Consider the following 69,323-nt stretch of genomic DNA (forward strand, 5'->3'; position numbering starts at 1 on the left):
CCCCGTACATCCACAGTGCAAAAGCTGCAAAGGATAAAAATGCAAAGAATTTTTTATCCATTTTATCTATTAATATAAAAATGCAGCATTTAGAAAATGTAGCTTTTGCATCTGTTTTTTATATTTTTATATTATTTAAAGCTCTGAGGACTTTTATTTTGCTCAGTTGCTGGTTTTGGGTTCAGTAATTTATGGGAAATGTACATACTGACAGCCAGTAATACAGGCACGACCAGCTCTCAGTCCATTTGGTGTATTTCTGGAGTCAAACTATTATGGGAGAATTAAAACAGAAATATTTTAGCCCACCTCTTAGCAGCTGCTGAGAAATACTGGAAAACAGGAACCCAACAAAAGAATAAATACTAGGATCCTTTTAAAAACCTGGCTATTTTATAGTCATTCTTGTGATTCTATGGGCCTGACTTATGGGTTTGGAGTGTCTGAGATTGGCAATAGCTGTGTAGCAGCTGTTAAGGCCCTGTCATCTGAAGGCTGGTGAGATGAAGCCTGAATATTTTTGACTTTACAAACATTACCCTTGATGGGTGTCTCCTTTGCCAACCATATATTAAGGATTCTAGTTCCCTTTAGGGTGTATTAGGCCCATTACCCTCCCACAGTGAGAGGTGGCTGTTGTAATTATGCAACCTCATCTAGTTTTGCTTTCCTCTTTCTAAATCTCCCTGTAAAGCCTGTCTGCCTCTTTTAGTTGGCACTTGATAAGACCTCCTTCCAACTGACTCAAATGTTTTCAGGTTGCCATACAATTTTAATCTGATATTTCTGTCCCTTTTGAATTGCCTGTGTTTTAAATGTTGTACACTCCTTCAGCTGTGATAAAACGTTCTTTCTGAGGTTAACAGCCAGTGATTCTATGTTGCTGAGGAGTTGAATCTTTGACTGCTGAAAGGCCTTAAATAATATGGTATTATTTTAAAAGCCTTTAAAGCAATTGCCAGGATGTATTAGCTGTGTTTGTGTCTGTAATTTCTTGCAGCGTCACTGACGCAGGATGGTCATCTAGCCAGATTACGGAAGCTGGATTTGAGTTACAATAACAACATCTCTGATGAAGGGTGGGTCATTTTCTGTCAAGGCTTAGCAGTATTCAAAGAACTCTCCGAGCTGGATGTCAGTCTTCGTCCATCGTCCTGCCGTGACTGTGGGACGTGGTTCAGCGAGTTGTTAGCAGCACTGACAAAGCTGCCTGCCTTGGCAGAGCTGGGGATGCAAAGATGGGTCCCTTCGGAATCACAGCGGAAACGACTGGAAAGCTTTAATCAAGACAACAAACGAAACATTCGTTTTGACTGTTGATGGAGATTGAAGGTTTCTGGAAGGCCTTTCACAAGCAGGACATGAACCAAATACTATGTGTCTCTGACTTAGAAGACTACCCAGTTTTTACTAATCTCATCTCATGAGAGCTCTTGAAATAGTTCCACAATTACAGAAAACTGTTATTTAACTTCTGCATGTGTAGATCATTACATTTAATAACATATTCTTTCAGATTCTGTGGGCCATGCTTACTCTACAAGGTACGCTTAATCTTCGTGTTGTGAATACTGTCAAAAGAGCAATCATGATTTCATATGGACACACTGCAGGTTTGCCGATGGAGGGAAGTAGCCGGGGTGTGTGCAGCTGGGTGGGCAGTGTGAATGTGGCCTCATGTACATAATGAAAATGCCTCTAATTTGAAAATACTTGAAAGCTCTACATTTTAAAATTTATTTTCTTCTCCCTCAAAACTTTTGTCTCTCTGTGAATGCATTAAATCTGCATAACCGTGAGATTTGGAAAGCATCCCAACAACTCAGGATTGTGTATTAGTCCAGTAAGGAGAATACAGAAGGAGCTGTTCTGCCTCTGCACTGGCCCTTGATACTATCTTATAGTGTAGATGAGTCCTGTGTACAGAATCAGCATAAAATCAAGGTAAGAAACAGTTGATTGGTATCTTTGCAGGTCTCAGGGGCAAGGGAAATGCTGTGGTAGGTTAAATCAGAGATATGTCCTGCTACCTTAGCAAGGATTTTGGATACAAAACTGTCTATAAGCGTTCTGGATAAGGCTATGAAAAGACTTTAGGATATGATACTTCGGGGATGCATCCTGAACTGTTTCAGCCTTACCAAGACTGCACTTTCTGTACAGACCCTTTTATGACATCCAGCATGAAACCAAACTTCCAGACCTAAGAGTCCGATCTAGAACATATGAAAGCCAGTGGGAGTCCTTGCAGTGCCTTGAATGCTTCCTGCATTCAAGATTAATCCATTAACCTTCACAACACCTTGTGACATAGACAATGTTCTTATCCTTACCTTAAAGATGAAGGAAATAAGCAAAGTCTATTACTCAAAGCCACAGGGCAGCTTCTAGTTAAGAGCAGAGCACCCTGCTCTGTGCCCAGGACTTGTTAGAAAAAGCACCAGCTTGGGACATGTAAGTGGCTCCTCCTTTTTTTATTTGATAATTTCTTACTTGGCATTTTATTGTAGTTGCTTACACAGAGCCAAATTCTGGCCTAGTCACTCGTGTCATGGAGCATGTTAACCCACACGTGAGCTCAAAGACTGCAGTGGGATTATTCATTGCTAAGGTATTTTAGGAAGTAAAGATATTAGATCTGCCCACTGAGTGAGAAGTCTTAGACAAATCCTGAGGCAGCTTGAGGGATAAAGTACTGCTCAATTAGCCCTGAGTATATCTACATGCTGCCATCAATCTCCTGGAGGAGAGGCACAACAGGATCATTCAGTGGCAGTTTCCTAACTTGCTAGGACCCCTCTCAGCAAGTTGTCCCTTGCAGATGCAGATCAATATTCAGCTTTCAGTCTGGGTGACCCTTCCAACATCAACTGGCTGGTCAGGGTTATAACCACCAGCTGACCATGCCGTGCTGATACCTCTTGATCATTTAATCCATGATTTCATGTGAGGGTCTCCATGGACTTCCTGGTTCCAGTTTCAGTTCCACTTGAACAGTGCACTTGGCTCCCACATCTCTGAGAAATGTGAAATGAACTGGAGTGTCTTGGTCAGAGGTAGCAGGGAATTGCTGCAGTGTGGGATCAGTTATTTTCTGCAGAGATCCTCAACCTCTGAAATGAAGCAAAGAGCCCCTGTTTCATACAGGGCTAAGAAGAGAGACTTTCAAGCAGTGACTCAAGCCAGGAGAGTTGTTCTAATGTGGAAATACCATCATCTCTGTTTAACAGCAACACACCAACCTCTTAATCACTTGCTTTCCTGTGGCTTTCCTCCTCAAATCTGCCTTTTGTTCAACTGGGAAATTGATCCTTTATCTGTTCTCTCTGAATCGCTCCTTTCCCACTTGAACCTCTCCCTCTAATTCAGTAAAACAGCTGGCCCATGTTTAATTCCAGTATCTGTTGTAATCTTACTGACTGATCTGGACATCAGTATTGGGGTTTCTTGATTTGTTATGGTCAAGTTCCTCATTCTCAGCTCCAGAGCACAGTATGGACTCGCTGCTAGCAACATCTCCACTTGCTGTTCATGATCCTCCTCTCAGTCCTTTGTCCTCTCATGATGCTGTCATATCTATTGTGCCACTAGAAAGCTTTTATTAAATCACTTCTGCTAAATGTCCTATCTGTCAGTCTTCCCAGAAATCTCTCTCTCCCAGTGATTTCCTCCTTGGTAGTCTCTGAATCATCCTTCTCTCTATTCTTCTTTGCCTTCACTTAGGGTGAAAAAAATTCATAAGACACCTCTAAACAATGAAAACAACATCAGTTACCTAGTAAAATGGAAAACCAAAACCGAACCATCCCACTTTTCTGCACTCCTAGCTGTCTCCTGCCGACAAGCACATAAATGAGACTTCAGTATCAATTGATTCAAGAGCCAAACAGAAATAAGATCCATATCCTGGATGCAGATATAGCTGCAGCATTCAGAGAGCACTACCTGGAGGTGGAGCTCTAGGAAGAGCTGGGTCTCAGTGACCCTGCCTTCACCACCACCCTCAGGATGCCACCACCTTCTCTGAGGCAACTCAGACAAGGGGAGGGAGAGCAGGACTGCAGTTCCAAACAGCCAATTAAACTAAATAAAGGGTTCTGCTCCCACCCACTTGGGCATTTTGGATCTGTACAGTGGCTGGTCCCAGTCCAGCACTCTGCTTTATGTATGCTGTAAATAAAACTTCAGAGGGATTTAAGGAGTAATTGAGCAATACAGAATGAAAACTAGAGAAGGACATCAGTGTCTAGGACAAACAGCTATCTGTAAAGTGCTGTGGGAAGATATGGTCGCATATAAATTTGGTATGCTAGAATTATAGTAAGGAGTGTTTGTCATGGTTCTTTTGAATAACAAAGGTGTTATGACATGCCAGGACCCAGAATCATTGCTGGATATTGTGTTCTGCAGACTCTGCTTTCAAATAAGCCTGTCATACACAGGTGTTTTACAAAGCTATCTCACCAAGCTATCTCAGAGATGAGCTATAACACTAAGGATTTGACAGCTTGCAGTCATTCAAAATACTATAACTACAGATTGTCAAAACATCAGTGAACAGTTTTTCAGAAGTGTAGAGATACTTTCAAAACAGCTTTTTACACCTCTGTTAGACAGGATGGTAATGCAAGTTCTGGTAGAAGTGCATATATCCTGACTGCCTGGAATCCTCCTCCATATTTCCAAACAAGGTACTGATCATTTCTGAATGTAAAACTCATTAAATAACTGCTACTAGGTGGGGCCACAAGTATTGTTTCACTCTAGATATGGCTGTACCTCACTGACAGGAAAACAGATTTCTAAGAATTGCATGTAAAATACTTTGGGATTCAGAACAAAGAATGCTTCATTGCACCAGATTCCTACAGATTAGATTAATTAGCAGTTAATCAACTGCCTTTATGTTTTGAGATAACATGCATTCAGAATGAGACATCTTAAGAATATTTCAGAGTCTGCCCGATTCAGCTGGAGTCAATGTTGACAAAAAAACAAAAAAATAATCTGTTTTCATTGTAACACTTACTGATTCAAATGCTTTAATACTGCTTGTCTCCTACTCACTTATCTCTGCTCACATTTGCCCTTCTTGTAAATGAAAAGAGCTCTGTGCAGTTTACTGCCCAAATATCACTTTTTGGCTTTTGATCCTTTTACAGGCTTCTCTTTTCCCTTTCCTTTTTCTTTCTTTTCCTTCTTTTCAATCTCCTGGTTTACCAACCCACGCCACAAACTTTGGATCTGAAAAAGAGAGAACATCAATCTGGTTACCTGGAGGAAAAGGGTAAAAGCGAACAGTCATGTGGAACAGTATTACTGGTGGATATTCTTGATGCAAAAAGCCAGGCACACTGTGGTCTCCAAAACCCTTTTATTCTGTATTAGACTACATTGTTTGCAGCTAAGATGATAGACTGCCAGCCACCTGACTTTTCTTTTACTCTGTGTGTTATTTTTTTCAAGAGGAATTTCTTACCAGGGAGAACACTAACACTGTAGACCCTTTGATCAGAGTAGTAAATGACTATGCATCTTTAAATGTCACCTTTTAGTTCAGAAGAACAGCTTGGGAGAAACACAGTAGCTCATGAAGAAATTACAGACATTACAGAAAGAGAATAATAACTTAGGTTCAGAGGAATCAAAGACTGAGTATTTGCCTTTCCTTCCTTTGTGCTCTATATTTTTTCTGAGCAAATTAATTCCATGGCACACTGGTGACACAGACTGATGTTCTTTTGGAAAAAAAAACAAAACAAAAACAAAAAAACAACACACAAAAAATGTGTTTTGTTCAATGTGTTTGCACAACGGATCTTCAACTCTCTACAGTGAAAATACAGTCAGCAAGAGTGAAGATGCCACCTGCAGTTATTTTCATCTTTAAGCAATGCCTTGACTTAGAGGATCTGCCCCAGTTTTAGACACGCTAACCGTTCCTGTTCCACTGGACAAGGAACTACGGAACACTCCACTGCAAGTTGTAAGGGCTGTTCTGTGCCTGATGACTGTGACCTGGTGGGGCATTGACAACCTTCTGCAATATTTTTGAATGATGCCCAGTGCTGTATTTCCTGATGGTTCCCTATCTCCTACCTTAATGTGATGAGTGATAGAAGTGCTGCTCTGCCACAGCTGATGCAAATGGTGGTTTATGATGTTTTTGATGTTGCATAGAGTGCCCTGTAGGTTGTTCTGCAAAGTATTACTAAAACCACAGCTTTGTATGTATATTGTGGTGACTTTCTTAACACCCCTACCTTTAATTTCTTGGCCTTTTTATGTCTTTTTTCCTGTAAGTATTCCCAGATGGCAGATGTCCCCTGACAGCACACTTCAATCGGAGGATCTGTCATAGGGTTCCCTTCCACACAGACCAGCTCCAGCTGCTGAAGACTGTCCAAATCCTCGGGCAGGTGGGACAGCTGATTGTTCTGAACAAGCAGTTTTTGCAAACCTGAACACACAAAAGCAAACAGCTGCAACACAAAGAACAGATTATGTGGAGCATTCCTGCATGCTCCCCATGAACAGGACATGGATGAGGCACAAACAATTCAATCTCTGCATGTAATGAATGTGTGTGTTGAACGTGTCACCAGAGTGTTTAAAATTCAAAGTATCTGCTCCCAAATATAGAAAAATGGGACTCAGGCTCTCCTAGCAAAGCATTTCCTTCACTAGGTGAAGACTATTCACCTGGTAGCCAGGCGGCCAAATTCAGCTTTCAAAAGTCCTGCTACTTGGCACACTAGCAGTGCTAGTGAACTTAGCCACACAGAGATGCAATGGAGAACTGGGAAAGATGGAAAGATTGGGCTGGGGAGCACCCCCAGAGAGCCAGTTCCTCACCAGCCCCCTGGAGTCACTGGTGCTGACCCAGTGGGTCTTCTCACATCAGGGGGTCTGCTTTGAGCTGAGCTCTGGGAAACATCTTTTTTCCCCTGACCCTGAGGTTGAGGTAGGCCATGGGTGAGGACCTCTGGTCCACTTGGCTTGGGTACAGCGCTTCCCCCACCCTCCCAGTCCCTAACTTTCATCCTATTTGGCTCCCTTACAACTTCAGGATGAGCCCTGAACTGCATTCCTTCCTTCCCTTGTCTCCCTCCTTCTTCTAAAATGCTTACTGGTACTTGTGTCTTAAAGGCCACCACCACAATGACTATTTTTCACCTTGTATTTGGCATAGACAGTCTGGGAGCTGTTTAAGGAGATTGTTGTGACAGTCAAGTATTTTCAAGTGGGTCAATAAGCTGATGGATGCAGGCAGGTACTCCAGAAAATTATTCTCCATATGCAGTTCTTTCAGATTCTGGAAAATATGTGTGCATAACTTTTAATAATTAAAGGATTTTTCCTTAGCTTGATATATAATCCATGTACAGAGAATATCAGTAAGTGCAGAAGTAAGGTTTATAAACTGAGATACCGTTGGGATGACTACTAAACACAGAGAGACAACACAACATGAGTTTCAAATACTGAGTTTTGATATTATTCCTGTTCTGACAGCCCTGGCCTGATGCTGCACCATGTACCTAAAGAGATTAGGAAACCTTCAGTCCTGCATTTGGGAGCAGCTGGTCTATGGAAGTGCCATGCCGCAGCAGACCAAGATCTTCCCCCTTCTATTGCTCCTACCTGCAATTTGCTGACGTCTTCTGGCAGACTTGTGAATTTAATTCCTTTATTTTGTCCCAGATATAATCTCTCTAATGACTCCAGGAGAAAGATTTCCTTTGGAAAGATACTGAATTGGTTTTCAGACAGGCTAAGGCATTTCAAATTTGTCAGTTCTTTCATCTCCGCAGGTATCTAGACACAGTCATTAAAAAGATACATTATGTCAATTAAACAGTAATCTTTGGGATTTTGTTTTTAGGGAAAAATCTCTAGGAAAATGTTGTGGTGCTGCATTACTGCTGATGGATGAACACAGAATATTCTGCTCATTAATATAACATTATACCTCACAGTATGGTGGAAATTTTGGCAAAAAAAGCCATGTTGTTTCCTCTGCTGGAAAGATTTCTTATGGGGTTAATTTTATTATGTAGCAGAAATATTAGTCTGCTTCTTCATTTCCTTTGTACGCACAGTGCAGGGAAGAATCATTTAAATGAATGAAATCTGAAAGTGATTCTTTTGCATGAATTACTACTTCTGTCAATGTAACCTTCAAGAAGAAAATTGCACAAGTGAAAATCTCCTTGGAAAAGAAGTGTTGCATTATATAAAAAGGAAGGTGTATTCTGAGCCCTAAAATGAGTGTGTCTGTGAATACTGTTACACTTAAAATAGCACAGCTTTAGGGTATCTAATTGTTCATTATCAAATGAACAGCAAATTTTAATGGTATTAAAGGCATTAACAATACCACATCCATTTTTAAATAATTGCCCTCTGCTCTGTTTCAGTTTGTGAGGTATTGATTCTACACAAATGCCGCTCTTATTTTCCGGTGTACACAGAAAAAAAAAGATGCAACAAGACTGCAGCAGTCCCTCCAGTCAGTATTTCATCTTTATCATTCAGCACAAAGGTCAGTGTTTCCACATTCTTGCCTTTTTCTCCCTGCCTGAATACTCAGATGTCAGTGATAATGAGTAACCCAGGCTGAGGTGCATACCAGGTGGAACATGCCTTTTCACAGTAATAGGGAAAGGTGGCACTCAGTTGTAATGGAGAACTTAGATTTTGCAAAAGGGAGGTATGAATAAACTGAAAATGAAAACAAAGGAACAAATACCTCCTGTATCTGATTGCCATCCAGGGCCAATACTTCCAGATTTTTCATAGTGCATATTCCTTTAGGAATCTCATCAAAGCAATTTTCACTCAGATCTAGTATCCTGACACTGGTTAATCTGGTGAAGGACCCAGGTACTGTGCGCAGTCCGGCGTTGCTCAGATAAACACGAGAAAGGGATGGCCAGCAGCAGATCTGCTGTGGGAACTTTTCCAGGCTGTTAGCAGACAGTCTGAGTACACTCATTTCAATGAGATTCTTCAAACCTGGGGGAAGCTTGTGCAGGAGATTATGAGACAGATCCAGCACAGCCAGCTTCTGGCAGCGTCGCAGTGTAGGAGGAATGGAGGATAAGTTATTAAAAGCTAAAAATAGCTTAACTAAGTTTGTCAAAAAGCCTACCTCTTCTGGAATGAGACTTACTAGATTCTGTTCCAGATCTATTATTTCTAAATTAGCAAGTTGACAAAGCTCTTTGGGAAAATTTTCAAATCTATTTTTCTGGAGGTAAATTTCCTTGAGTTTTGTCAGGTTCACTGTTTCTTTAGGCAGACATTGTAGATTATTGTCAGAAAGGCCAAGCAGTTCAACATGATGGAGGTATTTACAGATCTGCACTGGGATTTCATGCAAGTTTGTTTTATAGAGCCTGAGCTGACGGAGGGACTGCAACTTGCTGATAACTGGCAGTGAACTGCAGGAGAGGGGATTGTTACTTAAATCTAAGCTCAGAAGACATTTCAGCTCCCCCAGTTCTTCACATATGTCCTGTATGTGATTCTGATCCAAGTAGAGGATCTTCATGTGCCTCAGGCGATTGATGTCCCTGGGAATGCTTACAATCAGGTTCTTTTCCATGTGCAGCTCTTCCAGATATTCTAGACTCAAGACCTCTGGCGAGATGGTTCTCAATTGCTTATTAGCTAAATCAATAAAATATATCCTGTCTGTGACACACGTAGGAAAAAGAGCTTCATCCCCTGGCTCGTCATTCACTGGTATTTGTGCAGTCTGATCGCAGTCATCCTCAAAACCAACAGAGTCAGTTTTGGGGCAGTGAGTGCCCCCTGTGCTGGCCTCCTGGCTCTGCTGAGACTCAGACATCTCTGCTCCTTGTTTTTAATTTCAGAAGAGAAAAAAAATTAAAAATCAACAGTACTCAAAGACCTTCCTATGCTAAATAAATACTGGAAGAGTTCAGCATTTAGGGACAGGTTCTAGTCTCAGTGGTACACCTGCAAAAAGCTGCTTGTGTTCACTGAGATCAAAACCCGCAACACATGCAGGGGGACCATAGGCTTGTATCACAGTGCATCCCGAAGTGCCCCAGCAGCCAAATTCAGAAGGTGACCTTGTGGAATCAGGGGAGTTGGATGAAGCAACCTCCTTGAGTCTCAAAGGCCTGTATTTACAAACACTGACTGAGACCTGGCTTCAGCGATGCTGATTGTAAAACTGCAAGAGTCTTACTGTAAAAAGGTGGCACCTTGTTCTATAACTGCATGGTTTCTGAGCCAGAGAGATGCCAGCGAATCTGATATTTGACAACCCTCGAAGCTGTACTATTGCAGATAGTGAAGGACCAAGAGGTGTAAAGGGGCAACTCTCCGAACAACCTCTGATGTCTGGAGAGAAGAAAGCTTGCAGCTGGCATTTAAGGAAAGATAAGAGAGAAAGTGGAGGTCAAGAGGCAGCCATCACTTATCTCCCACTGATGCCCTTTTCTCTGCTGCTGTAACCGTGCCAGGAGGACACCGCATTTCCAGAGATGGGCGGTTTCCAGGTGTCACCAGGACAAGGAAGAACTTAGCAACCACCATGGGGAGAGACCCATGCTGGGCTTAGCAGCCTAATTCAGATGTTGCACGAGGATGTTTTCATTTTCTTTGGCTCTAGGCTCAGCACTCAGGTGCGAGCCCCACACGCTGGGACAGAAGAGCATGCTATCCCAGCCCACTCCCTCCTGCGCACAAGAGCAGTAGCGAGGTTGCTAGGAGGATTTATTTGGAGGAAAGGACCAGCACAGGCACCTTTGAAGTTGCTGCTAATCCACGTACCACGGAAATGTTTGCAAATGCTCTGCGATGGGGCCTCCTGCCAGGGCCCAGGGCCGGGCCTGGCTACCTTCACCCACCCTCTGTTGGTGGAGGGCCCGGAACGCCCTCCTTGGAAACGAGCTCCATTACCAAACATCGTCGTTACCTCGGAGCAGCCTGGCTTGGTCTGCAGAACAGAGCTCTCACCCCTGGGCCGGTTGCCGTGGGTTGACGCAGGGAGAGGGTGCAGGCGTTGGTCGCTCAGGTAGGTCTGCGTGGGTCGGGGGCCCGGCTGCTTTACAGGGAAAAAGGATCTGCCTGTATGAACATTAATTCTCTGTTAGCTCAGATCCTATGTGATGGCAAATCAGAAACACGTCCACAAGTCCACTTTTTTTCCTCCAGCTTTTCCTGTCTGTATCTCTCTGTTATTCTTGTGTTGCATTCCAAGAGCTGTAACCCTTTTCAGACCAAGCCCATTTTTATTGTTAGGCAGAGCCCGGCACAACAGCGCCTGGATCCATGGTGATGTTGCTAGGCTGCCGCAATGATGCTGTAACGCTTTGTTTTGTTTTCCAGCAGGTCATGTCAGTTCATCCAGATCTTCACCAGCACTATGTGCGGACCTGCCAAAACTTGGGCCAATCTGAAAACCCCTTCATTACTCACGTGCTTCAAGAAGCTGAAAAAAATTATAAAATGTAAGGAAATAACAAACAGCGTGTTTCAGATGCTTCTGAAAGCCTTAAACAAGATAGCAGGACAAGGAATTAAACAATGAGAAAGTTCATGCAGTTTCAGGCTTAAACACAAATCATATTTAGCATTTACTGCAGAAGTTCTGGTTTGACTCATCTTGACATCATCTTGGCAGAAGTTTGTAGCTATATATCCTTTCTGGGCAGCTTTACAAGCAGTGCAATCAAAAAAAGTGAAAAATGTGCAGGATGGTGCCTTTGTGGCCCTCAGAGAAGCCAAACCCAGCATCTAGTCATGCTAACTCCCTTCCTTTTGTCTCACTCCTGTTTAAAAAGCCTCAGCTGCGTCCAGTTAGCTTCCAGCAGGTAATGCTTCCCTGGGCTGTCTCTGGATCCTGCCAAGGTATTAACCACTCAAGCTGTCTCTCACTATGTGGCTAGGTAAGGCTTCCTCTCATGGATGCTCCTGGGGTCAAAATTAATTGTTCTTTGGAGAGAAAACCTGAGAAAAGACAGCAAAGGGAAATGGTTTGTATTAGGTTTTGATCCCGAGGGCAGGATAGAGTAAATAAAACAAAGGGAACAATTAAAAAGGAGATGATGAAGTAACTTCTAGGATAGTCTCCTCTATTTCCATCTGTCTTCTGCTAATCTTGCTTCTTTCTGCTTTCTGTGTCCATCTGCTAAGCATGGTCTTGCAGCTCTGTGGTGTCTTCAGAATATCAGAAAGGCCAGTGCTGAGGTACAGCTTGAACCATGTGTCATGGTGTTACCAAAGGTAGTGGCAGCAGCTAACTAACTGCATGAAATCAGTGCATCAGTGAGGGCAAGCATGGATACGCCCCTCATCTAGAAAGAAAATTTGTTTTTTTGTATAATTTTACTTCTCCCCATGTGCTTACATTTCTATGTTACAGGGGATGGACAAAAGGGATCACACTAAAAATAGCTGGAAATAATCGTCTGGTGCCTGTGCAGAGAGTTACAGATGACAATCTTCAAGTTCTTACTTCTGTCTTACAGAATACTGGATTTGTCACAGGTTAGCTTTTTTCATGTATGTTTGACATTGCTGTGCTAACATGAGAAAACATAAGTAGTCTTGATTTCAGCCTTTTTGTAGATCAATTATTTGTAGATATGCATCTGTCACATTTTTCATTCTCCATCTTTCTCAGGTTTGGATCTTAGATGTAATGTATTGACTGATGCTGGAGCAAAGCACGTGGCAACATTTCTCCAGGTGCCAAAATTATGTTTATCATTCAGCAACTTGTAATTTATTTAGCTATGATTATATTTATCTGTGGTAAATTTGAGACAAGAATGCACTGGTTCGGCAAAATTCCATTCATTTTGACTTTCACATCCAAATCCATCCCACTAGAATCTCAGATTGTATTCTCTGGGGAGATTTTTAATTTCTGGTAGAAAACCATTTGACATTTGGCTAGGGTGTCATGAAGAAAGAACGGTAGAATAAACTGTGGAGCTTTTAGGCTTGAAGTTAATTCAACAAAGGTGGTAATGGTAGTGTCAGCTGTGCCAAGGCCTTTGTTTGATATACTTTATCATCTCTGTTAGTCTTTTTGTAGGCCTAAACATAGGAAACTTCAATGCTGCCTTTCTGACATTGTAAGCACCAGAATGGTGAGTGGCCACACAGTGCCTGTGTTCCTAGAGCTCAGGGAGTGCTACCAAGTTCCCAAAATGCCTGAAGATCTGCATCTGAGCTTGAGCACCTGCCTTGTTTGGTCATGCAGAGCACGTGGTTTCTGTAAGCCCCATGAGGACCTACACACTACGTGTTTTTCTGCCTTTCCATTATCATCTGATGTACTTTGGCATTCTTTAACTACTTCTCCAAATCAGGGGCTACCTGAAATGCAGCAAAGGTCAGAGGTTTTAACTACGTTTATGACGCATCTCCTTTTTGAAATATGCAGGTGTGCTTGGGAAAAAAGTCTCATTGCTTTTTGCTCTGTTTGTTCTGAAGGAAAACTCCACTCTGCGGTACCTTAACCTGATGTTTAATGATATTGGCACAAGTGGAGCAGAGCTGATAGCGAGAGCACTCTATGTGAGTATTTGTCTTGGATATTTAGACAATGGCATCTAGTTTGATATTTTTGCTTTTGATGAACAGTACTAGCTGTCCTGCCAACATCAGAGCTGGCTGAAAGGGCCCTCTGTCTTCAGTCCATTCAGCATTTTGCTAGGTCACAGGGCTTCAGGGATTGCTTGTTTTCCCAAGGCAGACTTCAGAAATCAGATTTCACACAGGAGAAAGTTGCACTGTGCTCCCATTAACACTTAATTATCAGAACTATCGCAGCTGGATTTTTTCTGTGTGAAAAATGCTATGCTGTGCTATAGGATATAGAATGCCATCATTTTTTCCTTTTTTTTTTTTTAAATGTATTAAATTTGCCTGTACCTTGATGTCAATATTTGTCTTGATCTAAGATGTCTGAGATGAGATGTGTTTTCAAAACTTTGCCTTACAGCAGCAGCATAAAAACAAGTTTGTTATTTTTAATGTGGTTTCCCAAGGAAATGAAGCTTGTGTGTGAGATTTGTTGCGTTTGTGAAACGAGACTCGTGCGAGCTAGTTCTTCCTCCTTCCTAGTCTTTGAACTCCGAAACTGACTTCAACTGAATTTGACAGGCCTCCAAAATGCTGAGGTTGTGCTGTAGATTGTACAACACCGGGCTTGCAAGCAACCCCAAAAGCTATTTGTGCAGGCGCATGGCAGGACCTGACCGGCCAGGCAGCCCCTTGGCTGTGGGAGGTCCCGGCTGTGGGGCCAGGCAGGGGGAGATCTGGGGGTGAAGGGGGTGTGATATTGAGGGAGGGAGAGGGAAGGAGATGCTGGGAAGGGGTACTGGGGACATCTGGAAGACATAAAACCCGTATGAAACCAGGCTTCACTAGTTCTGCTGGTCACAGAACTCCTTGTTTTGTAATCGCTTACTTATACAATCACTATCTGTGGTAATGAGCAATTATGGTGGTACTGAGGAATTAAAAATACAAAACTACTCTGCATTGCATTTAGGGCTTTAACAGTGAATAGATATTTCATATCCACTGAAATTCCATGGAGGATGAGGGGAAAGATGCTGACTTTTCCAGTCCTCTGATCAGAACTTTATATTGCCTGTGAAGTCTCTAGTGTCCAGCAAAGACTTACAAACTGGTTTGACTCTGCACCATGGAGTCCTACTGACGGCGACCGGCTTCACTGAACTTTGACTGGTCATGTGATTTTTAAAAGACTATGAAAAATAAAGCAAATTATATTCTTGATTAAAATACGTTTACTAGATTTAAATCAGTTTTGATATAATTTGCATTTCAGCTGGCAATTTAGGCAGAAATATCTGCCTGGATTATTTTCATGAGTGTGAAATTTGTGAACATGGGAGAAACAAGAGTTTTCAAATGCTCGAGTTTTCCTTCCAGACTCTCATGCAGTTGATTTCACTGAGGGGAGCCTAAGCCAGATGATTAGTCAGTGTTATCACTGAGACACAATTCTTCTGGAGGGATGTTTTGTCTTTGTGTGACAACCAGCAGGATTCACAGGAAAAAGGACAGTGTTGTTTTTCAGGCCATTTAAAAGGATTTTTCTTTTTAATTTTGTCTAGAGGAATGAAACTCTTGTGTATTTGAGAATGACTGGAAACAAAATAGGAAACAAAGGTGGGATGTTTTTTGCTTCAATGCTACAAATTAATTCAACCTTAGAGAAGCTGGATCTTGGAGACTGTGATGTGGTGAGTAACCCAGTAAAATTAGCAGCAATGACATAAGTCTTTCAAGGGTATTACAAAGGTCCTGCAGTGCTTAATTAGGGGGAAATGCCATCTGTTGCCATTGATTTTACATTTTGTGGTAACTTGAGGTAAGACAATATATAATATTGCAATGCATTCTTGGAAAGGCATGTGGCATGAAACATCTGTGAAGTCATAACTGATGATATATTAGAGCCACTATGTCCCTGGGAATTCAAGTGCTTGCCTTTCACATTTTCTGAGGTTTGTTTCTGCTGTTCATTTTTGTTATACTGTAACTCCTGTGCAATTCTTGTTGAAGAAAGGACTTCTTATTCCCTGGAGGTTCTTTTCCTTCTAAAGCGTGCAGTGCTATAAAGCCCAGAAGTCACTCAGTCCCATACCTCTGCTGCTCCTCTCAGAGCTCGACCCTTACAAGGACATAGGCACAAGAGTGTTGATTTGAGTAGAAAGACACCCAATTTGATCTCAGATAACTTGCCACCTCCTTGAGTTGGGTGCTGAGACTTCTTACACAATGCACAGGGCAAGTCAGGAGGGTAGAAATGGGTAAATGTACTAAGCAGGGCGCTTCCCACTCTAACCAGTAGTGGATTGCCTTTAGAACCCTGTGGGGTACAGGAGGAGGTAGCAATTTGAGCTGTGAACCTCCTCCTGGTGCAAGGTCCCAGCCTGACAGATGGTGTGTCCGTGTGTGATCACATCAGAGGGGCTAGAAACTGGAAGTGCTTCTTCTCCCTGCCTGGGAGAATTTGGTCCTTTTTCTTGCCTTCTGGGAGAATGCTCTTACCAAGCTAGAAGTGCAATTGAAGATGGGCCACTCTCAGCCTTCCTGTTCAAGGTGTTCATCTTTTCAGGAGATAATGAAGTGTATGTTGGGCAGAAGGAGTAAGTTTGACTGTAACCTAACAGTTATGGCTGGGGCGAGATGAAAATGTTAATATATTTGTTTTCTGGAATTACAGAATTTGCTCCTAAACTAGAAGGGGGAATACCTCTCAAACTGTGAAGGGTGTTAATGAAAACATAAACTAAGTGTAGCCATTGTAGGAGTTATTTGAAAACTTAATATGTTTATGCTTGGTAGAAAGTTGATAGAAACCTGATTTAAAATGAAATAGCTTTGGGTGTAGACCAGCCTAATTGGAAAATAATGTAAATATAAATTAGTGAGCAAATGAGAAGGAAATACAAAAATCTGACTGGCCTGTGTTCTAGACTCTCACTACTCTGTACCACATTAACTCACATTTAGTATTAATTTACTTAGTGGATAAGTTACTCAAGACTTTTACTAAAGACCTTAGGGAACACACACAAGCTGATTTTAATTCAGAAATCAGGAAAACCAAAATACAGGAATAATTAAATGGACAAGTATCTTTTGAGATGCATTATTCCTGCTTTTTATTTTCTGACTTGCCAAATTTCCTGGTCATTTGTACTTCTTAGTCTAATTCCACTCCATTATTCCATCAGGAGTTGGCATTGGCATTATCGGAAAACACACTGCGTCTGTAAGCACTTGCCTACTGTGCTTGCATCTCTCCAGAGTACGTGGAAGCAGAAGTAATAGTATTTCCATTCTGAGCCCATTTGATGTTTTTGATCTTCGGACAATCAGTTCTAAGAAGTCATGGGAATTTGGTAGCTTGATCTATACGTTGGACGGATTTCTCTAAAGAGTGAATTTATTTTCATTTCCAGGGTACGCAGTGTCTCATAGCAATAGCAACAGCCCTGACTCAGAACAAATCAGTCAAAGCAATAAACCTAAATCGTCCTTTACTGTACAGCCAAGAGGTACGTAAGTAGACTGTAGTGTCAGTTCAGTCAAAGACAGAAGCATGAGTAAAGTCAGGACTGATGTATTTATGGACAGCAGAACTACACGGCGCTCTCAGTTTCCTTACAAAGTTGCAGAAAAATTCTTTTTCTTTTTTTCTGCCAAGTTTTGTGCAGTCACAGGCTGCCCCTGTTTAACTAGGAGGTTAATTTTGTAAAAATTTCTTTCTTGGTACGTATGCACTTGTTAAATAATGGGCTAATGGAGACGGCTTGGTATTGGTGAACCAAGTATTCCTTCTGCTGTTACAGCATGGAGAGGTTTATGTGTCCTTCAGCAAACTGAGGGAGAAATGCAGTTTAGCAGGAAATGAGGGGAAGAACAAAAGACTGCTGTTTATCTGAGCAGTGCCATACATGGGCAATTGCCAGAGCCCATAGCCTAAAGAAGAAAGGCACACTTCAACAATATGCCATATTCACTGGGCTGCAAGGTTTTGTCTATGTGACCTTGAAGCATGAATTTAACAATTTAACATTGATGAACCTCATCAACGTAAAACCTGTGATGAATTTGTTAGCCAAAACAAAGACACAAACCCTCCAAAACAAGTGAGCACTGAGAAGAGAATCGGCAAGGCAGTGTTTGCTGGGGGCAGCACCACAGGCCACTGGATGTGTACGGGCGCACAGAGCTGCAGGGTTTTTGCTTGCAGGCATGCTGTTTCTGCGCATCACCAGTGCTGCGGGGTTTTTGCTTGCAGGCATGCTGTTTCTGCGCATCACCAGTGCTGCAGGAGCCACGGCTACAGAGCTGGCTGAGGTGGTGGTTTCACCAGACCCGCAGCAGTTGTCAGGTGTCTGTGGATAGGTACGGTATTTTCCTGATGGCAGGATAAAATGAAACTGTCATGAAGGTCAGGTCTTCCTAAATCCCCAAAAGTGAATTTAACAGTTTAAACAGATTTTTAGTTGTTTCTTTTCTAGTAAGACAGGGTTTAATCTGCCTAAACCCAGTTTTAGAAGTCAATTTAAACTACTGTTATTGCAAGTATGTACCAGTAAGGGCCTAGTCTATATTTTTGGGAGGCTCTTTTTTGGTTTTTTTTTGTTTGCTATTGTTCCCACCTTCAACTCCATCATTTTCTGAGGCCACTGCATTGTTGCCTTATTTTTGACTCACAATATTGTCTTGGTTATTTTCTTAACTAAATGTGACAAGTTCAAAATGAACTTACTTTGTCTTACAGCGACAGGACAGATTTTTTTCCCATAGCAATCCTGTTTCTTTTTATGAAATAACAGCTTAGTGTCATGACAAAATACTCTTAATGTTAGTGAAGACTGACTCAAACATTTGGGTTTTTTAAGAGCAATGACTGGGAGGAAAACTCATCAGACATAATGATTCAAACATTGGTGCTCCTGATATTTGCAGGGATGTATATAGTACTCGAAATCTGCAGATATCTTTCTGGTATTCTTCTTTTCAATTTTTTTTTTTTATTTTCAGCATTATAATATCATTTGCCAGTTATTTTTAATACAAAGCGGTAATATACAAAATAGAACACTACTGATGACCAAACTTTGCTGTTTGTTAGTTGTGCATTTCCCTTTGACTGAAGCAAGACCGTATCTTATCCTAAAGTACAGCTTAATAAAACTGAGTGTATGTTTTTAGGAGGAGACCACAATTCACGTAGCTCTGATGTTGAAAAAGAACTCTTCTCTTGTGGAACTACATTTGTGCAAGCACGAAATGAAAAACTTTGGTGTGGAGCGACTGTGTGAGGCATTGTATGAAAATTCCAGCCTGAGATACCTTGATCTGAGCTGGTAAGAGCTACTACGTGACATAGCCCTGACTAATATCAGACACTCATTTTCTTAGCACCTTTTAAAAAAAATGTGTGCATCTGTCTTTCAGTAATAAAATAACCTGTGATGGTGTAAAATTTTTGGGAGGACTACTAAAACGGAACCAAACCCTGGAAATCCTTGATCTCAGTGCAAACAGAATAGAAGATGATGGAGCCATCTACCTGAGTGAGGCCTTGGCTTTGTACAACAGGACTCTTCAGGCGTTAGTATTTACGTAACTTCCCCAGAAACTGCAGGTGTAATGACTCAAGAGTATGAGAAGCTCAGACTTTGCAGCGGCTGACCTGACATCACAACTGTGTGCTTTGATGTGACCGATCAAAATAGAAAAGTCAGGAAGTTTCAAACTTTTTAGTGCATTTTTCTTTCTCAGGAAAAAAAAAAAGTGACCGACACATTGTGCGGGATTCCTTTGCCTAAGCATAGGCATCTCCTGCTGCTGGAGATGCCCCGAGACCTGTGAGACACTCTAGGGCACTGGCAGGTGGCCCACAGGTCCTTTCAGAGCCCTGCACCTTGGAGACCAGGCAGAGCAAATGGCACAGGAGGCCTGTGTTTGGGTAACCAAATTAAGTTCCCTGTAGCTTCACGTGAGCTGAAGGAGTAAAACACTAGGCCAAGACATTCAGTCCCACGTGCTAATGCCTCGTGTTCACCTTCCCACACTACCAGGCCTACTCATAACTCATTACCTTTTCCTTGTACTTCCTTTTTTATGTCTTGTGTCCATTGGTGCCTGACATACGCTTGTTCTTCTATTTCAGGGTTTTTTGGGTTGATGCCGAGATCACACTTGTAGTGGTTCATCTTACATGATTCACAGCTCTTACAGTCATTCTAAGGGGTGTGGTGGGGGGAAAGACAATTAGATCTTATTAGTTCTTTTTGCATCTTTAAAGTATAGGTCCCTGTGGTGCAAAAGTGAAAACAGACCAAGAGCTGTACATCTTCAAAATTTAAAGATAACCACATGCTATGCAGGGATAAGGCACTATATTTGTTGATTCTGATCTTCAACACTTAAGAAAATCCTCTGTTTAAGTTCGCTGCTGGGTGAACCAAGAAGAGCTGTAATCTCTCCATCAGGGTGTATTTTGTAGCCCGCATTAAACCGTGTGCCAGCAGGATGTAAAAGCTGATCAAAGGTGTTACCTGAAGCCATTAGTTTTAAGTAGCAGACTGAGGAGGTGGCGGCTGCTAGGTGTCTCTGAAAGCTTTCCAGGTTCACTAATATAAAAATAACTGCCACTCTACAAAGATCAAAGCCTTGCCTGGATAAATGCCAAGGCTTGGGCTTCAAAGCAGACTAGAGATGAGACCTGGCCACCATGCAGTTAAGTCACTGACACCAAAGAACTCGATAGCAAACAACAGGTCTTGCACGAGTCATGGAAATGCCCTGAGCAGGAGTACGAGTCCATAGGCCAAACTGCCTTTAGCAACCTGAAAAAGATTTTGGAGTAGGACTGGACTTGATACAAATAAATAACTGTGTTAGTAAAAATACACATTTTCAATATACATATATGATATAGAATAATATATAATGATAAAATATAAAATAAATCATAGTTAAACTCTTAAACTAAGAGATGGGAATTCCATGGTTTGGCACACGTTTGTCTATTTTCTCTGTTTATTAGGTTATCAGTAGTAAGCAACAGTATCAGTGGCAAAGGACTTGTAGCTCTTTCAGATGCAATGAAAACAAACACGGAACTTTCCTATATTTACATTTGGGGGAACAAATTTGATAAAGCCACCTGTACGGTAAGTGTTTGCTTCCGGACTCTTCTAAGAGGGTTGGGGTTTGTTTGTTGTAATTTCTTTTTACCATCATTGGGAAGACTACAGCAATTTGTGAACAAGATACCCCATTTATTATGTTTTTTAAAAGAATTATAATATGGTGGTGCTGTAATAAGACTCAGTGGAGACTCACCGGACATCAGCATGCTGAAATGATCAAATACTCGCCTATTGTGTGTTTACCTTCTAGAGCCTTCTCTGCAATCTGGTATGCCAGATTCTTGTTCTTACTCATTTCAGGCATTTTCAGAATTAATTCAGACAGGCCACTTGAAGCCTAATTGTACAGATGTGGAACCGTATGAAGTGGATGGGCACGTTCAGCTTGCAGAGCTCTCCCACGGCCTTAAGAAGCATTACTACTGGACACCGAGTTGTGGGGAGGCAACGAACAAAGACGCAAACGCCAGCCTGGCAATTGTAGCTGTTTCAGAATTCTTGTGAGTGAGGCAGCAGCTTGATGCGCTCTGTGTGCTTGAGCTTCTCCTATTTGGTTTCTAGTAAAATAGATGATAGCAGTATCAGACTTGCTGTATGTTGATTCTTCAGAGTCTTTATAGTCTAGAAGGAATCTAAACTCGCTTGAAATGGCATTAAAGATAAAATATCAAACAAATGACTTTAAAATTTGATGCTAAATAACGCCCAATCTATTAAGAGCCTATTCATATGAAAATGCATTAATTTTGCTGTAGTCATTTCTATTGCACACTCTCTGTAGCTGTAGTTCCAGGGTTCCTAGCTGATGGATAAATTTAGTGAAGTGACATGCTCAGAGGAAAACATTTTCTCCACGGCATAGCGCACCAAGAGTGACACTAGGTATTGTTAGCAGTAATGGGGAGTAAAAGTCAGTGACCAGAGGCACGCCAGGAGTTTAGACTGCAGTACTGCAGACGTATGAACTGAACTCCTAGCAGCTGAACTATTCCCCTCTATTTAGGAGATCTCAGATCAGGACTTTTATCAAGTGCTTCTTATTTAAAAAAAAGACGCAGGGGCTGGATCAGAGCAGCAGCAGAGCCAATGGATGGAGCGTCGGGACCACAGGGCCCTCTTCTGCAGGGCTGCTACAGAGGAAGAGCTGCCATTTCCCTTCCTGAGCTGCGGTCTCTGCAGTCAGGTTTCCACGTAGCAGGGAGAGAGAACCCACAGGTAATGTTATTGTGTCTCTGGGGACTGGAGTACAGCCAGGCAGATCAAACCGAAAAAAACTGACACCCAGGACTGCCACTGGGCAGCAGCTTTGCTTGACAGCAAATCAGATACACTGTAGAACAAGGTTCTTGTTGAAGCTAATAGAGGTTTGGGTCAACCCATTTGTTGCTACTGTGCTCTATATATTCTTCTCCTTTTACTTAGTAATTGTCTGCTTTGATCTTTCTCCAAGACTGACTTTTTTTTTTCCCACTTAAGCATTAAGCCACTATACTGCTGGAACTTTAAAGCTAGTGAACCTAGTTTACTGGCATAGAAATGGTATTTTGATTAACTTGCAGCATGTACTTGTTTCTTGCACTACAAATGAAAGCCACCACCACCACACTTGGTATCACTATTTCTTCCTGTCTCTTGAAAACTGTTTAAAAAGATTTCTATCATTAGACAACTCCTACATATGAATAACACAACATATGCACATCATGGCAGTTAAACATTATTTAATGCTTTGAATACAGACTTTGTAGAAGTTTGGGAATCACTCGGCTTGTTTCCTTTTTCCACCCACTCTGCTCATACCTGTAGAAATGACTGGATCTACGCTCTCAGTAGAAAAAGTCACCAAACAGGACAGCAGACGTTTGCTCAAAGGTTTTCACTTGTACAATCTTCTGCATGCCTAAATGTGCCTGTTAAAAATTAGTATCAAGTCACAGAATAATCCATGAATGTATGTGCACACAGGCAAAAGACCTATGAGATCAAAGTATGAGGGGGAAAAAGAAAAGAAAGTACTTTCAACAATAATACCTAAGCAGCAGTGACGTAACTGCCGACGTTCTGATTCTGTATTATCACAGTGGTAGGGCAGAAAGGGAGATGTGTGGTTACCCCTCACCAAGCTGAAATGACCGAGGCAGTACTGACAGCTATTGTATGTGGCGGTTTGCTGTTTGGTTGTTGGTTTTGTTGTTGGTTTTTTTCATTCCTCCCACCCCCCAACACAAATTAGTCCGGCTCTGTTGCTCCAAAAAGCACTTAGTATCATGAAAGCAGGTAGAGGTAGGCCCACAGAGCAGGTATGTTTGTTCTCCGTACCTGCACAGGGCCATCTCACCCTGTACTCATCTCGTTAAGCACAAAGTCCATAGGTCACCCTGTGAAAACCCTATTTGAGAGAGTAGCTTGTCTTTTAACTATTGTGGCACAGAACCATGAAAACAGAAGTTGCGGAAAAAATTCCTAAGTTTTAAAAAAATTAGATAGGCCTGTATTATCAAAGTTGGTATTTTTCCGAGTGTTGTTATACTCTGATAAAGAGAGTACTCTCTGTTCTGAGACATTGATGATAGCATTTCTTGCCAGAAAGACCACTACAAAATTCAACTTCTAACAGAACCCTTGTTTAACAGCAAGATGCTTGGCCTAATGAGCACTCTGCGTTATTGACAACATCCATAAAAACAGCTCGTGTCATAGTTTAGTTTGCCATGCTTTTTTAAGAAAGGGCTGCAGAGTAATTCTTATTGAATTAGGTATAAACAGCTCCCTGCCAACTAAAATAATTATTTATGCAGAAACCTGTATTGCTTAGACAGGCCTACCCCAGAGATGTTTATTGCTTTCCTTTCTCTGAAAGCCAAACCTTAAAATTCTTAAAAGATGTATCTTGGGTTCTTTGGAATGAAAGAATTTACATAGGCTAGAAAATTTTGCCATGGTCTTCTGAGGATTTTACTCTAGTAACAAAAGCAAGCATAACCCTGCTCATAAACCATCGTTTCAGCTTCCAGAACTCACAGTACCTTGCTGAAAAGCAACATTTTTGCCCCAATTTAAAGGAAAGGAAAATGACTGATCCAACAAGCGAATGGTACAGCGCAGGTCCCCCAAGTCCTACTATGTGCTCTAGCCACCATACTACCTTCTGTAAAATTAAACAATCTAGTAAAAGCAAGTTAAGATACAAATTCTGATAAAGACACTTCAGCGTAACAAGTACATCTTCAAAGCACTCTGTAAAAACCCAACAAAACTCCCAAACACCTCAAAACAAGTGGAAGAAAATTAACTTACGGGTCATTAAACTCACTTGTATTTAGAATAAAGTTTTTGGTTTAGTTTGAACAGACCCAAAATATCTTCTATGAGAAAAACCAGGTGTGTTTACTGCCGAGAAGAAAACGTAGCAATCCTTGTGGTGTTAGTATGCAGTGCAAAGGGCTACCGTGCGTCCTTCTGACAGGGTGCTTTGATGGTGGTTATGTTAGACTGCTTCCCTCCTGCTTTTGTTGCTACCCCTTGCAGTTATAAACAGGAGACACAAGGTGAGGGAAAATTACAAAACAAGTTTATTAAAGTCTAACATAAAACACTTCAGGCTAAATATGTACAACTCCCTCCTTCCCAGGGGATTATAAAACTGAGAGTTGAGCTATATACAGATAACAGAAGAAAAATTATATATACATGGAAGAAATTTTAAAAATAATTTAACCAAAAAAATCAGTTATTAGTCCTTATCTGAACTTAATTCTGCAAGGCTTATTGATAACCTCTCCAAGATCACAGCCCTGAATTCCTTAACATGGGACTTGTCTGTACTTGAAAGCTTTTTTTTTCGAAACACACAATTTCAGAAAAGTTGTTATGCTTTGTGCCCACATTTAAGCACACGTTTGGAAGCATCATACAAGGAACTATTCTCACAGAAGTACTTCCAAACAGCTAATTTGGAAATTTCTAGATGCAGAATAACTTATTCAGGCAAAACTTCCACGACTTCAGTGCAAAATTGACTGAAACGGTTCAGTGTGACAAATCACATTGTTTTCTCTAAATTACTGTTAATGGAATTATTAAAATTGCCTCTTTCATTTTGTTGGTAGGTCTCAAGAAGGAGATGTCTGCCTAAAAAGATTCCATGCTTTCCCACATTAATGCCTTACAGAAATCATCAATACTTTTATAAACCTCGTACCTCCAAAATAAACTCAGAATCCTTAAGCCTAGGAATTAGATGTGCAGCCGATCTCCATGCATCTATTGAGAAAAGGTACAGTACAAACCTGCTTCTTTGGGTCCTACAGCACCCAGCCTGAACACACCTACAAATTTTTTTTATATATATATTTATATATATTTTTATATTTAAAATCTATATTCTAGTAAATGAATACAGTTCATAGAGATCATACCTCAGCAGCTGAGATATCTTCATGAAAGATGAGGATAAAAATCAAGACTCTCAGATGGGGACTCAAGAGTGCAGGTCACTAAATTATTGCTCCAAGACAAAACTACAAGCCTGTGTATTCTATTAAGAAGGTTAAAATTGTTGTCTTGTAAAAAATAATGATTATCTTCTTGTCTATAAAGAAAACTAAGTGACTAATAAAGCAAGTGTTACTGTTATAAGTATCTAAACGAATCCTGTATAAATCTAAGCACTGTATTTTTTTAAAAAAGTCTCAAAGCTAAGAATACAGTAATAAGCTATAATTTTAGAAATATAAAAACAGTCCAAACAAACATTGTTATGGAATGTATTTTCTGTGTAGGAATGTGATTTTTTTTTTTTAAATTTTTTTTTTCCAGAGCTAGTTCTCCCTTGTGGTCATTTATCCTGGATATATTAATCTTCAGATACTTTTCCTCTGATAACAGCAGCATATCATTAGTTTATCTTCCAAAGCTGTTTAAATATGAAATGTATCAGTTGTACGGTATCGTTCTTTTTCAGTATTCATGACTAAGCCTATTCTATCCCAAGACTTCTGCTCTAACTTCAGAGAGGGAAAGCAAAAAGGAACCTTAGGACAAGCTACACAGAGTTTGCTTTTTTACACAGAGTTAAGATCCTGATTTTTGTGGTTCTTCAGTCATAAACGGCAAGGCTAAGGAATCCTTCAGGTGCTACATCAACAAAAGAAGCTACAAGAGAAAATGTGGGAGGAAAGGGGCAAATGCCAAACAAACAGGAAAAAAAAAAAAGAATCAGAACTTCATCCATTGTCCTTCGCCAGCATTATGAAGGACATCAGCTGTTCACAACTGTTGCGGTACGGATAAGCAATGAAAATAAAGGTCAAGCAGGTATGGTGATAATTAGCTTCAGTGGACAGAGTTAGCGATGCCTGCATTAATAATGTTCCTGGTGAACACGGTTGTACTCCTTGCTGTCCACAGTAGACTTTATCAGCAAATTGGCCAGATGTTAAAGCATAAAATACGATCAAGAAGCAGAGTTTTAAACATGCCGCATACCAAGATGATGAACACAAAGAAGCGAAAGGTCTATTACAAGTACAAGCATGTAGGAAGAGGGGGAAAAAAAAAAAATCTGTCATCATGCTCAGGAGTCAAGGGACCATTTTCAGAATACTTAAATGAAATCCTCCAAGAAATTTTTCACAAGTCGGTTTAATTAAGGTGCAGATGAATTATTACTCCATGTAGAACAGAATCGGTTAAGAGGTATCTCCTATGCTCTTCTATTTATCAGTGTCTGGACACAAGGCATCACTGGAAATAAAATGCTAGCACCAAGTAAATAACCAACAAATAATATCTTTAAATGCATTGTTGGTACAGTATTATAACTGTTTCCTTACTATTTGATGATTACTTAAATAATGCTTACATTATGTTAATGGCACAAACTGGCAAAACGGAGTATACAAGTACTCCTATTGTCAACTAGTCTTTAACTAACGACCCTACCAAGACACTAAAAATGCTGCTTTTTAAAAATGTACATTACTAGTTATAAAACATACCTTTATAGGAGTCTTGCTAGATTACCAGTTTTGTGCAGTTACTGTGGACAAGTGACATGAGAGGTAAAGCAACACATTAAATAATTCAATTAAAACAAATCAGTCATACTCTAACAAAACCTTGCCTGGAAGAATATCAATCTGGTCTGTTGTATTTTTTCTTAATGCCCCCTGATGTAGCATTCACTTATTGTTTTCACAGTGAAGGGCAGGATTTATTTCTTCTTTTGTACCTACTGTCTAGCACAAGAAGCAGCACTACTGTAAAAAAAGGATTATGAAGCTACGATCCATGCCTCAATTTAGTCAGTGCATCTTTTTGTCTCATCTACAACATGCACGTTCCAGTTGTCCTTTTGGACAAATCTTGCTGTCTGTGCCAAAACCAGGGCATTTTAAGGATGTGAAAAATAAATCTGGGACAAGACACAACGACGCTGGATTCATTAAGAAATAAAAGTAAAAAAAAAAAAAAAAAGTGACTGGTTGGAAAGAAAACCCAGTACTATCTATGCCATTAGAACCCTCTGACTTACCACACCACAGGAAAAAAAAAATTAACCTTCCTTACTTGCCTTGTCAGGAAAATATACACAAAACTTTCTTTCTGGCCAGACTCAACTGAACACAGCTGCTTCTGGCAGACAGCAGTAATTCTTTGCAAGCACCTCACCAGAGCACTGGCCTACCTTCCCTCATGTACCATTATATCACCTCGGAATGCAGGAGTACAAGCTTGTTAGTACATTCAAATTAGGATTTTCCCCTTACACCTCTTAAACTATCAAATATGGCTTAAAATGTCTGCTCTCAAGTGACATTGTGACACATCAGGTCAGCAGGAACATGGGAGGAGATCTCCAAAATACATTAACAGAGAATTCTTAAGGCAGGTGTTTCTGGAAAGGAACTGTCTCCTGGAAATCAGTGTTAATTGCAAATAAAAATTTGACTGTAGATTAGCACGATCGAACAAAAACCAAACGACAACACTACACAATGGAAATGCCGTATAAGTGTCTTTACACAGAGGGGCAGAAAAAAAAAAAGTCCAATTCAAAAAGTGTGACCGCTTGCTTGCTTGTGTTCATCTTACCAAATGTACGCAAGTTCACTACCCAGTTACCTTGATGGCTCTGTACTGCACTGTCAGTATAACTGCTGCAAGAAAATAAACTGAGGTTCTGAATATCCAGTCACAGCAGATCTTAGTAATGTTTCTGAGGAAGGAGACTGACTACCCGTCACGGGAAGCAGCATCTGATGGTCTTCAGTCCCAATGGGAAGAGGAAGTGCTAAAGACATCTCAGAGGGTTTCACATCTATGGACTCCGATAAAGGACTTTTCTGACTCTGAATGGATTCTTGTTCATTGAAAGAATTATCGAGTGCGTTAGAATCAGGGGGAGTTTCAGATCCTGGGGGAAAGAAAAATAAAGAAATGTTCAAAAGCTCCTGCACAAATTCTGCAAAACTGCCTTTCAAATGACTGTCAAAACAAACACTTGATGTGTCAAAGACTGCACGGACAGCTGGGCTATCAGTGACTTCAATGTGCCGCAAAGCCAGAAAGAGCTGCAAGTACAATGTAAGCACTGAGAATCACATCTCTGCTGCTTGTAGCATGACAACTAGACGGGCGATGCATTCCTACTTGATCTCTACTTGGCATGGTACAGAAGATAACAAATCCTTAACATGACAGTGAACAAAGGAGCTTTGGAAAAAATGTAATTATGAAGGTTTCCTTGAGATTTTCCACCCCAGAAAACCTGACAACCACAGCCACATCCAAGCATCCTCTTTTAACTGAGACAGCAACATACAATGTATCATTTATCCATAAACATCTTCATAAGACAAGATTTGTCAACTCCATTCCAGCCAGAACCATTACAGTTTTTATCCAGTCACTTGAGAAATTATTTTCTATTCTGAATTGAAATCACTGTTAACAGATTCCTCACTGCCTTCTGTTTGAATGCTGCCTGCCACTGCTCTCGGATGGCTTTCTGATTAAGCCATGTTGGATATTTGACCCTGGCTCTATCAAAGTGTGCTCTGAAGCCTGTTATTTCAGTGGTGAAGCACTCCTGTCTGCCTTCTGCCTCTCCATGAGAGCTGACCTGCCTTGGCAGCTCTCCCAGCCCTGGCTCTGCTGGGCTCTCTCCACGCTCACTGCCGCTCTCTCCTCACCCTTGTTTCTGCTGGCTTCCTGCTGCACCGGGGCCTTCCCAAACAGGGCTTCTTGAGCTTTTGACATTCAAAGCTGCCTCTGCACATGACTCTTCTTTTTTCATCCTCTCCCTCCCAATCCAGGCATACACAGACACCTATTATTCCTTTTTTCCACATGACAGAGGCAAGGGAATTATGGTTAATACACTTAAGGATGGACACATAATGAGGCGTATGGAACCAGTGTTGAAAGAGGCCGGCTATCTGAACAGCTCTGTGCTTGGTACCATGAGCAAGTAATTTATGTCAAATTTCTTCCTAATCACAATCTGGTATCTAGAATAGGAACTGAATGCATTTGAAAAGACTTTTTAGAGCAGTGTTTGCAGGTGGGAATATTTTACCAGCTCTCTGATCTTGTGTGTTTGCTAATCCAGCCCAGACTTGGATTAACATGGACTGCACATATAAGCAAATCTTTCGCTGTTGCATTAAAAATATTTGGGCCTTCAAGATGTAAAGTAATTCTTGTAACCAGCAGGCCTTGTTCACCTCAGTTACTGCCCTCGTAAAAACATCAGAAGAGGTAAAAAATTTTCTACAATTTAGACTATGCCTTCACGTGGAAAGCTGTCACAAGTTACTAGGACAAGAAAGTATATATTCACATACAGAAATTCTTGTCAGCAGCAATCCACTTGTATGTTGTTCAATGCCTGTTTCCTATAGCAATGCAAATGCTTGACAATTTGTCTTGAATCTACTTTAAAGCAGGTACTTTATGCTTTAAAAGGTTTGGGTACCTCTAAAGCTGATGCTTTGAGCTTCAGAGAGAGCTACTATCCAAAAATCTGTTATTTTCTAATTTTAGGCCTGGAACTCACCTGTGTGAACTTTCGTTTTGTGCTTCTTAAGATTTTTTATATCTGTGTAAGAATTTCCACACATTTCACAGATAAATGGTCTTTCACCTGAAAAAAATTGCTTTGGCAGTTAGAACAATCTTGAAATTGAAAGAAAACACAGTTAGAGATGTAGGATAATGGATTTCAAAGTTGTATTTTAAAACACAAGAAGTTATTTTGTCTTTACTCAGAATAAAATTGTTTCCAGAATAACAGAATAAAACAAAGCAAAAAAAAAAAAAAAAACCCAAAGCAAACCCCACATTAGAAGTAAAGCCATGATCACACATCAACAGCTGCGGTGTTACACAGAAATTAGCTTGAAGAAGGCAGTTAAAAAAAATTTCACAAATATTTTCTTTAAATGATGTTAACACAGAGACACAAAAATTAAGAAACTGTGCTACTTTCAAGTGCAGCACTGTTGGGTGTATTTTAAAGGGAAAAGGGTAAAGGTAGAGTATTATTTATAGTGCAGGAAGTGGCCTGTCTGGAAACTGACCTGTATGGGACCGAAAATGTTTATTGAGCTCTCCAGAGGAAATAAAACTCTTTTCACAAATGCCACAGATATATGGCTTCTCTCCTAAAGGAAACACAAGGAGTTTGATATTTCAATATATAAACCAGAATACACATAAAGAACAAATGAAAATGAAACAGAAGTAATGTCCGATGAGCAAAAGAGATCCTTAAACTGGGGTCAAAGGGAAAGGAGCTGGATGACAACTCCAGAGGTAACTCCCAAGCTACACAGTTCTTGGTCATTCCCTATCTCCAACCCCTCTGCTGGCAGCCAGTCATAGAATCATAGAATTGTTTAGGTTGGAAAAGACCTTTAAGATCGAGTCTAGCTGTAAACCTAACACTGCCGAGTCCACCACTAAACCATGTCGCTGAGCACCACATCTACGCGTGTTTTAAACACTTCCAGGGATGGTGACTCCACCAGTTCCCTGGGCAGCCTGTTCCAGCGCTTGACAACCCTTTGGGTGAAGAAATGTTTCCTAATATCCAATCTATCCAGTCCTTCGTTGCCAGGCCTGTTCTGGTACCGCAGTGCTCTGCCTCCTCTTACCTGTATGTTTTCGGGAATGGGTGATGAGAGAACTGGAGACAGCAAAGGCTTTTCCACAACTGTCACACACGTAAGGTTTCTCTCCCGTGTGACGACGCACATGGTAGGTGAGTGTGCTGGCCTGAGCAAACCGCTGACCACACCGGTCACACACGTAGGGCTTCTCGCCACTATGCTTCCTGCGAACGAACACAGACATCCATGATCTCCTGGCAGAAAGGGAAGCTACACCCACGACTAAGTAACTTTCCTCAATTAGTACTTTGTCCCCAAAGTTCCTTGCGCTAATGTTCTGTGAATTTAAAAAAAACTTAACAACTGTGAATTTGGTTTTTGAGTTAGCAGTTTCTCGTGGAGTGAAATTCATTGTCTGTTGACTCTGGGAATCAGCACATCCGTGATTTCAGTGGGAGATGAACTACATGCCCTGCACATGTAACATACCCCATGAGAACTCAGCATGTTTTGCTTCATAGGGTACTGAAAACCAAAACGATGATTTCTAACAAGAGAATATAATTCCTGCTCCTGCCAAAAATGCAAAAAGCCCCATGCAGATAGCAGTGAACAGTGAGAACGATTCTGTTTCACTTCCCACCAAGGAACTCTGTCCTCTTTGGTGCTACCAGCAGTTTAAACCAAAACCCACATCACTGCCATAAGGATACCAGTGCGTAGGCTGTAACATTCATAAATCACAAACTGCCTTCCTCATGAGCAAGTACATCGATGCAGTTATCCTGTTATGCAGCGTGAGAGAAAACCCACAAGAAAAGGAGTAGAAATGACCAAATTATGTGGATGTGTAACTCTTTCTCACACTTTGTTCTGCTTCAATAAACACATGGATAAGCATTTGCAGGATCTCACTTCCGCCCACCTGGCATGAATCTTCAGATTGCTTGAAGTTGCGAACTGCAGGTTGCAGACATCACATTTGTACGGTTTCTCTTCTCCATGATGCATCCGACTGTGGAACACTAACTGGCACTTCTGAGCAAAGCCTTTGTCGCACAGTTCACATTTGTATGGCTTCTCCCCTAGTGAAAAATAAAACCCTTGTGCTCTCTGCATTTACGTAAGAAAGCTTTGCAATCCATTACCTGACCAAAGCTCAGGTGTCTGTTCCAACATTTCTTACAAATAACAATTTGGAACATCCTGTAATCAGTCCACTGAAGTGGAACGTGCCAGGAATACAGCAGCTAACAGACTATTTTTTAGCACGTTACCTTTTGGTAAAAAAAAGGTAATAACATTTTTAATAGTGCTGGTTTTCCCACATTATTTTAAGAATGTTACTACTACATTTTCAGACTTTTTGCTGGTTATGTCTTTTCATGATTCTGAATATTCAAGATGAACCAGTAAATCACCTGCTTTTTCTTGCCTGTCAAACAGCAACAAGTCTTCAACTAACAGTCTAGTGCTCACTAATTCCTTGTTAGCATCTGATGGAGAATCTGACTATTCATGTTCTCTTAGTGGTCAACAGTCTCATGTAATGGACCATGCAACTCTGCAGTCTGAATGACAGTATAAAAGAGCCAATCTCTGCATTTCTATGGCAGTGCACAATCAGACCGAGAACTCTAGATATCTTAAGTATATATATTATTATATAATATATATTGTGTACATAAAGACTTCAAAAATAAAAGTATCAGACATCTAACCTGCCACCTAGCAACCAGCACCATGAAATTGCCTACCTACTCGTACAAAAATTCCCAGTACAATACCTCAAAAGTAGAAAGCGCAGCTGACGTTCCTACCAGCAAACTGTCCCTGAATTCTGCTCACAAGCTTCATCTTGCACACGAATCTCTGGTTAGTCACTGACTGACAACACCTGAAATTCTCTCCCTTGGTTACAGAAAGGCATTATCCTGCAGTTGTACTTCAACACCTCCTACTTCACCTCTTTACATCTTCACAGCTTCCTGTAAAGAGCTCCACTGCTGGCCTCTGCTCAGAGTTTTTCCAAAGGGGAAAAAGAGCAAAAGCAAACAATTTTGTATCTGATTCACCGTTACTTCAGAATTCTGAATGCCAGCCACACAAGGAAGAAGACTACATAAACCATGTCCCTCTGCTGCTCACTGGGTTAAGAACAGCAGCAAAACCAACAGCAACTATGCCAGATCAGCCTGAAGAATGAACTAACTCAGCATCAAGTCTTCCATCTCTAGGGAAGAACATACGAAAAGACAAGCACAGCACTTCTCCTGTATGTGTTCCCAGGCCCCAGCAAGTTGCTGCTCATAATCTTTTTAAGTCAGACATGCTGTCTTAACCTTTAAGCATTCATAGTTGATTTCTCTTTCATGTTTTGTTCAGTAGCTCTTGATTCAACACAAACTTCTGGTAATGTTATTGAAGGCAGAGACCATAACGCCATCACACGTTTCAGCTGCAAATTTTACTAAATAAAATCCCAAATGCTGTAGTAATTCAGCCACCTCCCCTCCCTTTTTGAAGGCCCTATGGGAGAAGTGATCTGCTTGTTACGAGATTGCATTCTTCTCCACTTTTGTTATCAAGTACAGTGATTGCTCTACTGGCAATAGGTTTTTGCACTCCATCACTCTAGCCAGCTCTTCTGAGTCTTTCCAGAAATCCAGATGCTCAGACTAATAAAGTCTAGCTATTTAAAGTAAAAAACTATGATTTTGTACTGAAAAATGCCAAAACACTTCATGCTATCAGGATGTAGGTACCAGCACCAGACAAAATTCCTAGAGGGAGAAGTCAGAAGATCTTTTTAGTCCTGTATTCACAAGCTGCGATTACAGGTCTCCATGGTCCACAAAGACAAGGCCAGCGGCTTACCTGTGTGAGTTCTTACATGTGTTTTCAACTGATTGCACTGGGTGAACGCCTTCCCACAAAGCTGACACACGTACGGTTTCACTCCTTTGTGTATTCTCATGTGTCGACGGAGGCTACTAGCTTCTGAAAAGACTTTTCCGCAGGTGTTGCACACTGGTTTAGCTTTGGAGTACTTCTGGTCAAGCTCTTCCCCTGAACTCTCCAGCTGGTAAGCATTCTTTTCACTGGCTATGTTGGACATACAGTGCTCCTTCAGTGCGCAGCTTTGCTGAGGCTTTCCCCGTTTCTGTTTTGCTGCAATAGACTGAACTAGGATCTCCTGCGCTGCCAGCGTTTCGCTTTCCACCACAGATGCCAGCTGTAGTTCAGAGTTATCACTGCCTTGGGCAGCCTGTTCTGTGATCTGGGTGGCCAGCTTATTTGCATCTAAAAACATTTCAATGGATGTGTTCTCGGTCGCATCATTCTGATATTGTACGGATTTATTCTGTATGCTTTTGGGGGAGCTGAAATTCTTCTTTCGCTTTTTGGTTTGAGGAGATTTCTTTTCTAAAGCTGCTTTCTTTGCCTGTGGTTGAACTAACTCTGCAGAAGCAGTGTCTGCTTTCTCCCGATTATTGTAGTCTCGCAGAGTCAGAAGGCAAGTCTGCTGATTCATTTCAACATTGCCAGTGATACTAGATGTCTCTGTAGAGGAGGGATTAGCAATAAAAGCAAAGTCTTCCATCTTGATTTTGCATTTGGTGACCACTTCTTCTACTTTGAGATAGTCGGCAGCCTGGTGAATTTCTTTAACGTTCCAGCTGCAAGAAAACAAGACTTGAGTGACAATATTCTGGATAAAGCCAGCATTTGTTCTGTACCAACTGTATCAAATACAAGCAGAGCTACAGCAAAGTTACACTGTCAGAAAATATAACTTTGAGAACACCTATGGCAAGATTTAATCTCTTAGCCTGTAGTGCTGCAAGACCTTAGTATGACAATTACCCCCGAACTGATGGCCCATGCCTAGTGGGGTCTGCAGAGCCACAGAACTGTGAATTTTATTTTCAGTTACATCCCTTTTGCATAATTTTAAGTTAAAAGACCAATTGTAAGGTCTTGGTGAGGCTAAACATGGGGCTGTTGGTCCAAAAAGCTCAGAAATCACTGCACAAAGGGATAAACCACCAGAGAATAAATTGCATAAATTGCCATTCTATAATCCTTCTGCTGAAAGTCTTAAGTAATTCACAAGCGCTGAGCACTTCTGTGAGGCAGGTATTAATCCTGTTTTATAAAACGACTTGCAAACAGTCTTAATTCTCTATCAGCTGCACACACATAACACGAACACCAAGGAAGTCCTTATTTAAACTACTATGCTCTATTTTGAAGTTCCTGCAACACAGCCTTCGACGGTTTAGAAAAAAAATTGATCTAGAAAAGGTGGCCACACCTACCAACAATGCATTTATGGATTTACAGCACTTTAAAGGGAGATTAATGATAAACAACATCATTCTAAGAATCTACTACACAGTAAATGTAATTAAATAGTAAGTTACTAGCCACAATTACTCTCTGTACATGAATACAACTGGTTTAGTGTCCTCTATTATACTAGCACTGAGTTCAAAGTACACGGTCCTGGTGTCACCCACGCACCCACCACCACAGAAGACCCCAGGATTTGCAGACAGCTGCCACAGTGCCCTTAGGGGGTACAGTACAAGATGATGGGTGCACACAAGCAGATGGGCAGGTGCCATCTTCAGTCAAGTAGTTCTCCCTGGGTGAGAATGGCACTTTCACCCTCCTCTTCCTTCAGAGGTCTCAACTGCTCAGAATGAGTCCAGAAACCCTCCTGCTGCCGTCCCAGACAGACATCAAGAACGCTGCACACTTCTGCTCATAAGTAATTTGCAAAGTAGCGATCACTCACTTCACCACATATCTGTGTGCTGTTAATGCTTGTGGCTAATTTTAAAAAAACCCACCACCCCACATCTGCGTAATTAAATTATCAAGTACAAGTCTTCAGACATCAATAATAACAAAACATTTTTAAAATGCATTTGACACCAGACATTGAGAAAGGAGTTAAAATCTTGGCCTACATACTTGTAAGTAGTCACACTTCCCTCATGAGGGATAATCTCTTTCTTTCCCTGAGAGAAAAGCACTGCAAAGAATCGTCACTGTACGTGAAGCAACACAACAGGCACAAAATCAACGCAGTAAAGGGGGAAACACTTCTTCCGTGACTCCTTTTAGACACTGTAATATAAGATTTTAAGTACCAGATCGTGCACATTCTAACAAACGTGTATTTTTAGAATTGTGCCTATGCTCATGCACTCCTCAGCCTTTAGTCTCTACTGTATATAAAGTTTCTGTGTGTTCTCTGCAAAAATGGACTTTTATAATCCAGCTTCATAAAGAATACACTTATCCTTCCCTCTCCCAGTCATCACGCCAGATTTTCAATGCCTTCCAATCCAGACAGAAAGATTTGGAGAGTGAAACTATCAATAACCGAAATATCAGACAACATAGTTTTGTTCTGGCACTCACATACCATGTGGTATTTTAAAACACAGAAACAGAGGATCTTCAACTTGTTAAAATGTATCACATCCACTACTATTTGTTCCTCCAGAACTTATTAGAAAGAACAAAAACCCCAGTACTGCCTTAACACAAAGTTTATTTCCCTATTTTCTTCCCCCCCTTTAATAGCATATGTTACCTGTCAAGGTTTAAGTTTCCCGTATAAATAAATTCCAGGAGTTTTTGGAATCCATCAGCTTTCACTTGAGTCTGATCCAAAACAACATTATTGTCAGACGTGTCTCTGTAAAATGCACCGAAGTACTCGCTGAAAGAGGCGAGCACATTTCTGTGCGCTTTGAACTGGAATTCACCAATAACAACAGTGCAGTCGCAAAGAAAGCCGGCTTCTCGCTGCTTGTTCAGTCTCTCTAAAAGGTGCTCACAGTGATGGGAATACTGCATTTTGATAACAGGCTGTAGCCTCTTTGTTCTGATCTGGGAAAGAAAAAAAACAAAAATAAAAAACTGATTTACATGCAAGATTTTACTTTGTTTCCCCCCCGCAACAGAGTAAGTTACTGATTACAAGACTCAGAGTTCGAATCCTGCAAGACAGTTTGTGTAGCAGCGCTTTTGTGCAAGGTACAGCGAGATGGGTGGATCCTTCCTAACTTGGGGAGCTGCTAATTTTAGAAACAGAACGAGAGGGAGAGGGCACAGACGCGGACACTCCCCCACTTAGATTAGCTCGCCTCAGCTTATGAGCTTATGAGCTGCCGTGTCAAAACCGGGCTCCGAGGAGCACTTTGCAAAAACGAGCCACCCGAGGCGCGGACCGAACCGCGCTCGGACGGCGGCGGCTGCCGCTCCCCGGGGCACAGCCCCGCTCCCCGCCGCGGGGACCGGGGACAAGCGGACCCCGGGTGCGGGGAGTCCCGAGCGGTCACCGGGGCCAGGGGGAAGGGCCGCCTCGGCGCCAACGGAGTATCGGTGGGCCACAACAGCCGTGCCCCCTCGCCCCCCCCGCCCCCGACTCGACCTCGCCGCGGGGCGGGATGGAGCCCGCAGCGCCCTCCCCCGCCGCGGCCCTCGCCCGGGCCCGGCCCCGCCACCCCCGTGTCCCCCGCCGCCGGGCCCGGCTGACCGGACGCCGTCCGTGCCCCGGCGCTGCCCGCCCGCCCCGCGGGCCGCTGCGATGCCGGCGGAGCCGCCTCCGGGCCGGCAGGAGGGCAGCGGCGGCGCCCCACACACCTGCGGAGGGGAAAGGAAGGAGCGCCTTCGCCTCAGGCCGCCATGTTCTGATGACGCCACGCGCGCCGCTTCCGGCATGTGACTTCCGGTGCCCCACTGCCGAGGGCGGCTCGGAGCCGGGGGGGGGGGACAGCGGCGGCACCGGCAGCAGAGCGGGAAACGAGGTCGGGGCCACGACCCGTCCCGCAGAGGGGAACGGGCAGGGCTGGGCCGCGAACGCCTTCCCAGGTAGCTCTGGGAGGCAGGGACTACAACTCCCATCGTGCAGCGCGCCGGGGCAGGGCCCGCCGTCAGCCTGGCGAGGAGCTGTGCATGCCGGGAGATGTAGTGGCGCTCGGCGGGGCGGAGCGCTGCGGGCCGGGCCCCGCGCCGGGAGCGGAGCCGGCGGGACGCGGTTGCTGCGCTGCGTTCCCCGAGAGCCCGGACACCCGGGGCGGGCGGCAGCGGTCTAAGGCAGCTCCCCCGGCGCAGATCTTCGCCCTGCACCCTGGATTGGTAAATAAAATGGGTTTGATGTATTTGTAAGTGAGGAGTCTCGCCGTGCCTGTGCTTCCAATTAAAAACCCAGGTAAAGGTGTTTTTAAACGTGCAGAGATGCGCTACCGGCATTTGCGGCGGTCGGTCCCAGTTGCTTTCAGCAACGTAACCGTGTGAATAAGGAAGGAAAAAAAAGAACAACCATGGGGGGTGTTTCCGCCCGGTTTCGAACCGGGGACCTTTCGCGTGTTAGGCGAACGTGATAACCACTACACTACGGAAACGCCGCTTGTTCGGGCTCTGCCGGCGGCCCTGGTAATGGTGTCCCGCCCCCCGCTCGCGCCGCCGGCGACTTCCTTGTTTCGGTTCTGCGTCATGGCGGTGACCTAAGCAGCGGGCTCACCCAGGCACCTGCATCCCCGCAGAACCAGGACCCGGCCGTGCTGGCAGCTCCCCAAACAGCCCCGGGGCGCCCCGCAGCCTTCCTCCGCCAAGGGCACCCCCTCCCCGCCGCAGAGCCAGCAGGTCACCCCCAAGCTGCGGGATGCTCAGGGGCGTCATCTACTGCCCCTTCTCCGCGCACACCAGGAATTGGTGCGAACGAGAAACTTTTGAGATGGTGATCTTCCCGAGAATACTCTAATTGATTTTCAACATGCTCATAACTAGAAAGCCATACCCTCACTTAATATTTAACACCAAAGCGACAGTTTGAAACACTACGCTTACAATGCCAAATCCACAGAGGCTGGAAGAACTAGTTTGTTGGGAACGAAGCACAGACAAGAAGAAAGATACCAACAAAAGGAGCTGAAAAGCCCAGGGAAAGGAGAGGAGCAGAGTACGACAAAGATCTTTGCCTGCTGGTGCCGGCAAATGCAGGTGGGACGAGCGGGACAAGGCAGGCAGGGCTGCCGAGGAGAGGTGTAAAGCACTGCAGTTACTGCAGGAACAAAACAGCGTGGATTCGGTGTGTATTTATCAGAAATCGGAATGAGACGGCCCCAGCCAAAAGGGGAGTCCTCTGTCACCGCTGGCCTTGCAGGGCAGCACCACAGCAAAGCAGCCGGCAAGAGCACGCAGGCAAGCTTTGAGCACAGAGCGTGTCACATCAGGCAGCGTCTCCTCTGCAGGCCTCTTGCTACAGCTGGAGTTGGAAAATGAGGAAGTGACTAATCCTCCTGGATTCTCTAGTACACCAGGCACTGAAATGCCTGATCTTGGAAGCAGCTGTATAAGGGAATTTAGCTTTGCCATCCTTTGCAAAGCGAAACGCAAGCCAAACCCCAACTGGTAGGAGGAAGAGTAAGAAAAACCAAGAGAAATTAAATAGGAATGGCTCCAGAAGAAAGCAGAGACAGGGAAGGGAAAGGGGAAACAGAAGAAAGTTGGAAGCAAGCAGTGACAATATTCTGTTGAGTTTGGCAGTGGCAGCTGCATGATTTCTTGACGCTGCTGCTGCAGTCTTCGTGCAGAGGTTTCCAATAGCTGCAGGAATGTCTGCATAAGAGGTGCCGCAAAAGAGCATTTGGGAAAAAACAGCATCCTTACTAGCTCTTTTCGTGCTTGCAAACATCTCTCAGGTCCACGTGAAAAAACTCTTATGGGAATACACTTGTGTTCTTAGTGGCACACCACGATCACAAGATCCGTTGTGCACAGCCGCAGCACCCAGCGTGAAAAGGGTGACATTGCAGCCGCGTCTCTGCCCAATCGCATATTGACCTGATCCTAATAACACCCATTTCGTTCCTGCAAGGTCTTCAGCAGTCCCCAGGGATTAAATTGTAATAACTGTAAATAAACTAATAAAACACAAACCACAAGATAACTAATGAATACATATTTTAACGGCTATAATAATATTTTCAGTCATAGCTTGACAACCACAGTGACAGAAGGAAGGTCCTGTTCAGGTAACATGCTGTAACCTCCGAGGAGCTGAACAGTCTCAGCTCTGACAGCTGCTGAAGCTGTCTGGCCTGTGAAAGAGCCAAATATCTTTCCAGTATTTTTTCAAAACAACGCACATAATTTAAAGATACATGAAGTGCTTTTTCCTAACATCCTTTACCTGGGACATCCCACCTTGACCAAGGGGAGATGCTGGTGTTGCCATGGAGACGGGGATGGAAGAGTGCTTGTCCAGTGCCACTGTGGTTTTTTCGATTCCTGGAGGTACCACAAAGAGCATGGGAATGTCATGTCCTGGGGAGATAGGGAGGCTGTGGGGAAGAGTGTCTGTGCCAATGACCTGAAGATGAAAAGCAGTGAGCAGACAGTGATTCTGACTGAGGCATAACTTAATCCACTGGTTAACCGAGAAAATATGGCAGAGATTTCCCTCAGCACGTTCATGTACCAGCTCTGTGTGTCTATCCAGGCTGTGCTCACACTCAGGGCTTCAGGTCTCAGCACGGGTTGTGTGATGGACTCTGGTTACGGTGTTACCCACAGTGTACCAATCTTCAAAGGCTACTGCTTGCCCTGTGGTGTTCTCCAGCTTGACCTGTACAGCTGTGATCTTACACAGCACCTAACGCGGATTTGGAAAGAAAGCGGCACTTTATAAGTCACCGCAGCTGAGGAGCTGCTTGTACAATGCATAGAAGAAAAATTTCTGAGCCTCAAGGAAGAGCTGACTAAGAATCCTAGTGAGGTGGGAAAAAACTTACCACCTTCCTGGTGGCCATGAAATTACGGTTCAAAGGTTACATTGTCCTGAAACCCTCTTTCACCCTCCTACTGTTGGCATAGAGTCACCAGGGATTGACAAGCTCTGCTCCAATTCTATCAGGAATTGACCTGATGTTGGCCTAAGGACTTATTTCCACTCGTTTCTGGTGGTTTCAGCCTCTTCCCTGGAATCAAGCTGAATGCTTAAACGCGTCTGCGTGGTCACAGGTGGTGTTAAGGTGAAAGTCAGTGCTCCTCCTAAAAGGAAATCTTCAGTTTGGACAGAAGGCTCCTCGCTTCCCTTACAGCTATGTGGAAGGTAGAGACCGGGGGAAGTCTGTGTCCATAAGCACGCCTTTTGAAAGTCCAATAAAAATCACGTCTGGCACAGGTACTTCCTTCTTCATCTCTCTTAACAGGCGTAAAAGATTTTTTTAAAGAGGTTCTTCACCAGAACAATGCTGTACAGTATATGTACAACTAAAGTTAGAAAGACCAAGAGCCCTACGCTATTGCTTCGTACTCCATTGTACCTGCAAAACTGCGCAGCCTCGAAACGCCTTGCTTTTCCGTGGAAGTCTTAGGGTCAAAAAGCAAGGAGGAACATGTTCTGAGGAGCATGACGCAGCAGAGGAGAGACAGCCGGTGTCCGAGGCAAGCGCTCCAGGGAGTGGGTACCGCACAGAGGACACGCCTTGCACAAAGAGAGATCATGGAAGACATAAATACCCGAGCTGGCGTGGCCCTGCTTCGGGGGAACGAGGGGGGAAGTTTCTGGGCCCAGCTCTTCACTCAGGGGTCCTCACCGAGTCGGGCAGGGCCTGAACGCGGACCCGGGCCCTAAGTCCAGCCCCGAGGCCCCAAGTCCCGGCCCTAAACCTCAGCCACCAGCCCCCAAATCTCGCCCCCAAGCCGCGGGCCCGGCTCCGGGTCCCGGATCCAAGAACGACCCCCGGCCCCGAGTCCCGAGTCCCGGCCGCAGCCCCCGGCCCCAGGGAAAGGGCGGAGAGAGGGGAGGGCACGGCCAGGCGCGCGCCCCGGAGCACGTGGTGCGGCCGGGGGACGAATGGCCCGGGCGTTCCAAACTCCCGCCACTCTCTCCCTCCCACCCCCTCGCCCCGCCGCAGCCAATGGTAGCGGAGGAGGGTGCCCTTCCGACCAATGGAGGCGCGGCGGGTGTGGCCGCGGAGGCTTTAAGAAGCTCCGCGGGGGCGCCCCCCAGTCGCGTGGCGGGTGGGGAGGCCCTGGTGTCACTAACCCTAATGGCTGCTGCCGCGCTCCCCGCGCCCGTCCGCTGTTTTACTCGCTGACTTTCAGCGGACGAGGGGAGTAGCCCGGGGGGGGGAGCGGGGGGGAAAGGGAGCGGCGGTGGGGGGTGGAAGGGGGTCCGCCATCAAAAAACGTCAGCGAGGGGGCTCCTCACCCCGGCCCGCCCTGGGGTCCCCGTCCCCCCCTTCGCAGCCGGGGGCCCGTCGCGGAGGCTCCCGCCGCCGCACCGCCCGGAGGCCGCGGTCGGCCGGCTCCCGCCACTGCCGCCGCGAAGAGCTCGTCTCTGTCAGCCTCGGCGGCGGCCGGGAGCGGAGGGGCGCGCCCCCGCGCCGGGGGACCCCAGCACAGCAAAACGGGAGCGGCGCCCCCGGGCCAACCGCCGCGCTTCCCTCAGCCGTGGGGCGCGCGGCCGGCGCCGCTCCGACACGCGCGGCGGCTCCCCGCGGGCTCGTGCTTCCCGCCCATGGGGGCTCGCGGGGGGCAGGGCGCGACCCCTTCCCCCTCGCGCCCGACCGTTGGGGCCGCTCCCTCCTCTCCCCTCCCCGCCCCGCCGTGAGGCGGCCCGGCCCCGCTGAGGGGAGCGGGGGTCGGGGCTCCAGGCGGCCCCGGCGCGGTTGGGGCCCAGCCGCTGGGCTCGCTGGGGAGAGGGGACCCCGGGGACAAACCGAGCCGACCGGAGGCCCCAAAATGTCAGTCTCTGCCGAGATTTGTTTGGTATCCCCTCCCTCCCAGAGGACGGGCAGTGGGAGGGCTGGGCTCACCGCCGCCGGCGTGATCTTATCTGGGAGAGCCCTGCAGTGATGGAAACTTAGAAATGTTGAATTTTACTCATCGAGTTTAAGAAATGTTGAATTTTACTCATCGAGTTTAAGAAATGTTGAATTTTACTCATCGAGTTTAGAAGCACGGAGCTGAATTTGCAAAAACATACAAGCCTCTGAGTACGGGTAGCTGGAGACAAATACTTTGCTGAGGTGTGGAAGAACGGATTGTGAGGGGGAAAGCGTCGGGGCTTGTCCCCAGACATTCCTCTCTACGCGGAGGCTTTGGTCCCACCATGCAGCAAACCCGCCTATTGCATGCCAAGCCACAGCACCATGTCCCTGAAGGAATAGCGCCGAGAGCCCATCCTGTGCCGCCCGCCATCATGGAAGGTGGCTGTTCGGTTACCTCTGCTGGTAGTTCTTACCATAGGACAAACCTTTTCTCTGCTTCTGTAGCCAGTATCAACCGCTTACAGAAAATTTACCAGAAATGCAAGCACACGTGCATGCTGTTTTCAATGGAAGCCAAGCATACGCTGCTGCCCCACCGCAGGTCTCGCCTCAGCGGGGAACAGACATGGCCCTAGGAACTGGCCTTGGGCATGACTCAATGCTCACATTTTACCAACCCTCCAATAATTTCCTAAGCGTTTGACCAGTGCCATCTTGTGGCCTTCTTTTTTTTCTTTGCATAGAGGATGGGAGTGAACTTAGGTACTTAATATTTTTTAATTCTGTTTGAAGGAAACCTTCTGTTGCCGGAATCAGTGGAAATGGAAGAGTCCGACATTACATGCTGGAAGATGTATAGGTCCTTTCTAGCAGTGGAATCTGAATGTCGCTTAATAAACTTGATATAGCTAAAATTAGTGCTGGCTCTGCCACTGGTAATGTTCGTTCTTGTTTCAAAGTAACTTGTGTGTTTTCATTGTTTTATCTTGTTTCTGAGCAACAGCTTTCACTTGGCATCAAGTACTTTATTTCAGAATTGCAACTAAACAACAGAGCCAAGATATTTCATGTGCTTAGTACATTATTTTTTCAAATGAAAGTCTCCTTGTAAGACAAGTGTCTCATTTTCGTCAGAAGTCTTGTTTCCTAAATATCTGTTTTTGTGGCATTTACAACAATTTTTTTCCTGTCACTTCTGAAGAAGGTGAAGAGCTTAAACTGCCAAGTTTCTGCACGCATGAAAAAGCGTATGCTCTGTGGATCCATGTGTCAGAGAAAAAATGTTTAGAAATTGAGAACTTGGTCTACTTTTGTTTCTATTTATGGGAGCAAGGAAAGCTGTGCCATATGGTACTGTTGTGGAGACTACAACAAATGTAGCTGTTGTTGCTACAGCTTGCTACTGTTTCTCAACAGCTTGCAGCTGCTTTCAGGGCCCGGTGAAACAGTCCAAAAAGGTGCTACTGTGGCTTTTTTAGGAGTCAAAACAGAAGCTCTCAGCAATTTCTCCTCTGAAGAATTTAAAACCATTTGCACGTGGCAGCTGCCTCAATGTGTCAAAGAAATGGCTGTCCATTGATGGCTCTCCTCTAAGCAGAACTTAACTGGCAGTGAGTAGTAACCTGTGAGAGTCAGCAGCTCGGAGAAGCACATCCACCTCAGTGCCATGCTTGAATTGCTTGGCAGTAAGCGGATTTTCTTCCCTGCAGAGCGTAAGTGCTCTTGTTAATATCTCTGGATTTGTTTGTTTCTAAAAATCTAATGGTTTGTTTGAAGCTTGTGTGCACAGAGAAGTTTATCATCAAGGCTAGATGTGACACAAAGTGATACAGAGGGAGGTAATGACATCTGGGAGGAGGAGCGCTTGTGCTCAATAAAATTACAAAAGCACGTTATTGAGGTTCATACTCTGGGCTGCCATTCGGATGGTTTGGCAGTTAGGATTGTGCATCCTAGGTGACTTGTTATTGAGTGCCAGATGCTCAGAAAATAACACCAAGTTGTCAGGAGATTGTCTAACAAATGTTTAAATGGTGGACTTTGAAGAACGCCTTGAAGGTGGATGTTTTCACTGTTTGAGATCAGTCATATGACATCTATTGTATCAGCTTGGCTACATGGAAAGGGCTTTGTTCAAAGGTGATAAGGCACTGTCCATCGCCCTAGCAGCACATAACAGCCGCACTGCACTCTGCTAATAAGTGCATGGGTTCCTTCCTTTTGCATGGTCACCCTCCTAGCACGCCATTTCTAAACACCCTACAGAGTTTTCTCTGTCCCTGTGGGAAATTGCTGCCTTTCTGTGGGGAGACTAGAAAAAAAAAAAAAAAATCAGCACAATGTGGATGAAATCCTTTAGGAGATCCCATAGAATTGATGGGATAGCAGGAGGTGTCATGTTACTGTGCTTGTGCAAGGAGCCCTCTTATGAGGGTATTTCAAGAACTGACAGGTTTGGAGACTGTGGGGGGATGAGTGTACCTCTCCCCCCCCCCCCCCCCCCCCCCCCCATTACCACATTTCTGAGTGCACATTTCAAGTATGAGATCTTGGCCATGGCTTGTTCTGCCTGTGGCATTGTGTGGCACACAGGGGTTTTGACCTGTGTTCTACTCCTGGCTCTACCTTGGACGCTGCTTTTGGTCACCTCTCAATATCATTACCCCTCCCCATATCAACAAGAACACTTTTCTACTCTCTGAAGAACTCACTGTATATGGAAGCAGCAGTATTTTATTTTACATTGGTTTCAATAAGCTGTTTCCAGTTTAAATTGTATTTTTCTTGCATTAATTTAAAAACAGTCATCATTGTTTGGGTCGTATGTGATGTGCCAGTGCACAAAAACCAAAACAAGGAAGACTTAAATTGGTTTGAGAGGTTTATATGCAAAGATTGACCAACTTAAGTAAATTAGTGTAGATCCACATGTTGGTATGACTTTGTATGTAAATTTAAAGTACAATTTGCTATGTACTTGAAATAACCAATAGTAGAGCTGGGTTTTTTTCACTTACTGAAAATTGTGCTAAATATTTCCAAAAGTTGTTCGCAGAGGTGACAGTGCATGCAGGCTTTGTAAGAACAGTGCAAGTAGAGTTAACGTTGAACTACGATATTGAGTCTAACAAAACAGTTCAAGTTGACCTTGCTTATGAGACAACAAAAAGTGTCTTAAGGAGAAATAATAATTATCAAAGAGTAAAGAATGGTTTAATTCAAAGGCTGTTTAACCTCCAACAGGTCTGGCAAACATTAATAGAACCCTACCCTAATTCTGTTTGTAGATTGCCTCAACAAGGGGTACTTTCAAAATGCGGTTGGATGTCGTATCTAAGGATATTTATCAGCAAAGGGAATGTAAGAAGCATACATCTCAATCATTTTAAAATAAGTAATTTAATGGTAAAGTGAAGTCAAATCTTTGTAAATGCTAAAAATATGGACTAAAGATGATTTAAGCACATAATAACTTTCTGTGCCTTTCTTTGCCCAGTTCTCTGTATTCAGCTTAACATATGCAAGCAAAAAGTTGGTTTATCCCAAAAAAGTTTTGGAAAAAACAACCCCAGGCAACGCTAAACCTCTGACAGGAGAGCCTGGGAGAGCAGCTTTGGGTCTTGGTCCTGTGCTCGGTGACTTTGACCTGCTTGATGGGTCAGATCAGGTCCGTCTTCAGGCAAGAGTTCTGTATTGCATGGCCTTTGCATAGAAAGCTGGGGGATGGCTTTTAGCTTCTGTATTTACAGTTTTCAGAGGCATTATTGTAACTTGGGACTAATGCTATCTTAAAATTAAGCTTTATTAGTTAATCTCTTAATTTGTGTGTATTCAATTCTAGCCACATCATTGGGGGAGTCTTACAAACCCTCAAATCTGCATAAAAAGAACAGCTGTCAATGTTTGGACGGATGTGTTGCTCCCAGTTATATCAGACCTAAAAATCATAATGGTTTAGGAGTGTAAGAGACTTTTTTTTACTTCCCTTTGTCCAGTTGAATATTGTATTTCAACAGGATAAGCTGCTCCACTATGGTTGGTGAAATCTTTGTTTTCTACATCTTGTTTGTGCTATGAGAAAGTCTGCTGGATGTGCTCTTGCTGTTGATCGTATTTTTTCCAACGGTAGATGGCAATAGCCATTCATTTGTAAAACATGAGAGTAGAACTCAGTGCATTACAGAATTTAATGTGCAAGTAGGATCTTTCCTGGGTAGGAATTTAAGTGAAACTATTTGTAAAAACTTTTTATTTTTTCAAGTACAGATAAACTGCCATTAAATAGAAAACTTTGCAATTTAAATACTTTTTTTTTTTTTTTTTTTAAATAGAATTCAGTTCAAAGCAAAAGATTTGACAGATGCTATTTAAGATTCATAGGAAGGTACTATAACCAATTGTTGTTCCTATGTAAAAAGGTGTTTAAAAATGTATTTTTCAATGCGCATTCTAGATAAGCTCAAGTGATTCAGAAACACTGGTTAACACTAGATATTTATTCCTTTTCAAGCTTGCTCAAAATGGTAGTAATTTTCAGTTTGTTTGGTTGAGAAACTAATTAAAACATATCTTCACACAAATTAAAGAATTTTATTTCCTTTCTAAAACTTTAGGATTCACCTTGACAAATCAGTTTGACACCTTGACCTAACTGAATATAGTGTCAGAGATCAGCATTTGCAGACCTTGGATTTTACTTTTTCCTCTAAAAATGCCTTGTATAATTTGAAACCAGATGTGTGAGTGTTAGCCTTTCTAGTGTACAGCAATATGTTGTAGAATAAATTGCCCTCCCCATTTGACATTTATTTAAATAAATTTACTGTTTGCTTTTGTGGAATATATACTTTGTTTCCCAAAAGCGAACATGGGAGTTATGTGAGTGAGGGAGGTAATCATCTATAACAAAGTTATAACTGAGTCACAAGACTTTTGGGAATTTTACAGCTGCAAACCAAAGTTCTCATGCATTATCATAGCATTCTGTTTTGCAACGATAACAAGTTTAAACGCTAGCATTTCTCTGGTTTTATTGAAAAGATAATCAGACTTTTGTACATTAATAATGGAATATTGGCAGCTATGATAATTTCATAGAAAAAATTTAGTGCTGCAATTAGTATTTTAGTAAGGTTGTTTCTTATTACTGTATTGGTATTATCTGAATTGTACAGTTGGACACTTCACAGTGCTCTGTGGGGGACAAAATAAGGCAGAAAGGATAGAAACTGACTGAAACGAAGTGACAAAGGGAGTTTGGTCCCAAGACTGCTACTGACTCCAGATGTGTCCTTCTGAGCTTCTTAGATTCTTCACCTATAAAATGGTGATAACGACGCTCACCTCCTTTTGAGGCTAAGGATGAGAAGTGCTAAGCAGTGCTATGCTCTTCTCCTTTTGCCTGGGTCAATAGACCCATAGGGCTGTATTGTTTCCTGAGAGACCAGGCTCTTCATGCATAAAACTGTCTTCTAGGTCGCAGACTTTCAGGATCAGGAAAATTTACCAAGTCTGCATGCTTAAACCTTTTCTCTCTGGTTCAGCCACTGAGCCTCCTAAAGAGCAGAATTCCATCACTTCTTTCATCACTCTAATATTCCTTTAAACAACTGTATCATGGGATCTATTGTACTTAGCTGCAGTATGTCTACCGTACAGTCCATGTTTTTCATCACAGGAAGCAGCTTGAACTGCTTATAACACATGGAGTATACATTTGTCTTGGTTTAGAACAGCTTTATATCGTTCAGCTGGCTTTACAGCCTCTTCTGAGTCTAAAGATAAGTATGTTTAAGTATGATCCTGAAGTTTTTATCTTCTGCATCATCAGCCTGCACTTTAGTTACTATTTCACATTACGCTCCTCCAGGCAGCTTTGAACAACCTTAGCCTTACAATTAAGGGAGTGAACTGGCAAAACTGCTAATTTCTCTCCCTTTCCTTTCACTCTTATCTCATATTCTCTAAGGTACACATCTTTATCTACATGTTTCCAAGAAGGTGTTCAATTAATAACTCAGACAAGTCAGAGCTGATAGGATCTTTTCATGTATTAATTTAACTCTTCCTTTCAAACAGAGTGCCAGAAAATCACTGTTTTCATGTTTTCTCTATTTATTCTGGCTAGATTTTTTTATTGAAGTTGCATGCTATAGTCCTTTGATTCTGCTCCCAAGAAGTTATCGGGGATTACAGTAGTGGCCTTACAGTTAATGGGGGTTCTCACTGATGTGTTGAATAGCAGGTTTTTTCTGTATTAATGTTGCTTTTAGATTGGTTTTATTTATAGCAAAAAAGTAAACCAGCAAGCTTGGCCATGTAGGATATAGAAATATTAGGTGTTTTGTTACTCAGTTTCTTGTGTTTGGGGTTTTTTTCCTGACAACAGGAATGATGCAACACAGCTGATAAGTACAACAAAGTTAATGTTCAGTGGAGACAATCACAAGTCTTGTTCAAAGGCAGAGGTTTATTGGTCTGTACATGCTAGTCATTTAGCAGTTACAGAGCGTGATATTTAAAAGCTCCCTATTCTTTCATTAGACATGAATGAAAATATTTTTTGTTTCCATCTGTGTTGGTCTTGCAGCAGGTTTAAACTTGCAATAAGAGCTAAGATGAATTGATATTATAAAAAAATCCTCTTGACTCTTGTCTACAGTTTAAATGCATTTGGTCCCGAGAGGAATCATCATTGTCAATGATGTGAGCTGGGAGATACAGAAAACCCATAGTCACTCTTGGCTAGAACTAGAGATGAGGACACCCATCTCTACAGAATGGCAGGTCATTTAGTGAACATGGAATGAATTAATTTTGCTGAGAAAACATGTAACCAACAAGCTAAAACATGAAGTTCTATACTGAAAAAAAATCTTTAAAACACATCTTGGGGAGCTTTTTTTGTTTTATTGGAGGTGAAGATAATGATTCTTTCTTGGTGTTTTTAATACCAAAATATTACTGATAAAGTATTTTACAAATGTCTATTCCTATGGCTTATAAATCAGTGTTCTAATTGCTTTCAGAAGGAGCAGCAACCATGAATTTGAAACTATGAAAATGGATGGCAAATATTGGTAAATGACAAGTGGAGTCTTGCTCCTGATTTTCCTTGTGAAAGCACATGAACCTTTCCATGAACAATTTGTCTGAAATAAACTTATAGAATGTAAAGGTAATGTTATCTTGTACAGAAATTGTTATGAAATACAGAAAAAAATAACCTATTAATCAGCTTTTCAAAATTGTCCATTTTTCTACCAAGTTGTTCTTTCATTCTCCAGAGGACTTTCCATACTGATTTGTCCCTCAGGAATGCCATTTTTAATGTAGCAAACTTGTATCACCAGCACAAAATGTTGGTTTACATCCAGTAAGGATCATGAACGGATGTAGACTAATAGTTGAATTGCTGATTCTGTGATTAATATTGACTATTGTTTCAGTTGTCAGTCTATTTCATGGAAATCTTGTGAGTATAAAGTCCAAGTTTAATAAGCTTGGGGATACTGCAGTTCTGGAATATCTCCAGCACTTTGCTTCTATTTTCAAGTTTAGCTCGGTAGTACCACTGAAGCAGATGACACATGAAGCTGCAGGTGACTTGCTGGCTTGCAAGCCTGCTGTGTCACAGGGCTTGGCTACAGCACGGTAATGTTAAACTTCTTTAAAATACAGTTTAGTCGTGTAATATAAGCCAGTTCAAATCATGTTTCAAGTGTGTTTCTCAATTGTAAGTTCTGGCCAAGTGTTTCAGATAGTTCAGGAATGCAGTTTAAAGAAAAATTATTGCACCTTAAAAAGGTAAGAGTCTACCTTCTTGAAGCCAAGTCCTGCAACATCATCATCATCATCATCATCATTATTATTATTATTATTACTATTTTAAATATAGTGAGGGCTTCAAGTGTTTTCCATCTTAATGCTTGTGCAAGGTAAAATGTGTCTTTTAAATGAGATCTTTCTAATAAATAAGAGGTATGTAAGTTCATTGGTCGAAGTCTTGGGAACCAACTTTGAAATCCAAAGGAGATATTATTGAATGCTTATCGGTAGAAAGACAGGTCTTGGGCTGTCTACAGATTCCTAAGGACCATGTACTGCTTTACAAGGAGGAATACATATTGACAACAGTCCTTAAAAGCATGCTTCAAGGACAAAATTAAAATATTTCCGTAGGGTGTAGCCATCAATCACCAGAAGGATGTTCTTATACACCAAGTACAACACAGTATAGCTTTCCAGTGACCTTAACACACTAGCCAACACAGGAGCTGCTATAGTAATTACAGATTACATTAAGTATCAAGTAAAAGCCAACAGCCAACTACTAAGCAAACCTTTTATGCGTTATTAAAATCATATCCTTCCCAGAAGATTCAAGCTAATAAAACTGCATTCGATAATGCAATCAGTAAAAAGCAGGTTTTAAAAAATATCTCCTTTGTTGATAATGTCCCAAGAAATCCTGTGTTTTATATAATGCCTAATACACGTAAGCATGGAAACAATCCCTCAGGTGTATTAACAGTTTCAATTGCACATTCTCTGAGACGGCCTTGAATTTTTTATAATTATATTTTATTAAGAAATATTTGTTATAGATCAAGTATGTGTTGCACTTAGATTAAAGATTAAAGACTGCAGTTACCTAATATTTCAGCAATTAAAATATAGAAAATTTTAAAAAGTATGAAATTGGAAGGATTGTTCTTACGTATCAAGAATCTAGTTCTCCTTCCTGAGCAACTGGCTGGGACAGTTTGTAATGGGCCTTGAAAAATAAAAAATATTAGAGATTTGACATGAACAAAGGAGGAGGGAACAACCACTTTGTGTGTAAGGAGACCAATGTTCACTGCTAACATTTCTAGTAAATCACTTATGACTTGATATATCATACATTTGGTGACCTTAAAGGAGCCCTCACAGGCTTGACTTTCAGACCAAAAATTTCTGAAAACTTGGCTTTTTGAGGGATTGTCAAAATAAGAATTTTTTTTCTGTCTTGTCCAAGATGATAGTGTATTTTGTTATATAGTAGAACCAGGGTTACCTGTGTTTGAGAAGTGACACTGTACAGGAGCTGCTTTTGTGAGGTTGTTGGTCAGTCTTTGATTTCATATGACTCTTAAAATTTTAAAACAAGGTATATGCTATTCCCATATACCAAATATAAAATTTAGAAAAAAGTTAATATTGAACAATATTCTACAACTAGATTAGTGTTCTGTTTCTGTGAGCCTAAAGGGTCCAAGACCAAGCTGTAAAGCTGTCAGCAGTAGTCTGCACCAAACATCTAGAACATGGCTCAAAGCAGAATGTGGTACAAATTCTCTGATCAGGTAGTAAAACGATTAAAAATACATAAGGCCAGGATAAATCGGTTTCATGGCAATGTATTTTACACACAGAATGCCAAAGTTGCAAAAACCTAGCTCTTCAATCGTTAGCTGGCATAGTGGTACAAGAGCCTAGCCCCAGCCATGCCTAAACAAGGACCTACATGCTTGCTTTTGCTTCAGTTCTCTCACACTGATAAGAAAAGTTGCAACTTCGTGTATTAGATCACAGCTATTACCTAAAGCAAGAAGTACTGTCTGGTCTGTTCCTGTTGAAGGGCATGGAAATACTGCTTCCAGTAGGAGTTAACTGGGAGTTTGTCATTCTTAATTTAGGCAGTTTGTTAACTACTCCAGATCTGGATATAATCTTAGCTATGGCTTTTGAATCAAAGTTGCCCTAATAAATTCTATTTTTACTTTTTAAAAGTCAGATTGCTTATTTAAAAACCAAAGCATAGGTTCCTATTTTTTTTAAAAACCAAAACAAAGCCTCTCCCACCCTGGCCTGAGTCTTTATTGTTTGCTGTCTCAGAAAACTTGCCTGAAGCAGAAAATGGATCAAGGAGCAGTAGTACAGCAGGCCAAAGTCAGCCCTCATGCAGGTCCAGTGCAATAGTTGGAGGTATGCCTACTGAAACTGGGGCTGAATTTGGTCCTCTGTCTTCGCTGTGTGAGTAGAGATTCTGTTTCAGTACTTCACAGGCACCCAAGAAAACTTTGTAATTGATGTTTTCCACTCATTTTCTTTCTCTGCTGGTTCCTTATTTTGGTTGAGTCGTGCTTCTCCAGATTTCAGATGTATGCTTGAACGCTGGAAAAGCTCACTCTCATGCATAATGAAAGAGGAAAAGTTACAGAGGAGGAATTTATTGGCTAGAGTCTCCATTCCTGCTCTATATCTTGCTCTACAAGCTCCCACAGCAAGTGAGTGGTAGAGCCAAGAATAGAACACCACTTCTCTGACACCCAGTCCAGTGTCTTAACCCCTGCCTCCCATGAGAAATTTTGTTTCGCTTTTCTGTACAGTGCAAAGATAAGATCATACTTTATTTTGGTGCATAAATTGATCTCTAGGGTGAATGAATGAGGTTGGGAAATAGCCAGAGAATAACACAATGTAAATAGTGAAACATAAGGAGGTATATATATAACACTACAGCTTCTCAGACTGCTGTGTGTCTAGATAGAAGTAATTAAAAATTATATGAAGTATTGGAGTTCTTTCAAGTTTGTTTTGAGCACACAAGATCTTCTTCAGAGAGAAAGCAGGATTTCTTTTGCTCTGCTGGATTTTGAGAGCAGTCCATTGAGGTGTTATTTTGCCTGTAGTGCAGAGCTGCTTTTCCTTTCTGGTAGTACTTGCTTTGTTGGGGATAATAGCAGGTGTTGTGTTGCTTGTTTAGGGATAGCAAAGGAATTTGGGAAAAGATGGAGTTAGCATGGGTTGACCAATGCATTCTAACTGCAAAGTATTGCTGTTGTTATGGATTGAGTATAATAATGAGTAGCATGTGTAAACTTAGCATGGGGCTGTTAATATGAAATGCTTAACTGTATCCACTATTCACAAGTGACAAAGACAAGAGTGGTCTCTGCAAGTGCTGACTCAGCACCCCTGTCTTCTGAAACAGCCACTCCTCTGGTTTGGTTAAGAAAAGTGTACCCTCTCCAAAATAGGCAGCTGCACTCAGCTGATGAGGGACTCATATTGTCCTTTGCTTTGGTGTCCACCAAACCTTCCATCAGATTCATGACTGCAGTTGTGCTATGTTAGCCAGCTCCTTTTCAGGGTTTCTCCTCCCAAAAGACTTTGACTTGTGACAAGTCAGGGAGTTATCACCTTGCGCTCAATTTCAGGCAACATAAGAGCTTCTCTTTTCTGGCCTTTCCCAACACGTGCACAAGAGGCAAGTGCTAAGTGCCATAGGTGAAAACTGGATCCCACCTCTCTTTTAAAAGCATATTGGTTTGAAGAGTAAATATTTGTGAAAGATTCATTCCCAAAATCTCTTCACACATCATGACTGGGTATGTATATGTATGTGCATAGAATAGACACTGCTATAAAAGGATAGAAAAGAGGTCATGGTAGCTTTCTGTCTGTGTTCTTTAGCCATGCTCATTGCTGTTATACAAGCATGTACAATGCAAACTGCTCGAATGCATTTGAAAATGACCCTACTTTATTTTAGGTACCTGGCAGTGTGGATGCACAAACAAGCTGCTAGGGATAAGCTGAGGCATGACCTTACAGCACCACTGGGACAGAGAGATCCTTCTCCACTGATGGCAAAATGACACATTTGCTTGCTCACTGGCTTGAAATCGCCGGGAATTTTTTGGCAGTGTGCTACACTCAGGAACTCTTTATTTCTCACCACTGAAACATTTTGTGGGAACACGCCAGCTGCAGTGAAACTTCTGTAATAAAAAGTTTGTTTTCAGGCTAGAATCTAGAGGGAGTGTGCTCTAACCCTGATCTGCCTGTCTGAGAAGAGGGACTTAACCCCCCGAAGTCTTCACATTCCTGGAGAGCCCTAATTCTGGGTTATGATGTTGTTAGAGTGCTCTTTTCCTGTGTCTTTGTAAAAAAAAACCCAAACAAACAAAAACCAAAAAATCCCAAAACAACAACTCCCCCCCCCCCAAACAACAAACAAATTCCACTTCTGAGTTCATCTTGTTGCAATTGAGAATGCTTCTGAAATTTTGAAATTATTTCTGGGATGGGAAAAATTATTTTTCTTCTTTTTCAACTTTGCACCTCAGCACTCCGTCATGAACTTTGTTTGCATCTGAGATTTTGCTCTTGATGAATGAGCTCTCAGCCATAAAGACTGCTGTGAACTAGGCTTAAGGACTTTCCTGAAAAATGAAAACCAAAAGGCTAAACCACAGTTACCTTAGGAAATGTAAGGAAGGAGAAAAATGAGATCTTCACTCTCCTACCTCTTCTGCAGGGTGATGTCATTCATTCTTCAGCTGGATTCTCCTGCTGCAGATACTGGCTGCTCCTGCTCAAACATGAGATGAGGACAGAACATTGCTGCATTATCGGGGAGGGTCTCCTGGCATTTTGAGCCAGTGCTGGGTTGTGGCATCTCTAGGGACAGGCAGGCAATACTCTGCTGGCTCAGCTGTACCCAGCATGTCCATGAGCACCGCCCCAGCTGCTCTGTCTAAGGAAAGGCACAAATTGACTTGGCTCTTCACCTTCATGGGCTTTTTTGTTACTACAGTTAGAAAGGCCAACTACACTGTAAAATAAACAAATGGAAATTTCCTCTGTTGTTTTTTCTGGAACCTGATGTCTATTGTTATTTACTGCTTGCTGTAGTTGTGGCTATAATTTTTTTGTTGTTATGTGTGTGGCAATTGAAATGAAAGGGCTGAATTTTGACCTCAAAGAAGTGAGAGTACTACTGTTTATACTCTGCCTTCTTCCAGGCAGCAGATACCAAGAGGCTGCTCCTCTAGGCTACAGAGCTGTCAAAGAACTCATGGTGATATCTTTACATAGGGTTGTATCAAAGTGAAAAATTTAAATCTTACAAATCACTGCACAGTTTACGCATCCCCTCTGGGAAGATGCTGGGGAAAAAAAAAAAAAATGGTTGAACAGCTGTTTAGTGTGGTGTTACAGTGTGCTCATATTATGGTGATGAGTGCAAAATGAAAGAAACAATTTAGAAAAGCAAATGGGGATATTTTAGAATATTTTCCAAAGACATTTTGAAAAAGGACTACTTGGTAGTCAAAGTGTTGTGATAGTGTACTTGATGACTCTCATCTAGAACAGTGCGGCTTTAAAATATGTTGGATTTAAGTGTGATTGAAATCTTTTGGGATTCCATATCTAGCAGAAATGTCTGAGCAATGGTATCTGTATTTCTATCCTAAGCAGAATTAGCAGCATATAACATACAAGGGAGTAATTCCTATCTGATATGGAAGGAATTGAACACACTCCACTTCTGTCAGCTGCAAGTGGTGTCAGTATATGCCCTGTATTGATATAATGTGTTGGTCGATATGTGCTTTCATATAAGCCTCAACAAATTGAAATAGCAGTGCTCTAATGATAGCTTCCTTCTTAATGTCTCTTAGAAATAGCTATCAAATCAACTATGAATAAAGTCATATAAAGTTTGTCAGTACAGTCATGCTTTAATACTAATAAGTCCTATGCAAAAAAGTTATTTGAAAATGCCTTTCAAAGGGAACAAACGTGGTTTATCTCAGCCAGCGTGGAAGTATTAAACAAAACTCCTAGTGAAGGATTGTAACAGAACGGAATATTTGCTGGGCACTGGAGTGCAAGGGAAGCCAAAAAAAATCATAGTTTTTCTGAATTTTGTGAGTGACTCAAATTTCCTTCTAACAAACTGTTTTATTTAACTTTTAATTTTAATAGATTGAAAGCCTTTTTCATTTCTAGGTAGTTTTTACTTGGTCTTTGAGCCTGATCATTTTAATTCAGCAGGGACAGGAGGATGGGGTTCTTTGTTTTGGTACAATAAGCATGCTATAACTAGTCACCATTTTCTGTTTCCTGCTCTCATAACTTTAGTTCTTTATGTGTAGCTACACATTTGTCTTTATGTTAGCTACAGCAGGCATCAAATAATATGTTTAATTAAAAAATGTTATCAGAAGTCCAATTTAAGATCAAAGATCACATGCTATCAGAGATCCAGTACTTTGATACCACAATAATAGGCACCTTAGAAATAGTCAGATGGGTTAGATTAGATAGTAATTTATTTTAGTTTGTTTCCTTTCTCCTTCCTACTAGAAGTTCTAAGAAGAAACAGTAATTTTTAAAGCGAAAAGTAAAAGGCTTCCAGTTTAAACAAAACTGATCAAAAAATTATGAAAGTAGGAAAACGAGACCTTTAGAATAAATACGACCAAAAGCATAATAAACATTGACTGGGAGCATAATCCTGAATGCTAACATAAATCCGTTTGTTGTAACAAACATTTAGTCTAATTTAATCTTTGAATGTATTACTGCCAGAAAGAATAGAATTTACAAGCTCTAATGTGTTTGTTACTCTTAAAATTCCGCTTTAACTATTGATACTGATAGTGTCTCCTACTGAAAAGACCATTTTAATTATCATTGTGATCCATCTCAGTGAAGTCTATGCATGTGTATTATTTACAGATCATTCTTTAAACTACTAAATAAGTTGTATACTGAGACGGGAACAAGAGATAAAATTATGCTAGGTTGCCATCAGAGCACAACAACAGCGTATGAATTTGAGCTCTTGTGAGTTAAGAGCTTGTGATACAATACTCAGAAGCAAGCAAAGGCAGTGTTAGTTTGTTACATGGCAGTGCATCTGCACAGCTAATGCTTAGATCTCACGAGACATTAATCACCTCTGAAAAGATGCAAGAACCCTCCACTCCTAACATAGCCCATGGCAGCTAATGGAACCGGGCGATGTGTTTTTACCTGTTTACTTTTGGTTTACTTCTGAATTACTTTGATTTTAGATTAAGTAATCTAAATGTCTGCTTGGTGGAGAACAGTATCTTTTTGTATTCTTTCACACTTAGAAATTATTCTAACAGCTCTTCCGGCTAATAAATCATAACTAGGTTAGTTTCTAATGCATTTGAACTATCAGCCAGTACGTGTAGAATGTTATCAGTTTTCTTGTGTTACAGATAGGGGAGGTGGAAAAGTGGTTTTAAAACGGTGTTGAGCTACTGCAAAGATTTTCCATTTGCTTCTCAGCCATTGCCTTTGTGCAAGCTCGGGGCAATTGCATTTGAGTTGTAGGGGGTATGGTCTGCCAGGAGGAATGTTCTGCAAAGCTTCCTTTGACACCAATGGGACCCAAGAAGCTCTTTTAACTGGGCAAAGTGCTGTGATTCTCCTGGATGGACAATGAAGCAGAGCTCTGCCTCCTGCTTGCCAACCCCAGCCATCTTTCCCCAAAACGACTTGAAATGACTTTCCATGTTTTCTTAACCCAAATTGGCTTTGGAAACACAGCAGGAATGCAAATAAATGTATAAAAGAGTCAGTCTAATCAGGCGTATAGTTCTCAGAACTTCATTACTCTTCGTTATCTGAAAAACTGCAAATAAGAAAGCAAATGCCGGCAGGGCAGAGATGGATTGTCACATTGCAAATTTTGTGTTGGGAGAGATATTTGTGAATGCTAACAGAAAGCCTAGGATTCAAAATTTGTTGCTTGGGTTCAGTCTTGTGAATGAACACTATTTTTAGAAATGAACTCAATTGAAAAAAATCCTTATTTTCTATGTAAATGGACATCTTGTTTAAATTCAGAGGCAAAAAACCTGGGGTTAAGTGTAAGACCAGCAATTCAATTTGCATGTTGAGTAATTCTGACTGTAATAGAAGCTTTGTCATGTTAAGGTTAGGTCTTTCCTGTGGCTGTTCAAGTGGGCTCTAAAGACTTTTTAACATGTTGCAGGATATTAAGGGTGGAAGGTTTGACCTACATCCATTTTTTTCAGACCCACTTCTGCAGGTTTCATCACACTTCCCATGTCTCGCACGTGGGACATTGCTGAGGGCAGGATAGGTGCCCAATTGCCTACATACAATTTCATCAGGAAAGGTATATGATTTATTGCCCTGTAAAGGGTTTTGACATGAAGCCTGTGAAAAGCACTATATAAATGCCAATACAATATAAAACGTCATACAAATACTTTACTCATTAATTCCGACCCTGTGCTTTTGTACAGGAGAGAAATGGGAGTGAAATATGAATGTGTTCCTTATGCTTTAAAGGGAAAAATGGGTTTGTGGATTTTATAAAAGCTGATGTGTTAACCTGCCTTTGTGGTTCCTTTAAAGACAAGCAGAAAGAAGCCCGCTCATTGCCTGGTAGTAACACTGTGAATGAAAGCAGAGAAAGCACCAACAAAGGAAAACTCCACGTTCATGATGACAGTCCTTGGTTGTGATCCTGCTCTCATGACACAGACTATTTCATTCTTTACTTCAAAATTTCAGCGCTACTAGCTGGAAGCCGTTCTACCATCACCTCATTACATTTTTTGCCCTTCTATTTTGCTATATTATCCTCTTTAAATAGGTCAATAACCAAAGCTTCCCTGGCCTTCATGGCACTGGACAGCCCTGTTTCAGAAAGTGACTTCAGCAAAAGAAAATGTCCTTCATGGGAGTGTTTTACTGACCCACTAGAGCTGAGTGGTCCTTGCTGCACCATCTTCACTGTGTTGCCCGAAGGGGACAACAGCCCCTCAAAGCCCAGATCTCACCAGTCCCCAGCTCCTCCCTTCTGCGAAGCCCCTGGTGGAGGCCAGGAAGCAGGGAGAGGGTCATAAGAGATACCGGAAAAAACCCTTTCATCTTCTGCAGGGATTTTCTAGCCTTGCCCAGTTCACTTTGCAGAGTGGGAGGCAGCCTGGCCCAATTGGTATAAATCACAATTGTGTCTAATCAGTTGAGACTTTCTCTCACCTACTGACCCACCTGCACGGTGGGGCTTCAGGTTTTTTAAACCTTCATACATCAGCTTTAACTATTACTGAGTACTGAGAAAATTTACTCCATTCCTTTATTTTTATTTCAGGTTGTTTTCCAAATTCCTTCCCCTTTCTGTGTTTCTCTGTGATTTTGATTATTTCTATTTTCGCTTTTAATAGGATGTTCACTTTCTGCTGATTTCTGCTGACATTTTTCCCTTTTGATTTGCAGTACTATTAATTCCACTCTGTTCAATGTTTTGTCTACATTCAGAACATGCTTGTTTTTCTCTAGTGGCCTGTAATTACTTTCCCCCTCCTCCTCTTTAATTTTTCCAATTATGTCTCCACTGATGCTCCTTTAAGTGCAAGACGTACTGAGGGTAACCTTTTGAGGATATGACTTTTTTGGCCAGAAAATGCTTTACGTCTTGGAAATGAGCTTGGGTTGAGGATATTGATTGCACCTCTCTCTGGTAAATTGGTAAACGAGGTTTTTGGTCAATACGTGAGTACTGTTACATGTTTGGGGGTGGTCCTGCATTGCCACTTTCTCTCGGGACTGGGCAGAGGCAAGCCAACCCTGCTTTGGCATCTTAAAACAGAGACCTTCAGCTCTTGGGTTAGGTGAAGCTTCTGTCTGTTTCAGGTGAGGGATGGAGCAATGCTGAGACTAAGGAGCTGATGCAAAGTAACTTTCTGACGAGGTAGAAACTCAGATTTTGTTCTCTGGTGTTCCCATTTACCACACTGATGACCACCGTGCCTTTCAATCTAGCCACTAGCCTCTTATTTTTTCTCAAGTTTTCTTTCAGTCTCAATGTTGTGGAAATCCAAGCCCTTCCCACAGGCAGAAATGAGATTTACTTCATAGTTGCAATCTTGTACCGTTTTCATGGAGGTATATTTCTAGAAGAGTATTTTGCATGGCTTCCTGGTATTCTGTACTTGTCTCTCAACCTGTGAAAGCACTTCGTTCTTCCCAACCCCAGTGTTTTCAGTGGCGCTTTTACCAGGGACAGGATAATTCCAGGCCTGGGGGAAATTCAGACCAATCCCTCCCCCCCCCGGCAAGTGTCTATACCAGACCCTAAACGCATGTCCCATTAAAACCCACTTTCGGCTTATTTTCTTCCTTGCTCCTGGCAGTTGCCAGCGTGAGGTGTTCACCCGTGCTCTCCCCCGGGACCGGCCCGCAGCGCACAGACGGCGGGTGCCCGTACCCTGCAGTGTCGCGACGCGGCCGCGAGGGGGCGCCGCAGACCGCGGGGTGCCGCGCAGGGGCGCGCAGCGGCGCGCAGGGACCGAAACGAAGCTCAGCCGCGGCGGCGGTAACCGCGCAGCCCTGCGGGGCACCGCGGCTGTTCCTGCGCGCAGCGAGCAGCGCAGCGCCGGGCTTCATGGGCTCGCAGTCGTTAGCCGCGAATTTCTCCCCAAAGACGGGTCGAGTAACGTTACCGGGGGGCAGCGGAGGCGCCGGCGTTTGCTCCCCACCCTCTGAAGTCGTTTAAAGGCACCAGCACTGGGCGCAAACAGGGAGGCTTTGTGTAGGCATGGGCGTGAAGCACAGTGCAAGGGGGGAGGGGGGGGGGGGAAGAAAAAAAAAGAAGTGGTCGTAGTAGGTTTGTTAAGGAATTCGGTAAGTTATAGGAAGCAAAATTAAATGTCTGGTGCTTACACGACGGCATGTTTTACAAGGGAGAAGGAAACTGTGCAGAAAATGCATGGGCTTTTATTGTTGGTTTTCATTGCCTGTATTGTGGTGGATGCTTTATGCTACGGAGAGCAAGTTTAATTGAACCAGATCGCTGATTTCATATAGTAGGGGGCATGGGGTGGGTTTTTTTGTTTTGTTTTCAGAGTTAACCGTTTCGGGGACTAGAGGCAGTCAGGACTGGGCTCCGCAGCCACCGATTTTCGAGCCAGCAAATAAAACCACATTACATAAAACCAAACACCGAGCCCGCTTATCAAAGCCTCAATCTCTCTCTATTATTTTCCCTCGTATTTGGTGCCTTTTTTTAAAAAAAAAATCACATCTGTCGTTCCCAGCTTTTCCCAGGACTGCAAAGCAAAGTGGACAGCTTCCATGTGTCCACCTAGTACAGGAGGCATTTTCTACCAGGAAACTTTGGAGTGGGTTTCTCCCTTCCTTTCCTTCTGAGAGCTCAGAAAAAGAAAATGTGCAGTCTTCCCAGAGATTAAAGTCGCTGTATTTGTCTTCAGACTTACCGGGTTTATCCAAACTTTTGTGTGTGTGTATCCCCCCCCGCCCCCCCTTCTGTGCATTTGTAAAGTAGCCCCATCTAGCAATGATAAATATCCCTGTTGATCACTTGATTGATTACCTCTCGGAAAGGTCACGCGGGCTTGCAGTAATTTCCTTTTGCCTAAGGCTCCCTTTTCACTTTTACTCCCGCACGACAGCTCCAAGTATACAGGATCTTTATTTTTGATTTTTAACCCCTAAATAGCTCCTCGAAAACAATGCGTTGGCGAAAAGAAGGAGGGAAATCAGCCGGCGGGTCCGCGCTGCTCCAGCCCTCGCCGCGCTCTCCCGGGGCGGGTTTGGGGAGGGAGAGCCTCCCTCCCCTGCTCTCCTGTGGACTGAGAATTCGGATTTAAACAACCAGACAAGCTATTAATTTACCCATGCTACCCAGGGTCCTGAACCCAATTAATTTCTAATAATTACAGCCCAAGGGGGCTGGAGAGATCCCTCTGCCTCTTTCTAGCCTTGCCACTTCGCGGCACCGAGGTCAGCATATAATAATAAAGTGTATATTTTGAAAGTGATCAGCAGAACAGTGAGTTATTGCAATGAATGAAAATTGTTTCCATTTTGGCTAATTGAGCCCGTGGCTGAAAGCTGGAGTTCTGAGACTAAATAAAGAGGACTGTTTCATTTCAAAGTGGACTGAAAATCGCTGCATAGCTTTTTCGGTCACCCAGCAAGCAGCTTAATTTCTTAACAGCAAACCTGAAATCAAGCGTTGGGTAAACAGTATTAATAATTGCATTACAATGATTAAATTAATCTTACTGGTAGCTAGGAGAATATAGACTGAGATTGAATAACACGATGTAAAGTTCACTGCACAAAGACAATAGCACAACAAATACCTCGACGAAGAATTCCAACTTTTCTCCAAGTAGGCTTCGGGGCTTGTTCAATTATAATGTAAGGAAGAGAAAATTTCCTGTTACGGGGAATGCACTGAAACCTGTGTGTGAGGGGGTGCTTTTGGTCTCCCAGCCTGTATTAGAAATAGATTTAATTTCACCTCTCCATCAAAAAAGCCCCCAACAACCAACCCAACACCAAAACACCCAAAAAACCCAAACCGACAAAACCAAAATTTAAATATTTCTTTCTGGCCGTGGTTCTGCTGAAAACGAGCCCGCGTCCGCGCAAACAGCCGCTTCCCACTCGGGAGGGAGCGGAGGCTACCGGCGCGGACGAGCCTTCCCGCACGAACGAAACGGATTTCCCGGGGGGGTGGCTGGGACCTTTCGGGAGGGGAGGCGAACCTGGCGGGGCTGCGGCGGGCGATGCCGAGGGCCGCAGAGCGGGCGGGGGGGCGGCCGGGAGGCGGCCCCGGACGGCGGCCGGGTGTCCCGGGCGGGCGGCGCGGCACCTGCCGAGCTCCCGGAGCCGCTGGGACGGCGGGCAGGTGGCGGTGACAGGCGGGCGCGGCCGGGGTCAGGGCTGCCCAGCCGGGAAACACGCATCTGCGCGCCCGGCCCTGCCACCGGGCTCCCACGCGTGCTCCCCGCGGCGCCGGGCTCGGCTGCCCGGGAAGGAGCGGGCTCCCCGGGCAGGGGAAGGACGCGCACCTCTGCCCGGGCACCGGCTTTGCCGGTGTCTCCGTTTAAACCGGGGGGCGGGAGGCGCGTAGGGAGTTTTGCAAAGTTCCCGGGGGGTTTCAGTTCTGCTAAGCGAACCGGCACCGCAGGTCGGTGAGGGGGATGATGGGGGGACATCCCGATACAGCCCCGCAAGGAGAGGCGCTGTCTGAGCGGGATCTGGGGTCGGGTAGTGCCCGTTCGCCGAGGGCAGCCCGGGACCCCGGCTCGGCCCCGCGCATCCTGTGCGTATCGTCCACGCAGCCGGGGGGTTGCTCGCCCGCAGCCCCGGCCTTCCCTCCCCCGGGGCAGAGGGGCCCAGGTCCGCCCGGGACATACCAGGCTGAGCAGCCCGAGGGGTGCAGGGAACCGTTGGCTGGGGGAGGCCGAGCCCGATGCAAGTGCGGGGGGGCGTTAGGTGCACACCTGGCTGGCTGCGTGGGGGGTGTAGGGGGGTGGCGGGGTGTGCACAGAGCAGCTACGTGGCCCTGAAAAAAAAAATCCAATTTGCAAATCAAAAATTACGACGGGCATCAAGGATGGGTCCGCAGAGCGGGTTGAAGTGCTTGCGCCCGTCAGACGGGCGTTTGGGGGAGCAGCGTGGGATACGCGGTCCTCCCGCCCCACGGCGCGGGAAAAGGAGGTTGTCACCGGTGGGGTGCGGAGGGCGCCGCCGGGCGGGGGGAGCCGGGCCGGCGGGCGGGGGGCGCTCCGCGGGCGGCCCGATCCGCAGCACCGGCAGCCGGGGTGTGTGTGTGTGTGTGGGGAGGGGGCGTGGGAAGGGGGAAGGGGCGATGCTGAGGATTTTATTAAAACAAAAAGTTGAGCAGCGTGTATGTACTGGCGCAGCCCCGAGTCTGAAAGATTGTAATTTTCTTTTATGGTGTCTGGCAGGATTTGCAACAGATATTAATGGGAACATAAATAGCGCATGGAAGGTATTGAACAAAACTGTTTAATGCAAGGAGGTTGTACCAGAGGAAAATCTATATGTAGTTTGGATTGATTCATACCTCGGACACAGCCATCCCCTAAAGGAGTTCCCAATTTCTGCGCGCTCCCTCTTTGATTGGCAAACCCTGTAATTAAAACAGATTAGAGTGGTCGGTGTTACTGTTCTAAAAGCGCTTTTTTCTGCCCAACTGGTGGTGGCTGAGCAGAGTTCAAGGTGGGGAAAGAAAGTGTGTGTACTGAGAAAGTGCACAATTTAATGGTACGCATACATAATAAAACATAAAATCAAATTATATATCTCTGTCTGTGTACACGCAGAGATCTACGATAATTGCGACCGGGTGAGAATAAACTATTTAAATGTTGCACAGACGCCAGAACAGCAGTATTATCCCGTTAAAAAAAAAAAAAAAGAAAAAGAAAGAAAAAGGCAGAAAAAGGTGTAATTTCTTCCACCCCCCCAGACCCTGTCCCGGTGGGAGCGCAGCTCTCCCCCGCTATAACCCCTCCCGGGTACGCAGGCAGCGGAGCGGCTGCCCCGCGGCCGCAGTCGCACAGCCCGGCAGCGGCTGCCCGCCTCGTCCCGGCCCGTCCCGGCCCCGGTGCCGGCTGTCAGGGTCCCCACCGGCGGTGATGGATCGCTGCAAACTTTTTTTTGGCGGCGCTGAAATGTTGAAGAGCGGGGGGGAGCCGCCCGTGCGCATGTGCGAAGGTGTCCAAACTGACAATGCTGGAGAGATAGCGAGCCGGGATTGAGAGAAAGGGAGAGTGTGTGTGCGGGAGAGGGAGAGGAGAGAGGGAGAGGGGGAGCGAAAAAGGAGGAAAAGCTTCGGGAGGAAAAAAAAAAAAAGCCCCCCCCACCCCAACCCCACGCCAGCATCGGCCGCGGGACTGGCAGCATGCGATCCAAAGGCAGGGCGAGGAAGCTGGCCGCAAGTAGGTGCAATACCCCTTTCTCTTGGCTTTTCACCCTTCCTCTCTGCCATGTTGCATAGACATGTCTGATGCGGCGCGGAGCTCGCAGGCAACCTGCAGCATCCCCCCACCCCCCCAGCTCGGCTCGGCCCGGCTCGGCTCGGCTCAGCCCGGCGGGCGGCGGCGGGGACCGGGGGGTGGGAGGGTGCGGCGGCCGGAGCCGGTCTGGGGGCTGCGGGAGGCCGGCGGGAGCTGGGGAAGGAGTTGAGGAAAAGTTCAGTGGCGAGCGCTGGAAGTTGCTGCTGCTGCCGGGGGCTGGAGTGTGTGGGGGGGTTGTCGGGGAGGGGGGGGGGTGCGAGAGGCTCCGGGCCCTATAGTGGGCGCTGTCGGCTGTCGGCAGGGCTGGGGGCCGCGGGGGTGTGTGTGTGCGAGTGTGTGTGTGTGCGTGTGCACGGAGGGGCAGCGGCAGCTCTGCGGGGGAGGCGGCGAGCCCCGGGCGCAGGTAGCCGGTGCGGAGCTACCGGCCGCCCCCCCCCCCCCCCCCCCCCGGGCCCTGCCCCGCTCGGCCGCGGGCTTGTGCCAAAAGCCACCCCCCCCCCCCCCATCAAACCCGCTGCCAGCGGGTCACATCAAACCGCGCGTGGGAGCAGGGCGTGCGTGGGGCCGCGCGGGGGAGCGGCGGCAGAGCACAGCGCGGTGCGAGGGGGGCCGAGGGAGCCGCCCCGCGTGGCCGGGATGCCCCGCGCGGATGGGGGGGAGTGCGGAGGGGGGCAGCGGAGCGGCCGCGCAGCGCGGAGCAGTTCCTAGCCTGCTGGAGTCACCCGCTAAAAGTTGATGTAAATGTTGTAATTTCAGGCGCTTTTCCAGCACTTTTTATACAGTTTGGCCGCCCGAAGGTCTCTGTTCCGCGAGGCGAGGGCTCGGCCGTCCACACGCAAATCCCGACTTACTTAATTATTTGTCTTACGCTCACCCCATCTGTTTCTCCTTTATGATAGGGATCTTTGCTTTTAACTTCTGCAGTGTTGGGACTTTCCCCCCCTTTTTTTCCTTTCTTGTTTTTTTTTTTTTATTTTTTTTTTCTTTATTTCTTTTCTTTTCTTTTCTTTCTTTTTTTTTCTTTTCTTTTTTTTTTTTTTTTTTTTTAAATGAGGGAATCAACGACAAAACTTTGCCAGCTTTCGCGTCCTATTTTAAAAGTAGCTGATGTCTTTATTTTCTCTGACACATCTGGGCAAGTTTCATTTGATATCCGTGGCGATGGCAACTCACATTCCCGAGTGAAAAAAAAAAAAAAATGGGCAGGCGAAAAAGAAAAAAAGAAGTCAGATGAAATGTTGCATAAGTTGCGTGACGTAAAAAGCAGATGCTTATTTACCTTTTATTTGTGAAGGAAAAAAAAAAAAAAGAGGAGCGTGGAAAAGGGGAAGTGAAAGATCTCTCCGGATCATCATCAGCTTTTCTGTGAACCTTAACAATAACAGCAGCAACCTGCATTTGATTAGGTGATTTAAAGTGGATAATCCAGCGCCCACAATTCGAAAACAAATATGTTGTTAAATCTCCAGGTTGCCATCCCTACTTTGGAGCTAATTATGGAAAAATATCTCACGTCCTCGACCAAATCCGTCAGGTTTCCTTGCCTTTCCCTTGCTTTTCTCGCTGCGCAACGACGCAGGGCTTCTCCTGCTCCGCGGGCGAGATCCGACCGTCTGCAAAGTTTCTGCTCTGGGCTGCGCGTCTTGGCTTTCGCTGCAGCAGCAGCAGCACTTTCCCCCCCCCCCCCCGACAGATGCGTTGCATTAAATAATCCTTCGGTTACAATCCGCTCATAAAGGAAATAATATTTAAAAAGCTGGGAATTTTGTGTGTGTGTGTTTCGTAAAGCTGTTTCTTCCCCCTTCGAAGAGTGTCTCAGTTTCATGGCAAGTGGAAGGAGGGTTGGAGGCGACCCCTGTAATTTAGTCGTTCGAGAGGAAAAGTTTTTCGCTTTTCAGTGCGTTCTGACTGGATTGAGAATAGAAAACATTTTGTAGCCTTTATCCTCTTACGTGGAAAACGGTATAGATCGGGGTCAAGCGTACTTCTTTTATTATTTCACTTTTACGGCTTTGTGCGTGAAATAAAATTCGCCCCGATTGTGTGACTGTCGCTAATACCCAGGAACGCTTCTTCCTCTTAATTAAGGGAGAATACCTGAAGCGCGCATTTTCTTGACCTCAGTGTGAAATTGCTAAAAAATAATTTTGAGGCTTTGCCCCCCCCCCAAAAAAAAAAAAAAATTGAAAAGAAAATCAGAAGAAACAGAAAGAGCCACGCGGGGAATAGCTAGTGAATATTTTAAATGTCCAGCTGTAAAAATAAGGGAAAAGACAAGTTGAAGTCTTTTTCCTTGCCACGTTTTCGGGAGGCAGCTGGTGAGGAGCGGGGTGCGGAAGCCGGGCAAGGAGCGAGGCCCGGCGCTGCGGACCCTCGGGGGGGTGCGGGCCCGGCCGCCCGCCGCCGCGCTGCACCTGCGGGGGCATCCCCGCTCCACGCAGCGCCGGGACAGGCCCCCGGGGCAGCTGCTTTTCCACTCGGGTGGGTTTGTGCCCGCCTGGTGAAACCGTATCCTCGAATAACCCCCGCCCCAGCACGGGCCGCCGCAGCCCTGCAGCCGGCCCGAGGTAGCCCCCAGCCACCCAGTAGCCTCATAAAGAGACAGAAGGTGATCAGATTAGGGGAACACACGTGAATAAGGAGCACTTGTTACTTTTACACTTTATCACCACTTTTTTTACAGGCAATTTAGTGCAGCCGAGGTAGATCCAGATCCCTCTAACCATCTGAGATAGTAAAATAACACTTTCCTAAGTTTCAGCAGGTTTTCCTGCGCCTGTAATTTGCCTCAGTCTAGTACTTAAAAGGCTTGATTGAAAAACAGAGCTGGCAAGTTTATTTGCCTGTTTAAGACTCTGTCCGGGAATTTGTTTTCGAGCAAGGAAATGTTTGCCATGTCCAGGCTCCCGGCCTTTTCAGCGAGGCTGTTTATTTGCCATCGCTTTATATTGGCCATCGTTTTACCCTTACCTCTGCCTTACTGCGCCTTTACTGCCGCTGGCACTTTGTGTCAACCCCCCTCCAGCCCCACCGGGGGGAGGCAGCGCGGCCGGCCGGCGGCACCGCGCACACGCACCCCCCGTCCGGCCCGGCCCCGCCGCCGCTGCCGGCGGCTCGGCACCGCCCCGGGGACTCGCCACCGCCCCGGCAGCGGGCCGCTGAGCGCCGACCCCGGGCACGGCATGGCTCGGCTCGGCTCGGCGCTGCCAGGCCCGGCGGCGGCCCCTGCGCGGCTCTGTCCCCGGATGGCTTCTGCGCGGCGGGTGCGGGCACGGGAGGCTGCGGGAACTGGCGAGACAATCCCATTATATGCCGGGCACATTTTCACCAGGCACTTCATTAACCCTTTGCAGGGCGCAGAGCATGCGTGTGGGTTTCCTTTCTTTTCTTTTCTTTCTTTCTTTCTTTCTTTCTTTCTTTCTTTCTTTCTTTCTTTCTTTCTTTCTTTCTTTCTTTCTTTCTTTCTTTCTTTCTTTCTTTCTTTCTTTCTTTCTTTCTTTCTTTCTTTCTTTCTTTCTTTCTTTCTTTCTTTCTTTCTTTCTTTCTTTCTTTTCTTTTCTTTCTCTCTCTTTCTTCCTTCTCCCTTTCTTCCTTCTCCCTTTCTTCCTTCTCCCTTTCTTCCTTCTCCCTTTCTTCCTTCTCCCTTTCTTCCTTCTCCCTTTCTTTCTCCCTGTCTCTTACTCGGGGCCAACAGTCACCACTGAATTTGGGACCAACTTTGTGGTGCTGCGGTAGGTGATGCTGCCCGGAGCTGAGCCCGTGGCCGCGCTCTGTGGTGTCTCCCGGCTGCTCCCCGGCCACACCGGGCCAGCCGTGGTGCAGGGCAGAGAAAGGACACAAAGGAAAAGGACGGTCCGAAAGGCGAGCCCGTTATTAATACAGCCCTGCTTGTAAATGAAAAATGTAACCCTTGTTAATTAACGCTGTTTACATGGGGTACAAGAAACTTAAGAAATGTTTCTATAAAGGGGAAGGAACTGTTTACAGAACTCTTTCAAAAGTGTGACATATTGCTGCAGTTCCAGCACTAAAAAGCCAAACACACTTACATGC

The 69,323-nt window shown here is 43.8% G+C and overlaps 5 protein-coding genes, 1 long non-coding RNA gene and 1 other non-coding gene across 16 annotated transcripts in view; 3 read left to right on the top strand and 4 right to left on the bottom strand.

Moving 5' to 3' along the window:
* LRRC31 (leucine rich repeat containing 31) overlaps positions 1-1,598 on the top strand; it is a 13,792-nt gene extending 12,194 nt beyond the window's left edge. Inside the window, exon 10 of the mRNA XM_075761866.1 lies at positions 1,001-1,598. Within this exon, the coding sequence (XP_075617981.1) occupies positions 1,001-1,320 (320 nt within the window). The 3' untranslated portion in view covers positions 1,321-1,598. The remainder of the gene's footprint in view (positions 1-1,000) is intronic.
* A 3,535-nt stretch (positions 1,599-5,133) lies between these two features.
* LRRIQ4 (leucine rich repeats and IQ motif containing 4) lies at positions 5,134-9,856 on the bottom strand. Its single transcript, XM_010304897.2, has 5 exons — positions 8,753-9,856; positions 7,645-7,818; positions 7,177-7,315; positions 6,264-6,460; positions 5,134-5,244 (listed from the first exon to the last, which is right to left on the bottom strand). Exons 1-5 carry the CDS (start codon positions 9,854-9,856, stop codon positions 5,134-5,136), a joined length of 1,725 nt encoding a protein of 574 aa, XP_010303199.2.
* A 1,096-nt stretch (positions 9,857-10,952) lies between these two features.
* On the top strand, positions 10,953-21,613 carry LRRC34 (leucine rich repeat containing 34). Of its 3 annotated transcripts, none has more exons than XM_075761590.1 (11): positions 10,953-11,053; positions 11,368-11,489; positions 12,404-12,528; positions 12,665-12,729; positions 13,483-13,566; positions 15,138-15,266; positions 16,995-17,090; positions 18,757-18,911; positions 19,003-19,158; positions 20,600-20,726; positions 21,006-21,613. In XM_075761590.1, exons 2-11 carry the CDS (start codon positions 11,374-11,376, stop codon positions 21,207-21,209), a joined length of 1,257 nt encoding a protein of 418 aa, XP_075617705.1. In that variant the 5' UTR covers positions 10,953-11,053; positions 11,368-11,373; the 3' UTR covers positions 21,210-21,613. The 3 variants fall into 3 exon arrangements, with proteins under 3 accessions (XP_075617705.1, XP_075617708.1, XP_075617706.1); XM_075761591.1 differs by having other exon boundaries at positions 10,955-11,053; positions 11,371-11,489; XM_075761593.1 differs by lacking the exon at positions 16,995-17,090.
* Positions 21,614-24,254: 2,641 nt separating this feature from the next.
* MYNN (myoneurin) lies at positions 24,255-37,629 on the bottom strand. Of its 2 annotated transcripts, none has more exons than XM_075761589.1 (8): positions 37,487-37,629; positions 36,432-36,730; positions 33,698-34,500; positions 31,746-31,905; positions 30,866-31,044; positions 30,290-30,373; positions 29,767-29,853; positions 24,255-28,122 (listed from the first exon to the last, which is right to left on the bottom strand). In XM_075761589.1, exons 1-8 carry the CDS (start codon positions 37,562-37,564, stop codon positions 27,854-27,856), a joined length of 1,959 nt encoding a protein of 652 aa, XP_075617704.1. In that variant the 5' UTR covers positions 37,565-37,629; the 3' UTR covers positions 24,255-27,853. The 2 variants fall into 2 exon arrangements, with proteins under 2 accessions (XP_075617704.1, XP_075617703.1); XM_075761588.1 differs by having other exon boundaries at positions 31,686-31,905.
* A 545-nt stretch (positions 37,630-38,174) lies between these two features.
* Positions 38,175-38,247, bottom strand: TRNAV-AAC (transfer RNA valine (anticodon AAC)). The gene has a single exon. It is a non-coding gene; the product is annotated as a tRNA-Val (tRNA).
* A 23,618-nt stretch (positions 38,248-61,865) lies between these two features.
* Positions 61,866-63,090, bottom strand: LOC142603005 (uncharacterized). Its single transcript, XR_012836875.1, has 3 exons — positions 62,988-63,090; positions 62,580-62,713; positions 61,866-62,063 (listed from the first exon to the last, which is right to left on the bottom strand). It is a non-coding gene; the product is annotated as an uncharacterized LOC142603005 (long non-coding RNA).
* Positions 63,091-64,974: 1,884 nt separating this feature from the next.
* The window catches only part of MECOM (MDS1 and EVI1 complex locus), a 341,358-nt gene continuing 337,009 nt past the window's right edge, over positions 64,975-69,323 (top strand). For 2 of the 7 annotated variants that reach the window (XM_075761606.1, XM_075761607.1), the window contains exon 1: positions 65,043-65,192. In XM_075761606.1, coding sequence (XP_075617721.1) covers positions 65,156-65,192 — 37 coding nt within the window. In that variant the 5' untranslated portion in view covers positions 65,043-65,155. Of the gene's footprint in view, positions 65,193-69,323 lie in introns of all 7 variants that reach the window. The other 5 variants (XM_075761596.1, XM_075761608.1, XM_075761600.1 and 2 more) reach the window with 5 other exon arrangements.

Source organism: Balearica regulorum, chromosome 9 (assembly GCF_011004875.1).
Source record: "Balearica regulorum gibbericeps isolate bBalReg1 chromosome 9, bBalReg1.pri, whole genome shotgun sequence".
Classification (NCBI taxonomy): Eukaryota; Metazoa; Chordata; class Aves; order Gruiformes; family Gruidae; genus Balearica; species Balearica regulorum.

Excerpts from the sequence above, each read along its gene's own strand:
- LRRIQ4 (XM_010304897.2), bottom strand. The coding sequence starts at position 9,856 with ATGTCTGAGTCTCAGCAGAGCCAGGAGGCCAGCACAGGGGGCACTCAC. Across the intron at positions 7,819-8,752 it reads ATGGCAATCAGATACAGGAG|ATACCTGCGGAGATGAAAGA; the intron begins GTATTTGTTCCT and ends GACTGTGTCTAG. Across the intron at positions 6,461-7,176 it reads CTGTCTATGCCAAATACAAG|GTTTGCAAAAACTGCTTGTT; the intron begins GTGAAAAATAGT and ends TTGTGTGTTCAG.
- LRRC34 (XM_075761590.1), top strand. The coding sequence starts at position 11,374 with ATGTCAGTTCATCCAGATCTTCACCAGCACTATGTGCGGACCTGCCAA. Across the intron at positions 12,529-12,664 it reads GAATACTGGATTTGTCACAG|GTTTGGATCTTAGATGTAAT; the intron begins GTTAGCTTTTTT and ends CATCTTTCTCAG. Across the intron at positions 20,727-21,005 it reads TTGATAAAGCCACCTGTACG|GCATTTTCAGAATTAATTCA; the intron begins GTAAGTGTTTGC and ends TACTCATTTCAG.
- MYNN (XM_075761588.1), bottom strand. The coding sequence starts at position 37,564 with ATGCCGGAAGCGGCGCGCGTGGCGTCATCAGAACATGGCGGCCTGAGG. Across the intron at positions 31,906-33,697 it reads ACATGTAAGAACTCACACAG|GGGAGAAGCCATACAAATGT; the intron begins GTAAGCCGCTGG and ends ATTTTTCACTAG. Across the intron at positions 28,123-29,766 it reads CAAAACGAAAGTTCACACAG|GATCTGAAACTCCCCCTGAT; the intron begins GTGAGTTCCAGG and ends TCTTTCCCCCAG.